The sequence below is a fragment of the Macaca thibetana genome, chromosome 17 (genome assembly GCF_024542745.1).
Source record: "Macaca thibetana thibetana isolate TM-01 chromosome 17, ASM2454274v1, whole genome shotgun sequence".
In the NCBI taxonomy this organism is placed as follows: domain Eukaryota; kingdom Metazoa; phylum Chordata; class Mammalia; order Primates; family Cercopithecidae; genus Macaca; species Macaca thibetana.
This window is the reverse complement of record NC_065594.1, coordinates 33,371,853-33,443,941: the sequence shown is the minus strand read 5'-3', so window position 1 is coordinate 33,443,941 and position 72,089 is coordinate 33,371,853.

The window sequence follows — 72,089 nt, the reverse complement described above, 5'->3', positions numbered from 1 at the left end:
GTGAAAACTAGTTCATCAAAGCAGAACTGATAATGTTTGCTTTTACAAATGTCTTAAATAAAACAAATGTCTTATTTTACACTTCTATAACAAAGACAAGTCCAAAAGTAATATTATAATGTCCTGAAACATTAATTATGACATCTTGTGTATGTTAGCCAATTCATTTTAGTTATAAACTGTTTTCCTGGCCAAATGCTAACTGATAAATTCATTATTTTAAAATGTCAATTTAAAATATCATTTAAATATAATTTTTAAAGTTTTTACTATTAGGAATAGCATTGTTTGGCCAGGTGTGGCAGCTCATGCCTGTAATTCCTGCACTTTGGGAGGCTGAGGCGAGCAGATCATCTGAGGTCAGGAGTTCAAGACTAGCCTGGCCAACATCATGAAAGAAAACCCCTCTCCACTAAAAAAACACAAAAATTAGCCAGCTGTGGTGGTGGGCACCTATAAACCCAGCTACTCGGGAGGCTGAGGCAGGAGAATCACTTGAACCCAGGAGACGGAGGTTGCAGTGAGCCGAGATCCTGCCTCTGCACTCCATCCTGGGCTACAGTGAGACTCCATCTCAGAGAAAAAAAAAAAAAAGAAGCAAGAAAAAGTGTCTTTGTTGTGGTATCTTATTGTTTATAATTTGTTTCCAGTTTTGCAAAGTTGAAAAAAAAAAAACTTGTTGTAATTTACAACTATTTGATTATTAGTGACAGTGAAACCTTTATAGATGTATTGATTACACATCCTGATTTCTTCTTACATTAACTATGTATTGTGTTTTGCCTAAAGCATATATTGAGATGACAGGGCTGATTGTACCAACTTATATCTACACTGAATAATATGTAAATACTAATCTGTTGTCTAACATAGCTATAATACATATTTCTTCATTTTACTGTTTTGATGTTTAAATGTATCATTTTGTTTGTTTTTAAACATAAACATAAATTTGTTGAGAAATTTATTCACTTATACCTGATTCATCTTTGCATCACAATATACAACTTATAGAAAGTAAACGGATATTTCTGTATCAAGCAAAAATTTGTGCATATATGTGTAAATATCTCAGCAAATAATAAAAATAAGTTGTTATACACCAAAACAAACATGTTTGGGTTTACTGTAAACATACCTAATGTCAGACAATAGATAAGAAGAAGAGCCCAATGGTTCAGGATGACAGAGATACTCATAATTTGTCTCTATTTCTCATCTACTACTAACTTGTCTCATTTGTATTTTGGTCTATGTGAAGAACAAGATGTCTGCTGAATGTAAACAGTCTCATCATTCTTTAAAAAATTCACCCTCATTAGAGTGTTGGGTTGACATTTCTTTCAAAAGCCTTTTAAATTATCCTCATTGCATCTTTAGTCATTAAAACCACTTTCACCACAATTGCCACCTAATACTCTTAAATTTGACACTGTTATCTGTGTTAATGAATGTTAATACTTTAGGTGGATAATTTACCTGTGGTTGTTTTCTTCCTGCCAATTCAGCCATGAAGTTTTATAAACAGTTGTAAAATAGTGAGAGAACAAGAGGGCTTCACAACTGCCTTGCGATTCCTAAGAACCCAGTGTAGTGTTTCCCTTTTTACACCTGGTGGCATATTTAATCTCTATGTACAAACACCGGCAAACAAAATAATCTTTTTCCATAAAATTGAAGGAAAGTCTTGTATTCTTGAATAAATTAATGTTGGTCTTAGACCGGCTTCTATTCAATTTAGCTTCATGGCGAGCAGACACTGCAGAATGAACTTTCCTGTCTAGAACTATATATTCTAAGTGTGAAAGAGAAGAGGAGAATGAGTTTGGAAGAATTCCAGTAAGTTTAAAATTTAACTGAATAAGAAAAGAAAGATAAGAAAACTCTATATTGGAGAAAAATAATAATGGTAGGAGAGCACATTCAGATACATAGCTACCCAAGTTTCTCAGGTGAAGCTGTAGACTAAGAGAGTATAGACGGAAATAATTCTGCTGAATAGGTGAGCCCTGGGATGATAAAAGCTAGAGATGAGTAGTCCATCCAAAGTTCAAGGAATCTTCTCAAACATCAGTCATTGCATAACAGCTTATCCCCTGGGCTAAATTGACACATAATCCTTACTGAACATAATATACATGGAAGACACCTATAACTATAATCTTCTATTTGAAAGTGAAAAAGTCCCATTTTTCATAGGTAAACACAAGCTTTGGAGTAATGCCACAGAACAATTTCTGGAGCAGGCTTTGTAGAGCAGCCTTTGAAAATCCATTCAGTAATAACTAATGTCTTTAGAAACCCAAATTTGCATCAAAGGCAACATTTGTTTACTATAAACTCTCCTCATGATACACTCTTAGCTGTCACCATCTTTGCTGTCAAAGAATCTTTGAAGTGCCAATTGTTAGCAGCCAGGAGCTTTCAGGCTTTGGAAATTTCCTACAGTGTTTCTTATCAACTCTGTTCTTTCTAAAAGATCAAACGACCTATTCACATGGAGCACTCGTGTATTGATGATATGTAAACATTTATTTAGCTTGTTACTGGTTTTATTTCACAACTAATATCTAATACCAGGGATGGCTGAAACATTATTTACGTAAACATATTGCATACTTTTTTCAGAGAATGCACATGAAAAACTGGAAGCTATTTTAAGGATAAAAATTTTAAATCTTGACTTTTGGAGAAAAAAACATAAATGGAACTCATAGGCAAAGCAAGGAGAGACAAAGCAGTTGAACTTAACTCTGATTTGGAGTGGCGTTTAAAAATTATAAAAATAGTATTCATTTAAAAAATATAAAATAGAACTTGAAATTACTTTCACTCATTAAAACGCAATCAAGGTTTTGGTGGCTTTTATTTGAATGTCATTCGGGATATGTCACCTCTAAAACGACATAAGATCACTAAATGGGTTTTTGCACAGATTTTAAGTACATGCTCAAGTTCATTTCCAAACACAGATTTTGGCTTCACAATACTGACAGGAAATGTGGCCTTCGTGGTTTCCTGTAGGTTGTTCAAACTATAAACTGTTCCAGGAGTTACCATATGTGTTGGCATCTCTCTCTAATCCAGTTTTGAAGGACAAACTAAATCTAATGTGGAACCTCTGAATACAAGTTTGCAGTGCCTCCGAAAAATAATAAAAACAAATAACTGGGCAGAACTTATTATAGCTTTCGAAGCCAGAGAGATAGAGGAAGAAAAGAGAGAGAAAGAGAGGGGAGAGAGAGAGACAGAAAAAAACATAAAGTGTTAAATTCTTGTTTTCCTGGATTAATAACAATGCAATTGTGAAACTAGAAGAATTTAGAAAAAGTAGCAAGTAACTTAATGCAATAATAGAGCAGCAGCAACCAATATTGACTGCACTTTGCTTTCTTTAATAAATGCTAGATCATATTACCTGGGTATAAAGTGAAACTCACTTGTTTTACATCAATGATCTTATATTCTTATGTGGAAACTAAAGCTGAAGGAATATGAAACATTTTTAATTTTATGCTTTGTCTGTGGAACTTAAAAAGTAATCTTTTTCAAAAGCAGTTTCAAACATTATTCAAGGAATTCCAGAATAATGAAAATTTAGAAGCTGTATTATATATCAACTATAGAACCAGGTTAAATACAGAAAGGTCTAAATATGAATCAGCAAGACATTATTAAGCATTCTAATACGGGAAAGATACTGACCAATAGTATTTAACACCTGCCTCCCTGAAATTTCCCTTAAATAAACAAAGCTACTGTGCTAATAATCTAAGGAGGGCAGATTAAAAGGCAGAGTGAGTCATTAATTAAGCTAAAAGAAATGTAAAACACAAGGGAACCTGTAAGACACTCTAATAGCTAATCAGCTGTTAAATTCCCAATTTCTGTGGGATGAAAAGCACTATGCTTGCCCCTCCTTTTCTCCTTGCTCTACTTCTTTGACTTTGACTCATTGCTCCTCCACCTCCTTGGTCAAAAAAATTAAACAGCAATATTAGAATTTAAACATTGAATCACCATGAAAAAGTTTCCATGAAAATAAACTAGCAAGTATTTTAAAAGCTTAGGAGCCATATAGAACATAGCTTCCAACAGGGCAATGGCAATCCCAGTTTTTGAAAAAGAAAAAAAAAAAATCATTGTCCTTATTTTTATTTAGCTCATTCTTACTTCTTTTTAAGATATCGCAATAAAACAATATAATCAATTAATAATAGTGTGACCAAATGATTAGAAGTTAAGAATATCTTCTTTGACAACCATAAGTCTGCATCTGCATTCAAATCCAGGCCTTTTGAATTTGACAGCTTTACATCTATGGTCATAGCTTTGTTTCCCCCAGAATTAAAAGAGAGTATCACCTACTGTTAGTCCTGAATTAAAGTTTATGTATATAATATATTTAAGTACATTGTATTAGGCTGTATCTTATTTTTGCAAATATTAGTTGCCCCTCCTTAAGGAAGATACCTCCTCTCCCTGATGATACCAGCCTGAAGACATGGATTTGCTTTTGCCTGTAGTAATTGGGTAGAAGTTTCATGTGTAGCACCTGCGGGCGGAAGTTTTGAGATGCATCACGTGGTTTCCACTGTATGCCTTTTCTCTCTTCTACATGATTGATAATACTCTTAACAAACGCAGACCAGAGTGAAGGTGAAGCATAGCAGAGTTATAGCAGCCTTCACTGGACATGTGGCCTGAGCGAGAAATAAACATTTGACTGTGGAAGACCGTGAAATTTTAGGGTTCCAGAAGTTACCATATGTGTTGGCAATGCTCTCTAATCCAGTTGTGAAGGACAAACTGAACCTAACGCGAAGCTTCAATATGATATGATAGGTCTCTTAAAAATAAAATTTAAAAATTAAATAAATCCACAAAGCTTATTGTAGACTCCAAAGCTTCAGAGAGATCGAGGTAGAGACAGACAGAGGGAGAGAAAGAAACAACATAGGATAGACTATCCTGAAAGATAGAAGCACAGTGCTGTTGCACAGTAAGCACAGTAACTATAATGAGTAATAATAAGAAATTTCAATAATCAAAGTATTTTTTCCTCTGATATTTCATCAGAAGAAAATATATTTAACACAAAAAGGTATTATCTAGATGGCAAAAAACTAATAAAACAAACAAAAGTTAATTATATGCTGTATGTTAAATTCAGCACGGATTAATCCTAATACCAGATAGCTAATTTGGTAGCTATTTAGGACTTACCATTTAATTTTAAATACTTCACCTACCTCATTTTAGCAATAGGGAAACTGACACCCAATGAGCAGAGGGATTTTGCTAATATCACCTAGTAGTTAAAAAACAGAGGCCGGGCGCGGTGGCTCAAGCCTGTAATCCCAGCACTTTGGGAGGCCGAGACGGGCGGATCACGAGGTCAGGAGATCGAGACCATCCTGGCTAACATGGTGAAACGCCGTCTCTACTAAAACATACAAAAAACTAGCCGGGCGAGGTGGTGGGCGCCTGTAGTCCCAGCTACGCGGGAGGCTGAGCCAGGAGAATGGCGTGAACCTGGGAGGCGGAGCTTGCAGTGAGCTGAGATCCGGCCACTGCACTCTAGCCTGGGTGACAAAGCAAGACTCCGTCTCAAAAAAAAACAAAAACAAAAACAAAACAAAAAAAAAAAACAGACCTGGCCAGGTACAGTGGTTCACACCTGTAATCCCAGCACTCTGGGAGGCCAAGGTAAGAGGATCACTTGACTTCAGGATTTAAGATCAGCCTGGGCAACATAATGAGACCCTGCCTCTACAAAAAAATGAAAAACTAGCCGGGCATGTTGGTGCATTCCTGTGGTCCCATATACTCGGGAGGTTGAGGCAGTAGGATCACTTGAGCATGGAGGGTCAAGGCCCCAGCGAGTCGAGATCATGCCACTGCACTTCAGCCTGGGCAACAGAGTAAGACCCTGTCTCTAAAACAAATAAACAGACAAACAAACAAAAGCACAGATCTAGAATCCTAGTCAAATTACTTAGTTGCAAACAATTAGCACTAACCTATAATTGAAAAATAGCACTGCCTATATATTCGATAGAGAGAGAAAGGAGAGAGAGGCATTCAATATTACAAATTTATGAACCATTAAAAGAAGGTTAATTTTTAAAAATACTTTCTAAGGAAGGACAGTAGGCAACATTTTAGAATGGCATAGTTTATATATGTATAGTTTATATTTTTTCAATGTGCTTTCATAATGTGACACTACATACAGCCAGATAACCATTTATGTGAGGAAATTAATTGCAAAATAAGTAGATTAGGCATTTTTCTGTGTGGATGAAACCAAAAGCACCTCAATGAAGTCTTTAAGGAACAGCTTGTTTTAGAATTATTATTTCACCAACAATTTTTAGAAACTCAGAAAATGTACATAAATTATCTATTTAATGGCAACAGAAAACTAAAGTATACCAAAGACTAGAAGATTTAAAATTTTATTACAGAAGAGTAATAAAAATGGCAGGGTGATTACAACCAATTCTGTGGGGTGTAGGTATGGATTTTATGCCTGATCAAAAGACTTAGAATTCAGATGGCATGAAAATGGGCAAGTGCAGAGATAAACCGGCAAAGCTGGAGTAACCAAATAGAAATAGAATAACCAAATAGAGTAACGAAATAGAAAACCTGATGAGCCTCAAACTCAGGGCCAACTTTCCCCCACATAGGAGGTTTTTATAGCAGTAAAATTCATAGAAATAGGGAAAACAATAATGGTTGCCAGGGGCTGGAATTGAAGGGTAAATAAGTATAAAATTTAAGTTATGCTAGATGAGTAAATTCTAAAGATCCATCGTACAACATAGTGCCTGTAGTTAACAATACAGTGTTGGGTTGAGGATCAGAAACTGACACCCCAAAAATATGGCACTTTTTGAACTGTTGAACTGAAGAAGCCTCTCAAGGTCTCCTTGACCTTCCCCCTCCCACACACCTTACCCCACCTTCTCTTAACCCTCTATCCCTCCAATGCACGAGATGAAGTTGTTCTCTGAGTTCCCTTATCTGTGCAAAGTCTGGACACACAAAAGAAGAGAATAATCACCTCTGGTTCCTTCCTTGAGCTTTTGATACCTGAGCTCATATTGCATGAAGAAAGACTGAAATCTGTCAACACACCTGGACAGATTATTGTCACAAATCATTGTCTGTTCTGTGGGTCCAACAGACTTAGTTCCAGGCCATCCAACATGCATCCAAGTCCATTGAGTCCCCTAAAAATAATTTACTACTCCCTTGAAATAATTTGCACTTTCCCATCTCTCTTCTTCCTAAAAAGAAGTGGATATAAGCATCTGTACCCTGTTGTAAGGTGAAGTAATTGCTCTGTGATTTTCCCCCATGCACATTAATTAATTTGTATGTCTTTTATTAATCTGTTTTTTTGTGAGTTGATTTTTTCAGGGAACCTAAAGTAGGTGAAGGGGAAGTGTTTCCTTGGCCCCTACGGTTTTGGCACAACCAGCAGCGTACTAAAGACGCTCTGCTTTTCAGGGAGCCACAGTAAAGGGAACCCAAGACCTGACAAGCCAGCAGGTAAGAGATTCTTACCAGCCAGGCTTTCAGCCTCTCTCTCTGTGGAATTCAGTCATGCAGAAGGTAAATCTCACTGTCTCTCTTTGCTAAATTTTGATTAACGGGAGAAGAGAATTTATGTGACTAGTTTTTGGTATAGCAACTCTGATATACTTTTTGATCTGAATAGTCATACTGTTTGATTCCTTTTCTGCCAGAAATGGTATTTTCCCTTGTCTGTGTTTTCTGTCACAAAGAGGGGTACCATTGAGTAGAACAAGGGCCTAAAACTACTACAAACCTGACATTAAAGTTGGTTTTGCAGACCAGTCAGTTTTGAGATTCTGATCAGACAAGTGTCTATAAACTTTACTATGGGTTCCCAAAATATAAACTGGATGAGGTTTCCTTCTGTCTTGTTTCATGTCTTTAAGAGCTTGACTTATGACCAAATTGAAGCACTCTCTCCAGGTCTCTACCATCTGAGGGACATGATTTTCAGATTACTTCTAGTGGCCAGTCTGAAATGACTGGAAACCCCGAGGCACATACAATTTTAAGCAGCATACTGTTTGTTTCAAAGGTGTCAGGCTGTCAGGGAAATTTGTCTTAATGAAAAGTCCCATCCCTATGGGGCTTTCATCATTTCAAACCCCTTGTTGCCTCATTAGTCCTGAGGAGCTCCAATCCCAGGAGAGCCTGTCTGGTGTCATAGATTAACATGTCTGTGACTGGTGACCCTTCACACATTTGTGGGATAACAAAGGTACTGTGTGCTCAAACATTATCCTTAACTGTCTGTGACAACAAGAGTATTTTGCTATCTTAGCCTATTCTTGAGAGTGAGTTTTTTGACTGAGAGGATCACTGGAACTGCCTCTTCTATTCCCTATACGGATAATACCTCTTGCTAAGGTAAAAACTTATTCTAAACATGAAAAGTTACCTCCTGGCTTTCCATGAGGAGGCATATGGAATTGGGTCCCTCCTGGAATAAGTACACCATCGGAAATTATTTGTGTGACTCTTGAACTCCTCGGGTACCCATTAGTTATTGATAATTTTTCTCTTTCACGGCCAGCTTTTGACTTCTTTCATATTTGGGCCATATGGGAATTTGGGGCCTTTGTTTGTAGATGGTAGGCTAAGAAGCTGAGATTCTAGAGACTATGGAAACATTCTTTTCTTTAAGCTGTTTTGGGGTCATTATAAATCTTTCAAGCACTGCTCTGCATCTCTGTGCTTTTGTTTGCTTGTCTGTTGGTTGGTTTTAGAGACAGGTCTCACTCTGTTGCCCAGGCTGAAGTGCAGTGGCACGATCTCGACTCACTGAGGCCTTGACCCTCCATGCTCAAGCGATCCTACTGCCTCCAACCAAGGACATCTCCAAAGTATGTCCTTGGTTAAGTTATAACCTGGGTTAAAGGCTTATTGGTTTTGGTAAGTCACTTAGAAAGGTACCTTTGATTTAAAAGAAAGAAACAGTTTAAAAGGCAGCAATATTGGCTGTTTGTCCTGATTGAAATCTGGTAAGAGATTTGAAAAGATTTTTTTAATAGCTCTATGGCCAGAAGTCAGCTTAACTAAAAGCTGATAATGTCAGTTTATAATCTTTTTTTTTTTGGAAAAAAATGCTTTCTTTATTTTTTTCTCTCTTTTGGATCCTGATTTTGGGAAATTTTTTTTCAGTCAACTGTGACACTTTTATGTGTTTGGTCCCTCTGTTCCTTTTCTTTCTTGTTGGTATAATTTTGCTGAAGAAAAAAATGCAACACTTCCTTGACCCATTTGGAAAACCTATAGTCTTCTGAAAATGGCTCCTCTAAGATTTGTACTCCCATTTACTTCTGCTCCTCCTTCCTCTTTGCCATCTTCAGTATCATGTAAAGACATCCAGAAGAGTCATCTGGAACCACTGAGACCCCTTGAGGAACACAGAAAAAGGCACTGAACACACTATTTTTGGGATATTTTGGATTACTTGTGGAGTCTGAAGAGACATGGGCAGTTTTCTGTCAGTTCTAAAGCTTTGCTCTCTTTCACATTAAACTATGTGATCTCTCTGGCTTTGGAGAGTACCAGAGATTACATAATACTGTGAGAGAACTGGATCTTTGGGTGTGTAATAGCTGGCAAGTCACTAGAGAAGGTTATATAGTTTCTGAGGTGACTGACAGTGGAGTGAATGGTTGTGACTGCAAGGGGCTACTTGTATCTTTGGGCTCGGAGATAAGAAAGGTGTGGCTTAAATATGTGGAGGCTATGGGAACACCTGCTAACAAGTGATAAGACTCCCTTGAGGGAAGGACTGATCACAGAATGGGCTGGTTGGCATTGTATCATCCACCATCCTCAGGAAAATGCCCAGGTGGTTAGGTGCACAGTGGAAGCATTGCATAGCCAGCCCCATGGCATTTACCTCCTTTTGGGCACCTGGGATTCAGTGTAAAAGTTGGAATCAGCTGGATGCGATGGCTCACGCCTGTAATCCCAGCACTTTGGGATGCCGAGGTGGGTAGATGATGAGGTCAGGAGTTCAAAACCAGCCTGGCCAAGATGGTGAAACCTTGTCTCTACTAAAGATACAAAACATTAGCCATGCATGGTGGCGGGTGCCTGTAATCCCAGTTACTCGGGAGACTGAAGCAGGAGAATCTCTTGAACCCAGGAGGCGGAGGTTGCAGTGAGCCAAGATTGCACCACTGCACTCCAGCCTGGGCAACAGAGTGAAACTCTGTCTCAAAAAGAGAAAAAAAAGAAAGTTGGAATCTTGATTTTTGAAAATCTAAATGTTCTGTCTTCCAGCTGTACCTACTTTTTACATATTTAAATGTTAGGCCCTGAAAACTGCAAGTATTTTATTGGTCCTATTTGTTGATGGGTTCATCCTGAACTCAGTGGTCTAATTGGAAAACAGAGCCAAAATGAGAAGCTACCTATCTAAATAAAACTGATCTCCTTATAAAAACCTATGGTGAATTCTTATGATTTTGTATTACCTTGGCAATTATTCTTAGTCTTCCTCTAACAAACCTAAACTCCTTCTTGAAAAAGCTTAAATTTCCCCTTCCCTTTGAGATGTAAATTTGCTACACTATTTTCTCCAACGCTCAGTAAGTGTTTCAGTCATATAGGACAGATAAACTTATTATTTTTATTACAGAGACACAATTTAATACAAATGTCCTTTTAAGCTAGTGAATTTTCCTTATTTTACAGCCAAAATTTTAAAATCAAAGCTATAAGATATTTGTATCTGTCTCTATTATTATGTATGCATGTCTACATATCTGTATTTGTATATTGTCTACATAGTATGAAATTGTCTTACAAATAAATAATCACTCACAAGTAAGTAAGCCTAAATGTTTTTCAAGTTCATGTGAGTTTAGTAATCAATCTTTGGTAAATAAAAAGAGTGTTAAAATTGTTGGTGAAATAAAATAAAAATGTTCTCAGAATTTAAGAAATTCTGCTTGGGTCTACTAGTTAGACAGATTTATACTATCTTTGCTAAATGTTTTAAGGTTATAAAACTTGCTTCTGTGAATTGGTGATACTCGCTTGATTTGTCTATGAGCTTATGTCTCTGGTTTTGAGCCTTCAGATTCTAGTCAAGCGGCCATGGTAAGGCCTGAGGACATACATGTGTCTGCACTGCCTTAGCCCCATCCTCCCTGGCCCAGCTGTGCCTCTTGGCCATGCTGGAATGGGTCAGATTTTCCAGGTATTGCCTTCAAAGCTCTGTCCTTCGTCCTAGGCTATGCATCTAATACATAACACTTAAAATTGCTTCCTTCCTGTGTTTTGCACTGAAAATTAGGGTTACTAAGAGTTAACATTGTAAGTAATACATATAGTTAAAACTTCTAAATATAAGAGAAGCATTTCTGTATTTGAAGTGTGTACAGAAAATATGTTGTGTTTTTGGTACAAAATATTATAAAGAAGGCATAAAATGTGTTTTTTTTGTTAAAGGAAAAGTATTGTTATCTAGTTTAAAGGTTTTAAATTGAAAAAATAAAAAGGGCGGGACAGATAAAACTAGTGAACATAGAAAGTAGGAGAAATAAAGAGTATGGAAAGGTTTATGAAAATTTTACCTTGTGTGGTCAAAGCTGATTGAAATTTGATAGATTTGTTTATAAGTTTTTAATAATAATGCTAGTCATAAAATAGCTGACAAGTGTTCAACCTTTTAGTCATCATGGAAATGCTAATTGAAACAAAATATGGAACTGTAATATAATTCATGAGAAATTTAGACAATGCCAATTTTTTTATTGATAATATGAGGCAATTTTTTTTTTTTTTTTTCAGATACCGGTAGTAGGAGTGTGAACTGGTATAACCAATTTGGAAACTATTGATTATATTTACTGAAGTTAAACATATTCATGCTTTATTATCCAGCACTTCTACCTTTAGTTATATAGCCAACAGTAATAGAGACAGGTACTAGAACATTCTTAATGGCATGATTTGTAATATTATAAAACGGGAAAAACTTAAATGTCCATCAATATTAGAGCAGATAAAAATATCAACACATTTTTATAAAATAGAATATTATTCAGCAATGAGAATGGACCAACATATAATGCCACAAACTGCATGGATGAATCCTACAAACATAATTTTGGGCAAAGAAAACTAGACATAAAAATGTACACAGTGATTAAAAAAAAAACAAGTGCCTGCAAAGCTAGTACAAAAGGTTAGAAATTAGAATAATCATTATCCACAAATGAGGCAGTAGGGGCTGGAGTGTGCATGAGAGGAACTTCTGGGACACAGAAAATGTTCTTTATCTTATTCTGTATGCTGATTAGTTTGGGGTGTACACTTCGTGTTGTATACTTATGACTTCATACACTTGTCTATGTATATAACTGAATGAAGTATCTCCTTAAAGCATTTCAATATAAATTATTTATTTATGTAAGTTAAATTCAATCTTCACTCTTTCTGATGTTTAAAGAGCATTAAAGTATCTTAATCACAAAACCATAGATCCTACGGAATAATTAGAATTTGACATATACTGTTTATGAATCCACAATTAGTATATATTGTTAGCATTATAGTTACTGTAATCAGAAATATTTACCCTCAGAATTGCAATGTATATTGACTAAATTCTGTTTTGCACTAAAATTAACATAAGCGATGACATCTATGACACCACAAATTACTGGTGAAATTAGTGGTGTTCAAGATTCATAGATTCATGTTTGGATAGAAGCACTTTATAGACTTGTACATATAATTGATCTATAAGAATTAAGCAGAAGCAGCCAGTTATCTCTCTCTCTGATGCATTGTTCATTTCTGTGCTGCCCCACCTCACACAGATCTCTACAGATTTAACTAGAGTACTGGCTGATTCGTCAACGAGAAAATTGTTTTGTTGGCCTCTAGTCAAACTTTTATCCAAGGTATTTGTCAAAATACTGAGCAACATGTTATAGGAACAAGTGATATGGTGGCTTCTGTACTACTTTCTTACTAATAAACATTGTACCCTTGGGAGAATTTGGTCTAAAATTGACCTTTATCGTAACATATCATCTGGTAATAAGGTTATGGTTTCAAGGTCATAGAAGGTAATGATAACTGCTATAATAAATAAACCTTCAAATTCCAGTGTGTAAACACAATAGAGCTTTATTTGTAACCAAGGGCAATGGAGTTTCTATCATGAAACCAACATAAAAGAAGAGGAGAGGAGTGACACATTGTGCAGAAGCCTTTCAGCAGCTAGACTTAGAATAGATCAGTTTAGTCTATTTTCTATTAATTAGAGTACAGACATTTGAACCCACATAGAATCAAGAACAGAAAATATCCCATGCTGGACAACACTACATACAATAAAGGCAGGCAAAATCTCTGGTAGAAAGATATATGTCTCGGCTCCAAGATACCCCTCTGACCACCTGTCTTTGTAGTCTCTTCTTCCAATGTCTATTTCCCTTTCTGTTCTCAAGAGCAAACAATTCTGAAATTCCTCTAGTTCTCCTTCCATTTGTGCCAGTACAGGTGGCCAGAATTTCTTTCAAAAATTATTAATCAAATGCTTTTATAATATATATTTTGTAGTATAATTTCTTCAAAAATTTAGTAGGATTTTTATCAATTTTCTTTCTATTAAATTCATGAGCCAGCATAACATAGAAAGTTCTTTCTGAGGTATAATTCTCAAAACCATTCATTCCATTGTTTCTCTACCACAATATCTCAGTTATTGAGATATTACTGGTGGTTATTTTGTGATTCTCTGAAATAATAGGTGGGAAAACCACATTTTAAATTTTTGCCATAAGACTTACTGAACCTTGTAGATCAGACATTTAATACTTATAACTTTCTCTCTCTCTCTCTCTCTCTCTCTCTCTCTGTGTGTGTGTGTGTGTGTGTGTGTGTGAATGCACATGTGTGTTGTAATAGACTTCATTTTTTAGAAAAGTTTCAGATTCACAGTAAAATTGAGAAGTTACAGAGATTTCCCATATACCCGCTGCACCCAAACATACATAGCTTCCTTCATTATCAGTATCCCTAACAGAGTCCCATATTGTCCCAATTGATAGAACCTACATTGCCACATCATTTTTACTCCAAAACAACAGTTTTCATTAGGGTTCACTGCCAGTGTTGTATATATTAAGGGTTTGGACAAATGTATACTGACATTTATTTCTTATTACAGTATTATATAAGAATATGTTTACTGACGTAAAAATCCTCTCTACTCTGCCTATTTTTCCCTCTCCTGACCTGAATTCTGGCAATTACTGATTATTTTCCTATCTAAGAAGTTTTGACTTTTCCAGAATGACATATGTTTGGAATATTACAGTATATAGCCTTTTCGGATTGACTTCTCTCACTGAGTACTAGGCATTTAAGTTTTTTCCATGTCTTCTCAGAAATCCATAGCTCATTTTTTTTTATGGTTGAAAAATATTCGTTCTCTTTATGTGCCATAGTTTATCTATTCACCTAGTAATGGACATCTTGGCTGCTTCCAGGTTTTGACAATTATGAATAAATATGGTATAAACATCTATGTACAGGTTGTTGTGTGAACATAAGTTTTCAACTCCTTTGAGTAAATACTATGGAGTGAAATTGCGGGATCATATGTATGAGCACATCTAGTTTTGTAAGGAGCTTCCATCTTGTCTTTCAGAGAGGCTATACCATTTTTCTTTCTCACCAGCAATGAATAAAAGTTCCTCTTGCTCCACATCCTTACCAGTATTTGGTTTATTACTTACCTGTTGGGGATTAGAATTACTTAATATGGTAATTTCCCATTTTGGAAGACTAAATTTTTCTTTTCTTTTTTTTTTTTTAATTTAGTTTGGCTTGAAAAACCATCTGATCTCTCTCAAGTGAATTCCTTTTTCAAACATTTGAAAAATTGAATTGCTAAATGCTACCAATAACAATCAACAAACATTATTAACTTTCTGTTTTTCAATCTAATCTAATAAATCTATAGACTTAGCTCACATATGGTCTCCTCCTCAAGTTACCTCACTCAGTTTCACAAAATATTTTCCAGTTGACAACATGAGACAGTGTTTGGGAATAGGAATAAAATCTCATTCTGAACTCAAATTTAGAAAGAGATATACTTCTAAGTCATGTGTATGTTTTTATCCTACATTCAGCGTGACTCAGTACTATTTATATTCCTTTTGTTTTTTGACACAGAAAGCATTGAGGCAACAATGCCTTGCCATTTATCAGGCACACAGATAAGACCGCTAAACATTTACTTCAAGCACTTAGCTTACCCTTAATTTCATCTTATTTGGCTAATGAGGATTGTATGCTTATTTAAGATGCAAATTTCAGTTTTAGTTAAGGTACCTGTAACTGATGAAAAAACATATGCCCTAAAACTTCAGCGGTGTATATTTGCTCAAGTAAATTCCAGTTGGTGGCAGTAGGGAGGGTGAAGAGAAATGCTATGCTCAATGCTGTTATTGAAGGGGTCAATATGGTGGAAAACCTGCCATCTTCAATGTGTCACTGTCAAAGTCACCCAGAGTTTCAATATACAATTGGTGCTAAGAAGAAGAAAGAGGGTTGGGGAATTATTCGGGTTTAGGCTTAAAAGTTGCATACTTCAGCTTATAAGTCACTGGCCCAAATGTGCTCACATAGCCCAGCAGATTCAAGAGGACAGGACATATACAGTAACTGCTCTATGGAAAGGGAGCATAAGTCTTTACTCTATAGCTGGATAATTTTTCCTAAGGCCTTACTCACCTCTGACTCCCAGAGGTTATTGATAGTTGCCAAAAATACCTTGATAATGCCTCAGTAGCAAAACAGAATGAATCTAAGGGTAAGCTAAGTGCTAGAAGTGAATGCTGGGTGGTCTTATCTGTGGACCTGACAAATGGCAAGACACGGTTGCCTCAATGTTTCCTATGTCATAAGACAAAAGAAGTATAAAAGCAGTAATGAGTCACACCATATATGAGATAAAAACCTATACACTGATTAGAAGTACATTTCATTCTAAATCTGAGTTCAGAATGAGATTTTATCATAAGACTTTATTAAAAATGTTTCTATAATAAATAGGAACTTCACTGCATTTTTATAGTGTCTCCAGTGTGGGCTTGCTATATAAAAGCATTAATAAAATAAATAGAAATATGCAGTCATAGAAATATGCTGATATTCTGACTTTGTTCACTGAAAAATATTCAACCACAAAAGGTTGGTATATGGACCTTTCAGGAGTCCTCTGTATATTTTATTTATTTTTTGATTGTATGTTACTAGTGGCAGCAAATTTGAGGTGGTCACCCCCAAAAGGAACTGAATTACAAACAGCACATCTATTCTTAAATTCAGATACATGGTTTAAAAGTCAGCTGAGCTGGAGGATTAACATTTTCGTTTGGAGGTCAAGTATTCTAAAGCGACATTATTTAAGTGGAAAATCTTTCCACCTCTTCATAACCTGGGCCAAATAAGAGTTACAGTTTAAATAAATATTTCCCCAAATTTGCTACCATCGTCTGCCCAAAAAAGAATAGAATAAATTAAGGTCCAATAGTCTCTTCCACGGAGCCTGGCTACAAAATCATTAGGTTGAAAAACTATCAAAATAAGAGTTATGAAGGACCCATAGGGCATCATTACTGTTACTGAATTCTCATAGTTTAGCCCTTTGTTCTTTTCCTAAGGCATTAAGTTGTGGAAATTCAAAATATTTGAAAATATTATTGTTTTGAAATATCCATGCATTGTGTGCACAGCTTCCCAGTCCAAATAAAATCCACCTTTTAACATTGATAATCATGTAAAGGAATTGTTTGAAAAACAAAGTCATATATAAGTAAAGGAGCTAATTTTCTCCAAAGCAGTTTTAATTTTGTCAATTAAATGTTAGAGAACACATTTCAAAGTGGTGTCATTGTCTATTAACTCTTTGACTATCCATCATTATAGAGCAGACTAAATTGTCAATGAGTTATTTGTAGATGGAGCCAGAAAAACTATACCATTATTATATAAAAAATGTTTATATGTTTTACCATGTCAAATAAGAAAAGTGAGGCAAACAAACAAAATGAGGACAAGCTACTGAGGTAGGAGAAAAGTATAAAGCCATGGGGAAAAGTGGGAATGGGATCACTGATTTGCATTTTGGGAATTACTACCTGATTCATCTTGAGATTCTCCATCTGTGCTCTGACTATCCTGGAAGATTTTAGGTGCAGTTTTATAAGATTTTCAAGATCTATATTGAGTTCTTAGAATTTAGCCTAGTAATGATTCCTGTACATTGAGTCACAGGGCACGTAAAGGTCATAAAAACTGTCAATGGCTTTATGTTATTTCTAATACATTTCTATACTAGGTGACATTAAGAATAAAAACAGTCAATTGCTGAGCTTTGGCACAATTGTGTAGTCCTCTGTTAGACTGCTGGCCTGATGAGTTCTTGAAAATTATAAAAATAAAAACTAGTCATAGATTTTATGTATATTAATTCATTTTTCTCTAGTATTTATGTATTCAGCAGATACAGAGTTGAATCTTGAGGACATTTATGTATGGTGAGAGATGGGCTGTATTGGTGCAGAAAAAACTCTTACTTAGGCAACTAAAATAGCTTCTGTTTCTACTATTACTCTCCAAATGTTTGTTTTCTGTATAGAAGTTTGAATAATCTTTTTAAAATTATTATTTATTTATTTATTTATTTATTTTTTATTTATTTTTTTTTTTTTGAGACGGAGTCTCGCTCTGTCGCCCAGGCTGGAGTACAGTGGCCGGATCTCAGCTCACTGCAAGCTCCGCCTCCCGGGTTCACGCCATTCTCCTGCCTCAGCCTCCAGAATAGCTGGGACTACAGGCGCCCGCCACCTCGCCCGGCTAGTTTTTTGTATTTTTTAGTAGAGACGGGGTTTCACCGTGTTAGCCAGGATGGTCTCGATCTCCTGACCTCATGATCCGCCCGTCTCAGCCTCCTAAAGTGCTGGGATTACAGGCTTGAGCCACCGCACCCGGCCTAAAATTATTTTTTTAAGACACAGGATCTTGTTCTGTTTCCCAGGTTCAATGAAGTGGTGAGTGATCATTGCTTACTATAGCCTTGGACTCTTGGGCTCAAGCAATCCTCCTGCCTCAGCCTCTGAATAGCTAGAATGACAGGGGTATGCCATACACAGCTAATTTCTCTTTTTATCTTTTGTAGAGCTGGGGTTTTGCTATGCTGTCCAGGCTGGTCTGGAACTCCTGGCCTCAAGCAATCCTCCTGCCTTTACCTTCCAAGTTTCTGGGATTACAGGCATGAATTACCATGCTAGGCTAGAATAATCTTCTAATAAGTAAAATGGAGATTATTTCATTTCCATCTGCAAAATCTTCCAAAGACTTCCCATCACATTCAAACTAAAATCCAAATTCCTAACCATGTCCAACATAAACCTTACATGATCTTGCCTTTTTCTATCTCTCTGACCTCATCTTACATCACCCTTAGTGACTTACTCTGGTCTTGTGACACTGACATGCTTCTAGTTCTTACAGTTTTCCAATTACGTTCTCCCATCAATTGCAAGTGCAGTACCCTCAGCTTGGATCTCTTTTCCTACATATCATTGCATAGCATACTCCATTTCATTCTGATTTTTGCTTTGACCTCATTGGTCTCACTGCAATCTTTCCTCAATCTCTAAAAATAAAACAACCCTGTCTTGCTAATCAGTCTTCATCTCCTTACCCTGCTTCATTTTTCCTTAGGGAACATACTACTAACTACAGTTGTATAAATATATTATTTTATTTTCCATCTTGGCATGTACTCTCCATGAGGTTAGGAACACTATCAGCTTTATGCACTGAAAGGTAGGTTCCTTCAATGCTGCCTAGAACTTAGCAGAAGCTCTTTTTGTTGTTGCTGTTGAAAGATTGAATGAGCTAATAAATTAAAATATAAAATAAAGTGTCTAGTAGTAGCCATATAAAAATAAAATGACTGCATGAATAGACATAATCATTAAACATTATGAATGTTATATGAAATTTAAGGAAACTATAATGCAGGGTTCTGATTTATTTTGAAGATCTATCATAAGTTACGCTGAGGAGCAGATATTTAAATAGTAACCTGAAGAATGAGTGTGAATTATTTTCGAAGAGTGGAAAGAAAAGCAGGAAAGGTAGAAACCTACATAAAATCTCTGAAGCTAGAAAACCTTATTGATGAAAGATCTTCATTAATGTGAGGAAAGCTTAGGTTGTCAACAAAAAAGAAAAACCAAAATTTTAAAATTTCAACACAAATAACAAGCAATAAGGAAAGAAATGAATTAGAAGATTTAAACTAAAATTATATAATGGCTTAATCCTGATGGAGTGTTTGTTTTTTAACTTTTTTGATGGGGTATATTGCCAAATTATATATAAAAATACATATTTACATATAAAAATATTTTTTAATTGTTAAAAGTGTATGCACTATCTATCTATATGTTTCTTTTTTTTCTTTCTTTTTTTTTTTGAGAGAGTCTCACTATGTTGCCTAGGCTGGAGTGTAGTGGCACAATCTCTACTCACTGCAACATCCCCCTCCTGGGTTCAAGCAATTCTCCTGTCTCAGCCTTCCGACTAGCTAGGATTACAGGTGTGCACCACCACGCCCAGCTAATTTTTGTATTTATAGTAGAGACGGGGTTTCAGCAGTTTAGCTAAGCTGGTCTCAAACTCCTGACCTCAGCTGATCCACCCGCCTCGGTGTCCCAAAGTGCTGGGGTTACAGGCGTGAGCCACCACACCTGGCCTCTATCTATATATTTTTAATAGTTAAAATAATATATGTGTAATGTAAAACATTTGAAAAAGTCAGGAAAATATAAGAAAATAATATTTTCCATAATTATTAGTTAATTTAAAATTACTGTTTTCTTGGCATTTTGATATATATTATCTCACGCTTTTTATATATCTGTCTCTAAATATCTTTTGATATAAAAAGCAACAAATATGCAAATAAATTTGTGTTATAAAAGTATATTATCACTGTGCCCGATTTTGGCCAAATGCCTGAGAAGCAATGTGTGAATTATTTCTGTATTTTGAAACAATTTTAATTTTTTAATATGTTGCAAACATTTATTATGTCAAAAATATTCTCATATAAAATGAAATTTATTGACTCTACGGTAGTATATATTATTGCATAACACATAACTTCAACCGGTATCCTCTTAAAGATTTATTTATTTATATTTTCCCCATGTCAACATAAGAAAAATTTGCTCATAAAAATATTTTAAATATACTAATTAAAAACTATAATAAACTTTCTGTGCATATATTTGACTATGTTTTTAAAATAAATACTTAGAAATGAAGCCATTGGATCCAAATATATTAACAACATTAAAAATTTAAAACAGGCTTTCTCTTCTACAACAAATTATCACAATAAAGTGAACATAAAATTGATTAATGTACTATGCATCTTGCACAATTTTTAATGGCACAAATATGGCTTAGATTTAGTAACCATCAGTAACTACTGCCTTTAAAAACTATTGCCTGAACAACAGATATTGTATATTGTAATCATGTGGAATCAAGGCTATTAAAATGTTAAGAATAGATATTACCTGCCCTTCCAATATTAATGCCAGTTGTAATAGGAAAAAACAGATTTGGATAAAAAGCATAATATTATTAAACTCTGGATTTGCTCAGTGATGCTCAGACTTATAGCAATACATGCAAAGTATAAAACTACATTTATTATTGAAATTCATGGAAGAAAAATAACTGAGTTTGCTATATTTTATTATAAAAGTAAAGGTTTTACTTGGGAGAAAATGGTTAGAAACTAAAAAGTCCTAAACTTTCTCATTCATAACCATTTTTACTCATTTGCTCTTTTGCATCAGAGTTTTTTCTAATTTTTTTTTGATACGGAGTCTCACTGTGTTGCCCAGGCTGGAGTGCAGTGGCACGATCTTGGCTGACTGCAACGTCTGCCTCCTGGGTTCAAGCAATTCTCCTGTCTCAGCCTCCCAAGTAGTTGGGACTACAGGTGCCCACCACCATGCCTGGCTAATTTTTGTTTTTAGTACAGATGTGGTTTCACCATATTGGTCAGGCTGGTCTTGAACTCCTGACCTCAGGTGATCTGCCCACCTTGGCCTTCTAAAGTGCTAAGATTACAGGTGTGAGCCACCGTGCCTGGCTATAACTTTTTTAAAAATATGGTTTGTATTATAAAAGAGAATTGTACTTATTCCCAAAGTAATTTTATAAATAACAGAGCAAAATTATACTCTTGTTAGCAATGTTGAGATAATTCATTTATCTGCTTTTCTACTTATTTGAATATCATTTTGTGACTATTAAATGTTGAAAATTTCAATGAGCTGGATTGCATTTCTTTAATTACTAAAGTCTTTTTTTCCATATATATATTAGTCACTGTCATCTGTGCTTTTGTAAAAAAAATTATTCTATTCATAAAATTTATCAATTTTTCTTTTTAGTTGTTGCTATTTTAAATGGATCATTTAATCTGCATCTATTATTTAGGCGGGAGAAAAAATAAGAAAGAGCAGGTAACTAATTATATATTATTAGTAAATATGGAAGCACTTAATGTAAACAGTGTAGACAAAAAAAATTTTACAAGTTATGTTTTTGACTAAGTTATGATTGTTAGATAATAAACATATACCCTCTTGGAAAAAAATGAAGTAACAATAATGTTTTACAGATATTTGTTTTTACCAGATGTTCAGATATGATCGAAAATGTATACTCTAGAAGTGATTTCAGCAAGATGTCAGGCTAGCAAGCGCTGAACTCTTCTTCCCTGACAGACACACTGACTCAGCAGCAGTACATTCATCAGTTATTTTTATGAGAAATTTAGCAACAAGCTTAGAGACTCCTGTACCCTAGGCAAGTGAGAAACCAGCCACTTCACAGCTGGTAGAAGCAGTGGAGATACCTCTTGCCATAATGCCCACACCCAGCACAAAGCCATATGATCAAGATGGAAGCCCTGCTCCCAGCTTCTCCTTGAGAAGCAAAGGAGTTAGAATGCACATTTGGTATCCCAAATTTTCAGCATGTTACCTGAGAGACTGTCTTCAATCTTGCTGGTCTCAGAGAGCTGACAGTATCTGGCATATGGTATCTGCTGATGGCTACGGAGAACAAAATATTGTCTTGAAATAGTGAGTAGGCACTCAGTATAGCTCTACCCCTTGGCTAAACACAGAACTAGCGAGCAAATAACTCCAGTTACCAGTTTCTCTCTGGAGAGGAAAAGAGTCAAACCATACAGTGTTCCAACTTTTCTGGTAGCTCCCTAAGGAATTAACTTCTGCCCCACCTGTCTTGCCATGCTAATAGGCTCTGGCGTAATCTAGATGCTTGAGGGCTGCTAACAATAAAGACAATGGTTCAAACTACCACAAAGATTTGAGTGGTCAGGAAGATTGGTGAAGGTCTTGTCCTATAGTAGGCCAATACAAAAATACTGGGAGAGGTGGCAGTTGTTTGTTGTTGTTGTTGTTGTTGTTGTTGTTTAATGTAGGTACCAACGCAAAGAGGAAAACATGAAGAATGAGGGAAATAAGATCCAAAGGGACAAGAGAAATCTCCAGAAATTGATTCTTATGAAATGGAGGTATATTAATTATCTGACAAATAATTCAAAATAACCACCATAAAAATGCTCAACTAGCTCAGGAAAACAATGCACAAATAAAGTAAGAATTCTTTCAAAGAAATAGAAAATGTAAAAAGAAATTAAGGAAATCTTAGAGCTAAAGAATGCAATACTCAACTAAAAAAATTCAATAGAGGAGTTAACAGCAAACTACAGCACGCAGAAATAAAAGACTAAGTGAACTTAAAGATAGCTCATATGATATTATACAGTCAGAAGAACCAAAACAGAGAAGAATGAAAAAGAATAAAAATAGCTTAAAAGACTTATGGGATACTCTCAAGCAGACCAATATACGCGTATGGAAATACGAGCAGGAGAAGAGAGACAAGCACCAGAAAGCTTACTCAGAGAAATAACAGCAGAAAACTTTGTAAATCTGTGTAGGAGATGGATATTCCGGGGTAAAAATCCTAAAGGATTCCAAGTAAAATAAACCCAAGGAAATTCACACCCTGGATTCATACACCAAGACACATTATAATCAAATTGTCATAAACAAAGAGAGAATTTTTAAAGCAGCAAGAGAGAAGTGACTTGTGATGTATAAGGGAACTTTGTTAATATCATCACAAAATTTTTCTGCAGAAACCTTGCAGTTCAGAAGGGATTCGAATGCTGTAGGGTCAAATTGCTGAAAGAAAAAAAAATTGTCAATAAGGAATTCTATAACTAGTAAAAAATGTCCTTCAAAAATTAAAGAAAACAAAGACTTTTCCAACCCCTATCACCCAAAATTGAGCAAGTTCATCACTACTAGACCTTCATTAAAAGAAATGTTAAAGGGGAATTCTCATCTTGAAAAGATGCTAATCAGCAAAAGAAGAGCATAAAAACATATAAAACTTGTTGGTAAAGGTAAATATGTTGACATACAGAATACTCCATTACTGTCACAATGAAGTATATATTATTTCTTAATTCTACTATAAAAGTTAAAAGGAAAAGTTATTAAAACTAAGTATGAATGAAAATATGTTAACAGATAAGCAATATAAAGAGCTGTAAATTGTCACATGGATAACATAAATTGTGTATCGGGAGGAAGAAGTTAAAGTGTTTAGTGTTTGTATATGATTAAGTTAAGCTATTTCAGTTTAAAATAGCCACATGGTAGCCTCAATGAAAATACCTGTGTAAGTGTTACACAAAAGACAAGGTGAAAGGGATACAAAAATATGTAAACAAAAAGCAATCCCAAGGGAAGACAGCAAGAGAGGACAAGAGGAACAAAAGAATTACGAGACAAACAAAACAAAAAAGCAATAATAAATCCTTCCCCTTAAATAATTACCTTCAACATAGATGAATTAAACTTCTTCAATCAAAAGACATAGAGTAGCTTAATGGAAGGAAAAGAGTAATATCCAACTTTCTCCTCTCTGTAACAGATTTACTTTGGAAATCACACAGGCTGAAAGCAATGAGGTGAGAACAGATAATTCTTGCTAACAGTAACCAAGAGAGAATAGCGGTAGCTATACATATAACAGACAAAATACAGTTTAAATAAAAAAAAAAATTAGGAGACATTATATAATGAAAGGGTCACTCCGTGAGAAAGATATAACAGTTGCAAACATATATGCAACCAGTATCAAAGCACCTAAACATAAAGCAAACAGTGACAGTACTGAAGGGAGGAACTGACAACAATACAATGATACTAAGTGACTTCACTACCCATTTTCAATAAGAATAGAACAACCAGGAAGAAAGTCAACAAAGAAATGCAGCTTTTAACTACACTACAGACCAAATGGACCTAACAGACTTACACAGAACGTTCTACCCAACAACAGCAGAATGCACGTTTCTCTAGTGCAAAAAGAACATTATTCAGGGCTGGGCATGGTGGTTCACACCTGTAATCCCAGCATTTTGGGGGGCCGAGGTCGGAGGATCACTTGAGGTCAGGAGTTGGAGACCAGCCTGGCTAAAATGGCGGAACCCTGTCTCTAAAAAAAATACAAAAATTAGCGGGTTGGTGGCCCGCTCCTTTAATTCCAGCTACTCCGGAGGCTGAGGCACGAGAATCGCTTAACCTGGGAGGTGTAGGCTGCAGTGAGCCGAGATGGTGCCACTGCCCTACAGCTGAAAAAGGAAAGTTCCCTTCTCCCCCTCATAGGAAGTGCGACAGGGGTGTGGCTTGCTCCTTTGGTGGCCCTGCTGCTGAAGGCACTAGGGGGAGCATACAGACCACAGGCACAGAGGCCATAGGGAGCACATTTGGGCTCCGGCCCCAGGGCAGCATCTAGGGGTGAGTGTCTGTGACTCCTGAAGCCCTAGTGGGCGTGTGTTACAATGTGCGCTTTCCGCTTTGCTGTCTGCAAATGGCTTGTGTTAATCAGCTCAATAGACCTTCCGTCTTATCGCAAGGGCTGAGGGCCAGTGTGACACCTTTCTGTATCCCGAGGTCTTGCCCAGGGTGCCAGGAAAATAGGATTACATGTGGGCTTGTAGGGTGGGTGCAAGGCTTTATTGAGTGGTAGAGGTTGCTCTCAGCAAGATGGATGGGGTGCTGGAAGGCAGGGATGGAGCGGAAGTTATCTTCCCCTAGAGTCCGGCTATTCTCAGCTGAGATTCAGAGACCTCTTCTCTCCTTCTCTACCATGCGGCCCTGCTGCTCTCCGCCACTCTCTGCAGCTCTGTTCCTCTGCTCCTCTGGATGTTCAGCCGCTTGTGTCTGTGCCCGCTAAGGTCTCAGGTTTATATGGACACAGAATGGGGGGCGTGGCGGGCCAGAGTGGTCTTGGAAAATGCAACATTTAGGCTTGAAAACATTAGTATATGTTTTTAGCTTAGGTCTGTGGGCAGAAGCCCAGGGTAGAGCCCTTACCAGAGACCCCGCCCTTCTCTACCCAGCACTTCCCTGCCCTGCTCTGGTATTACAGCCATCACACCCTGGCAACAAAGGGAGACTTTGTCTCAAAAAAAAAAAAAAAAAAAAAAAAAAAAAAACCCAAAGGATTATAAATTATGCTGCTATAAAGACACATGCACTCGTATGTTTATTGCAGCACTATTCACAATAGCAAAGACTTGGAATCAACCCAAATGTCCATCAGTGACAGATTGGATTAAGAAAATGTGGCACATATACACCATGGAATACTATGCAGCCATAAAAAAGGATGAGTTTGAGTCCTTTGTAGGGACTTGGATGCAGCTGGAATCCATCATTCTTAGCAAACTATCACAAGACCAGAAAACCAAACACCGCATGTTCTCACTCATAGGTGGGAACTGAACAATGAGATCACTCGGACTCAGGAAGGGGAACATCACACACCGGGGCCTATCATGGGGAGGGGGGAGGGGGGAGGGATTGCATTGGGAGTTATACCTGATGTAAATGACGAGTTGATGGGTGCAGCACAGCAACATGGCACAAGTATACATATGTAACAAACCTGCATGTTATGCACATGTACCCTACAACTTAAAGTATAATAATAATAAATAAATTTAAAAAAAAAAAAAAGAAAGAAAAAAAAAATTCTTGGGATAGATCACATGTTACATTGCAAAACAAGTCCTACCAAACTTAGGGAAATGTAAATCTTAAGAAGTATCTTTTTCTGGTCACAATAAAATGAAACTGGAAATTAATAAAAGAAGGAAACTGAAAAATTTGCAAATATAAAAAGCAACACTTTTGAACAACCGATAGGTCAAAGGAAAAATCTAAAGAGAAATTAGAAAAAAACTTGAAACAAACAAAAATGCAAACACATCATTCTTAACTTATGGGATGCAACAAGAGTATCACTAAGAGGGAAGCTTACAGCAATAAACACCTTCATTAAAAAAGAAGAAAGATCTCAAACAACTTAACTTTATATCTCAAGGAACTAGAAAAGGAAAAATAAATAAACCTCAATTTACCATAAAGAAGAAAATAATAAAGAATAAAGCAGAAATGAATAAATTGGAGAATAAATGGAAATTGGAGAAAGCAATACCAACAAAACAAACAACAAAACTAAGATTTGGTGTTTCAAAAACATAAACAAAATTGGCAAACCTTTAACTAGACTAAAAATAGATGATAAATCTCAAAAAATAAATTCAGAAATTAAAGAGGGGATAATATGACCGTTGTCACAGTAATGCAAAGGATAATAACAAATAGAGATGAATGATTATACTAAAACTCGATAACCTAGAAAAAATGGAAAACTTCCTAGAACATACAACCCACCAAAACTGAGTCATTAAAATACAGAAAATATGAACAAACCAAGTTAAATCAGTAATCAAAAACCTTGTAACAGAGAAAAGTTCAGGACCAGACAGCTTAACTAGCAAATTCTATCAAACATTTAAAGAATAATTAATGCCATTTTTTTCTCAGACTCTTCTGAAATTCGAAGAGGAGAAAACAAAACTAAAACCATTTAATGAGGACAGCATTACACTGATATAAAAGCCAAGCAAAAACACGATAAGAAATCTTTAGGCCAATATCACAGATGAACATAAATCCATATATCCTCATAAAACACCATAAAACACTAGCAAATCAAATTCAGCAGCACATTAAAAGGATTATACACTATGACCACATGGGATTTATCCATAGGATGTAAGGTTGAGTCAACATATGAAAATTAATTAATTTGTTATATCACATTAGCAAAATGAAGACTAAAATCACACAATTACCCGAATAGATCCAGAAAAACCATTCGATAAAATTCAACACCATTTTATGATAACAACTCTCAATAAACTAGTAATAAAAGTAAATTACTGAATATTAGGCCATATATGAAAACCCCAGAGCTAACATCATGTTCAGTGTTAAAAAACTGAACGTGTTTCTACTAAGATCAAGATCAATAAAAGGATGCTCTTGTCATTTAAAAATTATTCCTGTTTGCAGGTTCAATATGCAGAAAATCCTAAAGACTACCAAAAATCCGTTAGAACTAATGAATAATCTTGGTAGGGTTTTAGGATACAAAATCAACATCCCAAAATTAGTAGTGTTTCTATATACAAGTGACTATCTGAAAAGGAAATTAGGAAAATAATCCCTTTACAATAGCATCAAAATAAAAAAATAGAATAAACAAAGAAAGTGAAAGCCTGATACATTTAAAACTATAAAATAGGTGAAAGAAATGAAAGAAGACATTTTAAAAAATGGGAAAGCATTCCATGTTCATGTACTAGGAAATGTGATATTGTGAAAATGTCCATACTACCCAAAGCAATCTACAGATTCAATGCAATCCCTATCAAAATTTCAATGTCATTTTTATGGAAACAGAAAATTCTAAAATTTATATAAAACCACAAAAGATCTCAAATAGCCAAATACTTTTGATAAAGAATAAAGCTGAAGGCATCGCACTTTCTGATGTCAAAATATATTAAAAAGACACAGTAACTAATAGTATGATGCTGGCATACATACATATAGACCAATGAAACAGAACAGAGAGCCCATAAATAAATCCATGCATATACAGTCACTGATCTTTGACAAGGGTGCCAAGAATACACAATGGGAAAAGTATAGTCTGTTATTAAAAATGAAGCTGAGAAAACTGGATATCCACACATATGCAAAAAAAAAAAAAAAAAAAAAAAAAAACGCAATCAGATGTTTACGTTACACAATATACAAAAATCAACCAAAAACAGATTAAAGACTTAAACGTTAGACCTGAAATTGTAAAACTTTTATGAGAAAACATAGAAAATTTTCACTATATTGACCTTTGCAATGATTTCATAAATATGACACCAAAACCACAACCAACAAAAAAAAAATACACAACAAGTGAAACTAAATTAAATTTAAAAGCTTCTGCTCAGCAAAGTAAACCATCACTAGAGTGGAAGGACACCCTACTAAATGGTGGAAAATATTTGCAAGCCATATACCTGATGAGGCGTTGAAGTTCAAAATTATTTAAAGGACTCCTATAACTCAATAGCAAAAGTACTGATAACCTAATTTTATGAATGGGCTAAGTGCTTGAGTAGACATTTCTCCAATAAAAATACAAAAACTCAACAGCTATATAAAAGGATACTCAACAGCAACTGCTTCATGGAAATGCAAATCAAAATTATAATGAGATATCACTACACACCTGTTAGAATGGCTATCATCAAAAATACAAAAATAAGTATTGGCATGCCTGTAGAGAACTTAAAACACTTGTTCATTGTGTTGGGAATGAAAGATGGTGCAGTCACTGTCCGGAGCTGCACGCCCCGGGCATAGCGAATAATAATTGAGGATTAAACGCCTGAGCTATATTCATTTCCACCCCACACCTTCTCCCTATCCTGGCCTTTTTTCCCCTGTACTAATACCTCATTAAAGATGGCGCTCTTCCTGCTTCTTCTTCACTCACTTTTCCCGCGCCCCGGAAAATTGTTACTTAATAGCGCAAGCGCAACATGACGTCCCACCGGAGAAACCGAAACTAACCTGGCCATGCCCTCGGCAATGAGATCATTTCCGCCTTAGCCCAACCCCTTCCCTTCCAAGTGTATATAAGGCAGTGCATTACCCCCATTAAACGAGACTTGATCAGAGCACTGTCTTGTCTCCATTTCTCGTGTCTCTTGTTCCCCAAATTCCCACCCCCTCCTCCAGGGCCTGCTCTGACTATCCCGCGGGCCGGGATAAGTCACTATGGAAAACAATATGAAGGTTCTTCAAAAAACTAAAAATATGACTATCCTATTATCTGGCAAGTACATTTCTGAATGTTTACCTCAAACGATTTGAAATTAGGATCTCGAAGAGATATTAGCACTCGCATGTTTATTGAAGCATTATTTACAATAATCAAGATGAGAAAAAAACCTAAATATCCCCCAAAAGGGAAGTGGATTTTTTAAAATGTGATATATACATACAATGAAACATTATTCAGCCTTAAAAAAATGAAATCCTACAATATGTGACAACATGAATGAAATTTGAGAACATTATGCTGAGTGAAATAAGCTGCATGAAAGAACAAATACAACTATTGCATGATTTTGCTTATATGAGGCCTCTAACATAGTGGGAACTCACAGAAGGAAAAATTAGAATGGCAGTTGTCAGGGACTGAGGGAAAAGAAAATGAGTTGTTGTTCAATGAGTATAAAGTTTAAAGTTCCAGCCATACAAGATAAATAAGTTCTAGAGATCACATGTACAACATAGTGCCTATAGTTATACATGCAGTAATGTGCCCTTAAAAATTTTTTAGGAGAGTAGTTCTCATGTTAAATGGTCTCACAATAATAATAACAACAACAACAACAACATACTCTAACAATTACAATGACATTGAGCAAAAACTTACCTTTTCTATGAGCTTTGTTATTATAGGTTAGTTAAGACTTTTGCCCTTTTTTGCATTTTTGCTTTTTTGAAAGAGAAACAAAAAAACATGTTTTGTTTTCAATAAAGTCACTCCATTCTAATGGTTTTACCATGTCGATGACCACAGCTATTGTTTCTCATTAATTATGTATTCATATTGGTATATAATAACAAAAATATAATTATAAATTAATTCATTGTTAATTAATGTAAAATTTTGCCCATTTTTCAATAGCAAATTTAATTTTCAATTACTAATATTCTCGGGTCTCCACAATATCTTTCCAATGTGTCATAGTTGCTAAATAACTTATTGTAGTAAGTGTAGCATATATATTTATCATTACCTGAAATAACATGTAATTTCTATCAAATGCAATACTGAACCATAGTGTGAAACCTAGTAGTTTTAATGTGTTTAAAAAGACTATATTATCTATATATGCAGTAAAAACAGTAACAAGTTTCAGTGGAACGTTTGCCTAGAATGACAAAAGACAATGGGGATAATTAGTCTTTCACAATAAAATGAAAAACATCCTAAGAAATGCCCATATGTTTTGGAGATTCATAGAGAGACTCATAATTGTGTCCTAGCTGGAAGCATGATCATATTATTCTGGATGATTACTTATGGTCAATCCTTTTCACATTTTATTTGTATTTAGATAACAAAGACTTAAATACTAAAGAAAGATTTAAATAAAAATGAGTTCTAAAAGATTGTGTTAGAAGAAGAAAATCAACCTCCTTCTTCCAGTGTGAGATCTTAAGAAGATCAAGGGCTTATGTTAACATTTATATACCACTTTGGCATAACTATTCTGACTCAGCTCCAACCAGTGTCTCAAAAGAGCCTGATTAAAATGGTAGGTGTGAAACTGTGACTGAATAGCAATGGGACAAGCTGAAGCTAGCCAGGTTCTTTAATTATGGCATATAACTAGTGAAACAAAGAAACAAAACAAAACTCACAAAAATCATATTCTGAAAAACATATATACATATACACACACACACACACACATATACACACACACACAAAACTGATTTCTTAAGGATGTAGTTTGGTTAAAGATCTTCTTTTGAAGTACTGTTCATCTCTAGCTTCATAACTGAGTTCACATAATCTCCATTTCTATTTGCTTAACTCTTCACATTCTTCTGCCTTGAGATAAATCTCTTTTTGATTCTTGTACAATTCTAATTTGACTTGGATTTTTTGGCACTGCCAATGAGACTACTCTGAAAAGAAATTTTATTGAGGTGTAATTCACAAAATTTGTTCTTACCTCCTTTGTAATTCTTTCCCGTTCTCCTTAGAATTCTTCTTAACCCATCTTAAGGAACCTACTTATCTACTTTTTGTCACTATAGATTATTTGGCATTTTGTATAATTTTATAGAAACGGAATAATATATCAAATCTTTTGTTTCTTTAGCTTATTTCCCTCAGCATTATTTATTTAGATTCATCCATATTGTAGCGTGTATGTATATTCTTTTTTATTGCAGAGTAGTATCCCATTGTACAGATGTAACAGTCTGTTCATAAGTGTATCTGTTGGTAGACATTGTATTTATTACCAGTTTGAGGTTTTACAAAGAAAGTTGTCATAAACCTTAATGCACAAATCTTTGTATGGATATGTGGACTATGGAATGATTGGATTTTGGAGTCATTGTTTGTAAACTTTTTAAGCATTTGCCAAACTGCTTTTCAAGTGATTGTGTCATTTTAAATTCCTCTTGGCAGTTTATGAGAGTCCTGAATCCTTCATTTTCCAGCACATTTTGTAGTGTTTTTTGTTTGTTTGTTTGTTTGTTTTTGAGACAAGGTCTCACTCTGTGGCACAGGCTGGAGTGCACCAGCATAATCTTATCTTACTGTAGCCTCAGCCTCCCTGGCACAAGTGATCCTCCCACCTAGGCCTCCCTTCTGAGTAGCTGGGATGACAAGTGAGCACCACACCCATCTAATTTTTATATTTTTTGTAGAGACAGGGTTTCACCATGTTGCAAGGCTGATCTCAAATTCCTGAGCTCAAGCTATTCACCCATAACAGCCTCCCAAAATGCTGGGATTACAGGCTTGCACCACTGTAGTTAGCCTGTGTAGTAATTTTAATTGTAACCATTCTAATAGTTGTGTTGGAATTTTGTTGTAGATTTTTTAGTATACTCATAACCTGTGCTTATTTGGCATCTGTATACAGATGGAACCTAGAATTGTTGAACCTAGAACAATTCAAGGGTTGCAGCACTGAGCCCTCCACAGTCAAAAATCCACTTATTACTTTTGATTGATCACACTTAACTATTAATAGCCTACTGTTGACCAGAAGCCTTACCAATAGCATCAACAGTCAATATACACATGTTTTTATGTTACATGAATATATACTATAAATATACTTATTTTATTATTAATACAATCAAGTAAGATAGAGAAAATAATGTTCTTAAGAAAACCAAAGAAAGATTAAATATATTTGCTATTCAATAAGTGGAAGTGGAGCATGATAAAGGTGTTCATCCTCATTGTCTTCACACTGAGTAGGCAGAGGAGGAGGAAGAGGGGTTGGTCTTGCTATCTCAGGGGTGGCAGAGAAGAAAGAAGTAGAGGAGACAGAAAGGGAAGCAGGAGACACAGGAACACTTAATTTAATTCTTATTGAAAAGAATCCTTGGATAAGTGGTCCCGTGCAGTTCAAACCTGTATTGTTCAAGGATCAACTGTACCATCTTTGGTGAAGAAGTCCATTTTATCACTTCATTTTTTTCAGCATCATCCTTTTGCTGAAGTATCTAAGAAATCTTTGTATATTACGAGTCACAAAGGTTTTTTCCTATATTATAGAAAATTAAATTTTACATTTTACATTTAAGTCTATGATCCATTTTGTGTCAATTTTTATACAGTGTGAAGCATATATTTAAGCTTAATTTTGCATATGCATATCTAGTTGTACCAGAATTGTTTATTGAAAAGTTAGTTGTTTTTATATATGTGGGTCACTTTTGTACTCTTCATTTTATTTTAATTATCTATTCATTTAACACAGATGCCATTTTGTCTTTATTACTCTTATTTTAAAATAATATATAAATTATGTCATTAATTACATAAATGTTTTCTTAAAGTTTTTTTCTTTAATCTATGTTATGACTGTCACATTTTCATTGAGTTTTACAATTAATTTATCAATTTCTACAGAAGAAAAAAGACAGACAAAATGACAAAAAAAAAAAAAAAAAAAAAAAAAAAAAACCAGAAAACCTCCTGAGGGTTTGCTTGGTGTTATCTTTAATGTTTACATCAATTTAGGAAGGCTTAGTATTTTGATAGTAATCAGTTTTCTAATTTATGAATATGGTATAACTCTCCATTATTTAGTTCATTTTAAATTTATCTTAGCAATGTTTCCTGGTTTTGAGTGTAAAGGTCTTGTACATATGTTGTCACTTCCTGTTAAGTGATTTTATATTTTGACACTATTTAGATTGTATTAAAATTTTAATTTCTAATTACTTGTTGCTAGAATATAAGCACGACTTTTTTATGTTGATTTTGGATCTAGTGTTCCTGCTAAACTCACTTACGGTTTCTAGAAATATAAGGGAGCTTCCTTAATCTGATAAAAAGACATTGTGTAAAACTTACCTGTAACCTTATCTTTCCCTCTGAGGATGGGAGGGCACAAAAAAATAAATTATTTTTTTTTACACTATCCGTGAATTATACTGATTACTTTTTCAAATGTCAAATATGGAATAAAGTACACTTGGGAATTTTTTTTTTTTTTTTCCTTTTTGAGACCGAGTCTCACTCTGTTGCTCAGGCTGAAGTACGGTGGCATGATTTTTGCTCACTGCAGCTTCGACCTCTTGGGTTCAGTTGATCCTCTCACCTCAGCCTCCCAAGTAACTGGGACTACAGGCAAACACCACATAATTTTTGTATATTTTGTAGAGATGGGGTCTCACCATATTGTTTAGGCTGTATTTGGACATTTTGTTACTTCTTAAGGCGGCTGTGGATAAATTACCATGAACTGGCTAGCTTAAAAATACAGAAATTTATTCTGTTAAATTTTGAAGTCCAAAGTCCAAATCAGTATAATTCAGCCAAAATCAAGATGTTGATCATAATGTGCTCCCTCTGGAGGCTCTAGGAAGAATCTGTTCCTTGCTTATTCCAGTTTCTGATGAGTGTTGGTATTCCTTGTCTTCTGGCTGCATCACTTCAATTCTGGCCTCTATGGTCCTATTGCCTTTTCTTCTTTCTGTGTCAAATCCTCCTCTACATTTCTCTTTCAAGGATATTTTGTATTTCCTTTAGGGTTCACCTAGATAACATCAAAGGGTCATGCCATCTCAAGATCCTTAAATTAATCACATCTGCAAAGTCTGTTTTACCATATAAATTAACACTTACTAGTTCCAAGAATTAGGGCATGGATATCTTTTGAGAAGCCATTATACACCTACCACAGTCTCCCCTGTGAACTCTCAAAATTTATGTCCATGCTAAATGCCAAATGAATTCACCCCAATCTCAACATTCTCATAAGCTCAAACAACTACAGCATCAACTAAAGTTCAAAATCTTACCTAAATATAATCAATTTTAAACTCCCAAATATTATTATCTAAATTGTCTAAATTATTACAGGCAAGACTCTAAGTAAAATTCACCCTGCACTAAAATTTCTCTCCATTTGTAGATTTGTTAACCTAGAAAACAGTTAGTTGTTTCCAAAATACAATGATGAAGGAAGCATAGGATAACAGTTATGTATGTTCCCATTCCAAAACAGACCATCAAGGAAGAAAGGATCACCAATTCCAACAAATTTTAAATATTCAGTACATTCCATTAGGACTCCAAGTATAGAAATAATCCTCTGTGCCTAATAGCTCTACCCTCTGCACCCATGGTTTCAGCCTCTGTTCTGGCCTCTGAGTCATTCTTCCTTATTCTTAAAAGGTAGCACATGTTTACAGAAGAGTAGGTTTATCAGTCTGTTTTCTCGACAAATTGGGAGTCTGGTAGCCATAGGGGTCAATAAACTTGTTGACTTGGAACTGGATGTGGCTGACAGTGGCTCCTGAGAGCCACTTGGCAAATAGGAATTGAGCAAGCCAATAGTTAAATCATTCGTAGTTTGAAATTGACCATGTCTGCGGTATTTATATCACAAAAATTAGCAAGGAATTTAAATCAAAACTCTTTCCCTCTTTCCATTAGGGCTGATTTACCAATGTACCACTAGATATACTGTGTCTAAGTAATTTTTTCTAATTTTAATCATAGCAAACCTAATTAGATCACATTAGTAAGATTATAAATATATATGAAGTTTCACAAACTGGTGTACAACTTATGTGGCCTTTATATGAAGAACAAGCCATGAAAGAGACAGTGGCCTTTGAAGTCACTTTCTTTGATTAGCAGACCTGGAAATACACAATTGTGTGCTGTTGTTCTGGTAGCAAGTCCAACAGTGTTTATCACATGTCATCTACCAGGTACTTTAATATGTGAAAAACAAAACGTGTTTATTTCTTAGAGTCTTTTAATGTCATAATTTCAGGTGTTTCTTTGGATAACAAAAACACTCTTTTTAAACTCCATTGCTCATATATAAATTTAATTAAAATATATAATGTCGTGTCAGATATGTTCAGTAATTAAATCAATCATTTCTTCAATTACTGACAGAGATTAATAGCATCCTGTCAACAAAAAAGTAAATATTAAGTACAAAATATAAAAACATTCACAAGGAGCAAATATTGCTGATAGGAAAATAATAACTACACATGAAATAATTCAAGAAGAATATGAAACATAATATCCAGAAGTGGACAGAAGAAAACCTGAACCAGCACAGAGGATATTGTGAATTTACACTGATGAGTCCAGCTGGTCATCACTATTGAAGAACAGCACTAAATTACAGTGCTTGTTTTCAACATTCCTAGAAAGGTCCAAAGTAATTGATATTAATCTTTAGGGTGTATGTTATATATTTTTCTATCAGCTGGCATCTCACATAAAGCCTTACTGAGAAGTATTTATCTTTTCCTGTGGAAGAAAATATTCCAGAAGTTCTTTTATCATTAAAAGATTAATTTTCTAATTTTTAAAGTTATTTTTGCATTCTGCTTACTTTTTTTTCTATTAGGTAGCAGTTGTAGGTTTTCTTAGTATACAGCATTTTTGTCCCTCATGTTTTTCCACAGTAAGCAAGAAGTTAAAATGCCAGTTACTTTTCTAAACTTCCATACAATTAGGGATTGCTGTGTGACAAAGTTCTGGCCAATGAGACTCCAAAGGGAGTCCAAGTTGAGGCTTGGGACAATATTTGCTTCCTTTTAAATGGAAGAAGTGCTGATTTTTTTTCCCCTTCCTCCTGCTCCAAAAGTGATGTGGTTCTTGGACCTTTGGAAGTCATATTGTATTAGTCTATTTTCACGTTGCTGATAAAGACATACCTGAGACTGGGAAATTTATAAAGAAAAAGAGGTTTAATGGACTCACAGTTCCATATGGCTGGGGAGGCCTCACAATCATGACAGGAGGCGAAAGACCTTCATGGTGAAACACCACAAGGTGGCAGACAAGAGGGAATAAGAGACAAGCAAAAGGCGTTTCCCCTTATAAAACCTTCAGATCTCATAAGATTTATTCACTACCACGAGAATAGTATGGGGGAAACCGCCCCCATGACTCAATTATCTCCCATCAGGGCCCTCCCCACAACACATGGGAATAATGGGAGCTGTAAGTCAAGATGAGATTTGGGTGGGGACACAGCCAAACCATATCACATATGATGATGAATCACAAAACATTCAAGGGCGAAAGACCAATATACAAAGGGATAGTAGATGAGAAAAATGGAAAGCTTCTTAATGATGACATTCGGCTGCTGAACAAGCCCCTGATTGCCTTCATCAAGAATCCTTCTTAAGAAATTCTATGGTTTAAGGCACTATTATCTGGGTTCCATGTTCTTCCAACTACATCATTTCTAAAAGAACTATAGTTGAATAAACAGGGAAAAGGAGGAAAGACATTTAAAAGAAAATAAGGAAACAAGGAACAAAGGAAGGAAGGTACAAAGAAAATAAGGAAGTAGGGGAAGGAGAAAGGGAGGGAGGAAGAAAGAAAGGGAGAAAGATATTGGCAGTGTTGACAATATTAACTACTGATGGATAATATGGCTACAAGACAGTGAAGAGTCTCCTGCCGCTGCATCACATAAAGTGATTTCATGGCATACTCTAAATTCACTGAACCTGCTACTTCATGTTAACTGACATCTGACCAACTGGAAGTTTCAAAACCCTGGCAGCAAGTTCCAACATCTTCGTATGATTCTGGGGATTTATTATAGTAACTTAATGCTGTGGCTAAATGAATTCTCCATAAATATTCTTTTGACATGGCGATTACCTCCTAATCTCTCACAGAGAAGAGGTCAATGTCAGACAAATCTGAAAGGAAGGATGCTGAGACTTTTCTGTGAGAGAAGCAGGGGTAAGAGGGATCATCATGTCCAGGAGCAAAACCCGCAGGAATGCCTGCAAACCCATGGGCGATAGAGACTGGGTGGACTCCGAAATTGCATGTTTTTGCCAGAAACCCCACAGCCTCCTCCCCACCATGTTATTTCAGCCTAAGTAAAGCAGAAACATCCTTTAATAGAGATTTTTGACCAACTGTGCTTTCCTATTCCCTAACATGCTGGTTACTACTTACTCTCTCATTAAAGTTGTTATCTCATTAAAGACTAGTAATTTGAGAACCAATTTTTATTTTAGGTCACTAACATAACAGTTAGTAATTTGCAAATAGGCAATTTGTTTGCTAATTCTTCTATATACACTTTTTTTCTTGCAATCGGACTACACAAGTTTCATTTTAAATGCTTTGTTATTGAAAAAAATATGTAACTATATTATGGATATTTCACATTGTTTAAATTTGTATAAGGTATTAGATATCAATATCTAAAGATATTACCTACAATTTATTCTAGAACATATTATCTTTTTTAAACATTTCTTTTTAGTGTATATTTACAAGGATACATATTTTTAGTGTATTTGTGCCTACAATGTAATTATTTTATGATATTAGCTAGCATTCATTTGATATTTATGCCAAGCAGTGTTTTAACACAAGTTAGAAGACTCACCTCACTTAATCCTCAAAACAGTCCTATGAGTTTGTTATGATGACTTAAACAATTAAATATGTGAGGAAACTGAGTCAGAGAGATATTGAATAACATTCTCAAATAGTTATATCTAATAAAATCTAAGCCAAGACCAGGATTTGACCCCAATCCGTCTGACTTCAAGTTTAGTCATATAAAATGATCTATAAATGCAGAATAGCACAACATATCATAGGTAAAATTGACTATAGAACTCCCAATAAACACTGACATCATTTGCTTTAAATTGCTCTTCTTTCATCCATTAATCCTCACTTAAACAATCTATTTCTAGGTTTACTAACAAATAGCATATTTGTTGTTTAAATTGGAGTTGACTGGATATAGCTAGGCAGGATCTTTAAATGTCAAATGAGAGTCTATGGAAATAGATTGGGATTCCAATCTCTCTACTAAAGGTCTTCTATGGAGCTGTAAATGAAAAACAGTGTGTGAGAACATTGTTTTAGCACCTGTTTTATTGCCTGCAGTTGATGTAATTAGTGTATTTAAAGACAGCCCTATTGGTTACACCATATGGTTTGCAATCATTAGCGTAATAATAGATGTACCATTTAAGATGAAGTTCAACAACTGAGTGCTATTGTTCCATTATGCTAGCATAATAGGGAGTTTTCAGAGAGTTGACTGAATCCCAGTTTTGAATCTCTGACACACTTAGGTTCCCTAGGAGAAGAAATGTTGGGTGATAAAAAGCAAATTTACTATCGTTATTTGATTTAGATATTAGTAAACATTTCTATGCATTCTTTGGCACACCAGACCCTAAAATAATAATATTTTAAATAAACTATTATTAATAATGATAATAAATCTCATTAACATTTTAAAAAGTAAAGATGTGTTATGTTTTGGTATACTAAAAGTGAGTTTCCATTGTAAAAAATGTGATTAACCTTTCATTCACACTATATTCAGTTGTTATTATAATAAGAAAGATGTAAAATGCATAAGAACATAACACAGGTCCTTATAAACTATAGAAAAAGTGCCTTTAAAACCTTGAAAATATCCTTTGTGTTTACAGTTTGTTCCTCAGTGACAACACTTAGATGTTAATCAGTGATTCTATCTTCTCACTTAGTACAAGCTACAAGAGGTGACAACAAAACAAGAATCCCATTGGAAACAATACTGTAAGAAAAATAAGAAGACACTAATTTCCAGTGCTATTAACCAACCCTTACATGTGCACATACACACTCATTTGCAGACATACGTGTGTGAAGGACTTACATTTGTGACTGTATGTTTATAAATATAAATTTAAATTTGTGTGCATATTTATTATTTATCCATAAAACCAAGATTAATTTCCATGCTGAAAATCTGAGTTTGGAAATGTTAAAATATATATAGACTCTAAAAAGGAGGACTTAATGACCATATTTTTCTCCAACATGTAAAACATGTTTGTGTAAATTATAACTTTTCGATTAAATTCTCCAATGTCATTGCTCTCTGACTCTTTTTTTATGAGGATCTCTTTAAATTAACGAAGACAGCAACAAAACACTTAGTATTCCATTGTCCTGGGGAAGACCTTAGTCTTCCTATACAGGAAGTTAATATCCTTCCACAATAAGACCTTAGTATTGCTATCCTTTGCCTTTCACTCCAAGTCGTGACCTGTTCTGCTTTGCATTGTTTTCATCTATTTTATAGTTGCAGAGGACAATCCTGCCATAATGCATTTGCCAATAAATGTAGCTTGATTTACCACCCATGAGGCAACACTCCTTTGCTCTGACTTGTGATCCCTACTGTAGAGGACTACGTGCTCGCAAACGAGATGTTCCCGATGAGTCCTGCTCTTGCAAACAAAGCAGGACGTTTCTTCTCTGCAAACAGGAAGAACAAAAGAGTCAGCCGCAAACAGCAGACTCTGGAAACTGGTTAATGTTTAAGCATCTTGAGAAATCAGAAAGTTAGGGAAAGGTCAGAAAAACAACTCATGACACAAAAACAACTTGTGTCATAAAAACAACTCATGTCTTGTGACGTAGTAAAATTCCACAAGCGTGTATAAAATAAAGCAGAGCGTGCTGCTCAGGGCGGCCACCATGCTTGTCTTGTCCTGTGTTGTCTTGTGTGTTCATTCCTTTGTTTAGGAAAGACGCGGACCTCAACACCCTACACCTTACACTTGCTATTGTTTTGCTCTTGACTATGCCCTTGTCATTTGTCTTTAGTCAACCCTTCAACCACTATTAGGCCTTCTTTTTGAGTATTTATATTTTTTTCACTTTTCCATTCAAACTACTATGTTACTGGTTTATGTATTTACTATACTATACTTTTACTTATATTTTAAAGTATATTCTTTCCACTTATTTTTTAAGATTTAACTGTAAAACAGCCTCAGGCAGGTCCTTCAGTAGGTATTCCAGAAGAATGCGCTACTATCATAGGATATGACAGCTCTATGCTTGTTATCGCCTCTGAAGGCCCTCCAGTGAGATAAGATGTGGAGGTGGAAGGCAGTGATATCCATCCTGATCCTGTGTAGGCCCAGGCTACGGTATGTGTTTGGATCTTGGTTTTTAACACAAAAAGTTTAAAAAGTTAAAAAAAAAAAAGTTACAAATGAGAAAAATCTTGTAGAAAAAGAATATGAAGAAAATATTTTTGTATAATGGTATAATGTGTTTGTGTTTTAAGCTAAGTATTTTTAGAAGAGTCAAAAAGTTAGAAAGAATTAAGAAGTTTAAAAAGTAAAAATGTAACAGTAAACTAAGGTTAAATTATTATTAAAGAAAAAAAATCTTGTAATACATTTATTGTAGCCTAAGTGTGCAGTGTTTGTAGTGTTTGTAAGGTCTATGTTGGTGTGCGTAGTAACGTCCTAGTCCTTCACAAGCAGTCGCCACTCACTCAGTAACTTACCCAGAGCGACTTCCAGTCCCATAGGCTCCATTAATGGTAAGTACCCTATACAGATGTACCAATTTGTTTATACTGTATTTTTACTGTACCTTTTCTTTATTTAGATATGTTCAGATACACAAATACTTACTGTTGTGTCACAATTACCTAGTGTTCAGTACTGCAACATTGTACAGGTGTGTAGCTTAGAAGCAACAGGTTATACCTTATAGCCTAGGTTTGTAGTAGACGGTCTCATCTAGGTTCATGTAAGTACACTCTATGAATGTTCTCACCATGATGAAATTGCCTAACGATGTATTTCCCAGAAGGCATCTCCATCGTTAAGCAACATATGAGTGTAGAGTGTTTAAAATGTAGTGAAAAATAGGCAATTACAATAGAATATGAAAAGAGTGACATATTATGTTCATTTACAGGTCAGAAAAGTCTTTTTAAAGTAAATAAACTGAAACTGATGTTGAAATATGTGAAGTATGTGTAGAAGTTAAGTTAGCAAAGGAGAGGAAAAGAATGTTAAATATAAGAACAAAGTATTTTGTGCAGTGAATCAATAAAAGTACAGTAGTGTGTTTAGAAATGAAGGCAAGTTTAATCCTGCTAGAATATATCATAGAAAGGAAATAGGATGGAGAAGTGAAGCTATAGAGAAGCCGTAGCCAGCAGCCAGATTAATAAGAAATCCAAACGCCTTAATAAATCTCACTAACAATTTAAAGATTAACCTACATGCAATTGGATAGCAACTGAATGCCATTAAGTAGAATACAGGCAAGATCAGATCCAAATTTTAGAGTATAATTTTGCTTACAATATAGAAAATACACTGGGAACAGAAAAGAAAACTTGTTACTTTATTATTAAAATAATGTACGGCTGGGTGCAGTGGCTCATGCCTATAATCCCAACGCTTTGGGAGGCCAAAGCAGGTGGATCACCTGATGCCAGGAGTTCAAGACCAGCCTGGCCAATATGATGAAATCTCATCTCTCCTAAAAATACAAAAAAAAAAAATTAGCCAGGTGTGGTGGCAGGCTCCTGCAATCCCAGCTACTTGGGATGCTGAGGCAGGAGAATCACTTGAACCCTAGAGGCGGAGGTTGCAGAGAGCTGAGACCATGTCATTGCACTCCAGCCGGGGCAACAAGAAAGAACCTCTGTCTCAAAGAGAGAAAAAAACAAAAAAACAAACAAAAAAAAACTTCTGTCTCAAAAAAATGTGTATGTATATACACACACACACACACACACACGTATGTAACTTGTCCTTCCCAGTAAGCGTCATAAAACAACTTAAAATAAATACAATTTCCCCCTTGTTCCCATTTGCTTGTTCTAAATCAATTTCTTAAGATTAACAAGATGAAACCTCTGTTGAAATAAGTTACATTACTCATGTCTATGGAAAAACTCAGAAGATGTCTTTGGTAAACTAAACTCTGCCTGACACAATTTCCAATTTTTAAAATTCTGTTTACTTTTCCATATTGTTATCACATTGAAGTCCTACCTATTCCATTAGTCCATCTTTTAAGTACTGTCACTCACACGTCCATTAAACACTAACTAGATCCAGATCAAACAATAACATCATGTTCAAGATAGTGTAATTGGAGACACTAATATTTGACATTGTTGAAAATTATCTGTTTAGAGTTGGTTTTATAATAATACATGTTTCTTAAGGCTGGCCACACAGAAGAACTGGAATGACCTCTCAAATCGGTCTCCCTGAAGGATCAGAGGCCAGGGATTTTATGGACAATTTATGGCTAGTCCTCTCTTAGAGCACTAGCAGCAGCGGCCACGTTAACTCTAAAAATGCAGAAAATTAACATTCCGCCAAAAGACCACCATTTACGGTCCTTATAATATACAGGATCTCCTTTCCTCCTGAGCATTAGGCTCCCTTCCTCCTTCCCGAATTCAATTACTGCATGCTCTCTTTATCGGAAATCCCAAATTCAGTCTTTCCAAAGGCGCTTCCCTCAACCCAGCATCCTTACTCCCTGTATCTTCTTCCCCTCCTACTCATTCTTGCGCTGACATCCTAGATCACCTGCAGCCACACTTTCCAAATATTTCCTCCGAGCCTCTTACCAACCCCAATGACCAGTTATTTATAGATGGCTCCTCTTCCGGGCTCACTGGCTCCCTCAGAATTGCTGGGTATATAGTTGTTTCCCTTGACCAAGCAATTAAAGCTAAGCCCCTACTTCCAGGAACCTCCTCTCAAAAGTCAGAAATCATAATTCTCACCAGAACCTTAACCCTTTCCAAAGGCAAACAAGTCAACATTTACACAGACTCCAAATATGTATATCACATTCTTCATTCCCGTGCTGCCATCTGACTTGAGAGGGGATTTCTTACTGCCAAAGGAACCCCCATCACTAACTGTCCCCTTATTTACCAACTCCTTCAGGCTGCACACCTCCCAACTGAAGCGGGAGTTATACACTGTCGGTGACATCAAGTAGGAAGAGACAAAATCTCAAGAGGGAACCGAAAGGTCGATGAGGCAGCAAAAGAAGCCTCTCTTTATTCCCATCCTGCCTCTCTCCTCCTCATTACCCCTGCAATCCAACCTCAACACTCCCCCACTGAAAAGGCCTTATTACTACAACAAGGAGCCTTCCTCCAGGGGGAATAGATAGTTAAGGACCAGAAGCTAGTCCTTCCCCAGGGCCAAACCAACAAAATCCTAACATCTCTCCACCAATCCTTCCATAGTGGTGCACATCCCCTGTGTCTCCTCCGCCGCCCATATTTCTTCTCCCCTCACCTATTCACCTCACTAAAAAACGTAACTTCAAACTTTCATATATGCTCTGTTACCTCCTCTCAAGGAGCCCTTCATTCCCCATCTATTATACTACTTACTCTATTGTTTACAGTGAAATTATACAATGTAACTCCTTCCAATTAGAATATCAGACAAAAAGTCTCCCTCACTTTAGCCTTATGCCTAATCATTATCCTTATAGCAGAAATCACAATCACTAACAAACAAACATTCCCACAGCCCCCCTGGATGCCCTGCTTTAGTCTATCCTGCCACTTCACTCTCTTCCTTCACACCCTCACACAAGATATTTCCTGGTTCCGCCCATGGAACACCACCGTAGAAGACTTTTTCAAGTGGATAACCCACTGTTTCTTCCAAGGCTCTCTCTATGGCTTCGCTCTAGGTAAAACCGAACTATTTACTTTTCTGCTCACTCTCTGCCTTCCTAACCAACCTCATAGTCAACACCCCAACCCTTCTTTCAGCTCAACCAATACCTACAACCCCTGAACCACTATACAAAACACTCAATCTCACACATTCCTTACTAAAAAAACTCCAATTCCTCCCTTGCAAAAGACTGCTAGCTCTGTGTATCCCTCCTCTCCACAATATAACATACAATCCCTGCCTCAGCCTATAACTGGACTTCCATCCAAGTGAACTACCATCCTGAAATCCTCACTAACAGCTCCCTCAAACTTGACGTACAGGCATTAACAGAAATCTTCCTCCCCCCGTTAGGCAGCGAGTTCGGGCCAGCTGTTACAACCTTACATCCCTACTTAGGCAACCTATCCTCCTACCGCAGCCATGATAAACCCACATCAGGAGCCATAACAACCCACACAACCTTATCCTATCCAGCTCCACTGTGCGTCCAATGACATCCACCCTCTGGCACTCCCCTCAGCCACCTAAATCCCAAACTGTGCAACTCTACGTTACAACTCACACCTTCCACCAAACATACTACTCTCAAACCCGCCAACAATAAAAACAGACTTGGCTTCTCTAGCCGCCCCCGCGGCCCTTGACACCTCCCACCTCCTTAGTAAATATTCACAGCACTGCAACAGCTGACACTTTCCCTGTTTATCCCTCTTCCCTTGGCTCCCATCTCCATACATCATCCCTGCTCCCACCACCTACAACTGTCTTCTCATCCCAACATTCAACAGCACTCCCACATAGATCTTAGTGGACACAAAACACTTCCTCTTACACTGGGAAAAAAAGAACCTCAAAGCCTCCCAGCCTAAACCAAACACCCCTTTACAACCACTTACAGCAGCAGCCCTAGCCACGACCCTAAAAGTATAGATGCATGAAAATAACAAAATAGTACTGTGTCCGCAATTGGTTCCTTCCAGTGGGTTCTTGGTCTTGCTGACTTCAATAATGAAGCCACGGACCCTTGCAAAGAGTGTTACAGTTCTTAAAGATGGTGTGTCCGGAGTTTGCTCCTTCAGATGTTCAGATATGTCTGGAGTTTGTTCCTTCCAGTGGGTTCCTGGTCTCACAGACTTCAGGAGTGAAGCCGCAGACCTTCACAATGAGTGTTACAGCTCTTAAAGGTGGCGCACCTGGAGTTGTTTGTTCCTCCCGGTGGTCTCGCTGACTTCAGGAATGAAGCCGCCGACCCTGGTGATGAGTGTTACAGCTCATAAATGTAGTGCAGACCCAAAGAGTCAGCAGCAGCAGCAGCAGCAGCAGCAGCAGCAGCAGCAGCAGCAGCAGCAGCAGCAGCAGCAGCAGCAGCAGCAAGATTTATTGTGAAGAGTGAAAGAACAAAGCTTCCACAACCTCGAAGGGGACCTGAGCCGGTTGCTGCTGCGAGCTGGTGGGGGGGGGGGGCGGGCGGGGGCGGGCGGGGGGGGGCAGCTTTTATTCCCTTATTTGTCCCCAACCATGTCCTGCTGATTGGTACATTTTACAGAGAACTGATTGGTCCGTTTTACAGAGTGCTGATTGATCCATTTTACAGAGTGCTGACTGATGTGTTTACAATCCTTTAGCTAGGAACAGAGCTCTGATTGGTGCATTTTTACAGAATGCTGATTGGTGCATTTACAATCGTTTAGCTAGACACAGAGTGCTGATTGATGCATTTACAATCCTCTAGCTAGACAGAAATGTTCTCCAAGTCCCCACTGGACCCAGGAAGTCCAGCTGACTTCACCTCTCAGTACTTCCTTTTAACATTTACAACCAGTTCTATCTACCAAGTCAAGGCATACTTTTCCTATGCAATACCTCAACCTATATTTGCATCCCCTCTAGCTGCACAGGCACCTGCATCCTGGTTTTCCTCAGTCCAATCCATTACAGCTCTCCAATCACAAATAAATTCTTTAGCAGCGGTAGTTCTTCAAAACCACAGAGGCCTAGACTTACTCACAGCCGAAAAAGGAGGACTCTACTTTTTTGTACGTGAACACTGTTGGTTTTATCTTAATCAACCTGGCTTAGTACAAGATGTTGTGAAAGACTAAAGGACCAAGCACAAAAATTAAGGAAGACGTCTCCAGATGGCCAGGTCCTTTAGTACCTGGTTTCCGTGGCTAATGCCTCTCCTAGGCCCGGCCATAACCATTCTTTTTTTCTAGCACTCGGACCTTGTCTCCCTTGCCTTCTCACCCAGGTTTTACAGGACTGTATCAGAACCTTTACCCACGGGACAATACAAGATATGATGCTGCTCTAGGAATACAAACAGCTCCAAGAGCAGCAGTCCCTACCGTACAGCCTTCCCTTACAACTGTCGCCCCTTCCCAGCAGGAAGCAGCCAGACAACAAGCAGACAATGGCGATCCCCTTCTATTGCCTATTAAAAGGCTGGAATGTTAGGGACAAACTGCCCCCAAAAGCTTATTGGTACTGCAAACAGTCCCCCGAAACCTCTCTGTGCTGCTCACCCTTCCCCCAAAACTTAAAAAATTTCTAAGCCCTTATCTAGGCACCGCAGTGAAACCAGCAAACTTTACCTATCAGGCCTTGCTGCAATAAACAAACCCCAATTACACCTGGACCACACAGGGGAAAGTCGTGCGAAAGGTCAACAAACTTTACCTACACCCTCCTGTAAGTTCCTTCATCTAACTGCTACCATAAACGTCACAAAGTGATATATGGCAAAGTTAACCAACAAATGACCCCAGGGTCTCTCTCCCCCCATAAACCCCTCATTTTGTAAGCTCAGGGCTGCCTCCTCTGTCTGTAATGGAGCAGCTAGCAGGTTAATAAAGGCTTGCCTGAACTTGTGTTTCTCTCTCTCTCTTGTCCTTTCTCTTGACTGAACTTACACTCCTATGGTTTCATCAGCATCATGATTTTGAATTGTAGCACCAGGATTATACAATAACATAATGTCTGCATTTGAGATATTGTGAAATATATATTTGGTTTTCATCAACACTTCTTGGCATACAAGTCTTAAAATTCTTGGAATATATAAATGCTGTCTTTTTGTATGCTAATGTTGACCAAGAGCTTCAGGATGGGTTATCCTGTAGACAAAGGCAAGATTGCAGGGTTGGAATGTTCGGTCCCACCCCCACCTCCAGGAATGGGAGGCAAGCTGATGGTCAAATTGATTACCAATGGCTGATGACTTAATCAATCATGTCTACTAATGAAGCCTCCAAAAAAACCCAAGAGGACAGGGTTTGGACAGCTTTTGGATAGGTGAACACATAGAGTTTCCTGAAAGGTGCTGTACCCAGGGAGGACATGGAAGGTCCACACACCTTCATCCCTACTTTGCCCCATACACCTCTTCATTTGTGTCTTTGCTATATCTTATATAATAAACTAGTAAAAGTAAGTAACTCTTTTCTGGAGTTCTGTGAGCTACTGCAGAGAATTAATTGAACCCAAAGAGGAGGTAGTGGGTGGGAATCTCAATTTGAAACCAATTGGTTAGAAGTTCTGAAGTCCTGGACTCATGACTGGTGTCTAAAGGGAGGGCAGTTTTGAGGACTGAGCCCTCAACCTGTGAGATTTGATGCTATCTCCAGGTATACAGTGTTGGAATTGAATTGGGGGACACCCAGTTGGTGTCTCCTGCAGAATTGATTGCTTGCTTCATGGAGAGAAACCCACTCCCCAACATTTCATTACTGAAGTGTTCTGTGTTGATTTTGTTGTTGTGTTGCTGATGTGAGAACAGAGGAAAAACAGTTTGGGTTTTTGTCCAGACAAAACTCTAACATGAATGCGAAATCAAACGTAGTATTTCTCTCTAAATTTCATCATCCTCATTGATTCCTTTTATTGAAGAAAAATGCAAGTTACAAATATGGATATTACTCTTTATTTTCTCAAATCCTTCAACTAGAACATCAAATTTGTCAACAGATTTTGTTGAGTTTCTCTTTGAAATATCTCATGAATTCAAACTTTTTTTTTTTTTTTTTTGCATTGTCTTACCCTATGGGCTCATTACTTTCTGCCTTAACTGTTCTCCCTGATTTTAAGTCCCCATTTCTTCTTCAAATCATTTCTATTTGTTTTCACATAACCTATCAAGGATCTCACTGCTGACATTTATATTGTCACTGGACTGGACTGATCTTTTAAAAATAGAATTTGATTCATGTTCTTTCTTCTACTATATATTTCTAAGTTGGTGTTTTCTTAATTTAGATCTATAATACACACACACACACACACACACACACACACACACACATATGTATACCTATATATATAGAGAGAGTTTTAGTATGATCTTGCCTCTGGCCGCTTATTTAATCAATCTTACACTGTGTTTCTCCAAACATTGTAGCTAGTTTGAACTAACGAAAGATATTAAAATATATTTTCAAGCCCTTGGTCTTTATCTTCTACAATATCTTCACCCTCAGTATCATTTCTTTATCTCATGTATGAGGAAAGGAGAAAGAAGGGCTTACTCCTTCCTATTAGTCTTCACAGAACTCCACAAAACAATGCTGTTGATATCTTATTGATTAGCATTTAATTACACAGATACACTTTATTTTATACACAGCCTTATCTTTAAAGAAGGCTGGCAAACATAATGCTTTGCTCTGGTCCAAACACAATCAGTTTTCTTTCAATAAAGAGGAAACAATAACATATACAGAAACTAATAATTAACAGTATGTCCATAATTTACTATTCTGACTGCATACCTACTCATAAGTGTGCACTGATTTATATAATAACAAATGATTCTATTCACTGAAAGAAAAAAATTAAACAATTATTGCATCTAGTACAAGTTCTTGAATCTCTGAATGGAGTAAGGATCTATACACCGCGTCTTTGTGCAGCTATTTGTGATACAGCGATCTATAAACTAAATACTAATTCACCTGCACCGCATGCAATAGAGGAGAACAAAAAGAATAACCACAGTAAAAACACCCATGTGGAAACAGAAAATGGAAAGTTCATAAGTCCCTACAAATTCAGTTTGTGGGTTGGAGTACTAAAGATTCCATGAACTAGAAGGAGAAATAAGATAATTTTGGGCCCATTTCACAACCTCTTCCAATCACTGGGAAGGACTTGCTTGTCTTCCATCCTCTGTGCCCATATTTGAGACGGGCATTGGAGAGCACACACTACTTGGGCATGTCAAAGTTTTAGCAGCAAATTTCTTAATTGGAGTGAGGGAGCTCTGGTGCTTTTTTTTTTTTTTTTTTTTTTTTTTTGAGACAGAGTCTCACGCTGTTGCCCAGGCTGGAGTGCAGTGGCGCGATCTCGGCTCACTGCAAGCTCCGCCTCCCGGGTTCCCGCCTTTCTCCTGCCTCAGCCTCCTGAGTAGCTGGGACCACAGGCGCCCGCCACGGCGCCCGGCTAATTTTTTGTATTTTTTTAGTAGAGACGGGGTTTCACTGTGGTCTCGATCTCCTGGCCTTGTGATCCGCCCGCCTCGGCCTCCCAAAGTGCTGGGATTACAGGCTTGAGCCACCGCGCCCGGCCTCTGGTGCTTTTTTAAACATTTAACAATCTTGGTCTGTTTTATGCCAAGTTAGCATTCATTTGGCATTATAATTCCATCAACAATACAAAAGGTTTCTTGTCTGTTTTTCGTAAGTTCCATGGACATATTTAATAGTCAACCCTTTTGTAAGATATTGATTTTTAAGTTTTTAATATCTTAATGTATTGATATCATCCTGAATGTACACATAAGGTTTCTGGACCACAGAAAACTATTATTACTTACTTACTACAAATGATAACTGTGTTGTTTCCAAGTGACTCAATTCTTACACAATGAGGCAATAAAAGACAGCTGTCACACTCCATGTACAGGAGAAAAATTCGGTTGTCCTCACTCCCTGAGTCTCATTGGAAACACTATGGGAAGGATCTTGAGTTGTTACTTTAATCTGTTGATATTTAAATAATTCTCTCCTGAGGGAATATAAGACCAGCGTCTCCAGCTTTGTAACTCTAGTGTCTCATGATCTCAAGTTTGATCCACTCTTGAAATATTCTTCTCAAGAAGTGAATCTCTCTGAAGTTCTCATTATCTTATCTGTCAGAAATTAACATCCAGAGAATCTAGGTCCCAAGTTTCAGCAAAATTTTCTTCAAAAAACCTGACTGTGAAAAAGTATAAAACATATTTTATCTATAGTCCCACCGACTTTGAGCTTGAACACTACCACTTTGTGGTTTTTGTTTGTTTGTTTGTTTGTTTGTTTTGAGACGGAGTCTCGCTCTGTTGCCCAGGCTGGAGTGCAGAGGCATGCTCTCAGCTCACTGCAAGCTCTGCCTCTGGGTTCACGCCATTCTCCTGCCTCAGTCTTCCCAGTAGCTGAGACTACAGGTGCCCACCACCATGCTCAGCTACTTTTTTTGTATTTTCAGTAGAGACGGGGTTTCACCGTGTTAGTCAGGATGGTCTCAATCTCCTGACCTCTTGATCTGCCTGCCTCAGCCTCCCAAAGTGCTGGGATTACAGGCGTGAGCTACCGCGCTCGGCCACATTACCGCGTTTTATTACTTGTCTGTATATTTTACTTATCGATCTACCCCTCAAATTAACTGTAGCTATCTTAAAACCATTTAAAATAATAGATTTGAATGAAGAGGTAACATATCTACTTTCCTTCTCAAAGTGTCACAGGACAGGGGTTCCAATCCAGACCTCAAAAGAGGGTTCTTGGTTCTTGCACAAGAAATAATTCAGGGTAAGTCTGAGTGCAAAGTAAAAGCAAATTTATTAAGAAAGTAAAGTGATGGGCCGGGCGCGGTGGCTCAAGCCTGTAATCCCAGCACTTTGGGAGGCTGAGCTGGGCGGGTCACGAGGTCAGGAGATTGAGATCATCCTGGCTAACACGGTGAAACCCTGTCTCTACTAAAAACACAAAAACAAAATTAGCTGGGCATGGTGGTGGGTGCCTGTAGTCCCAGCTACTCCGGAGGCTGAGGCAGGAGAATGGTGTGAACCTGGGAGGCGGAGCTTGCAGTGAGCTGAGATCCGGCCACTGCACTCCAGCCTGGGCGACAGAGCGAGACTCCGTCTCAAAAAAAAAAAAAAAAAAAAAAAAAAAAAAAAAAGAAAGAAAGAAAGAAAGTAAAGTGATGAAAGCACAGCTTCTCCATATACAGAGTAGGAAGTTCCCGAAGGTAAGAGGAGGTACGTGTACACCCTAGGTACAATACTTGTATATATATAGGATTAAAAAAAAAAAGATCTTGGGGAGATGTGCTCTGCTACAAGGGTTTGTGATAAAAGATTAATTTTCTTAATGACTATATTTTGCAAGAATAGATATTATTATCTTTAAAGCCAAATTAGGAATGCCATGGTTCTCCAAGTATCAGGATATCTGGATGCTCCCAAGTCTGGGTCTCTGTAGTAAACATTTTTAATTTGCTCCCTTAATCATAAACATCTAGAGGCTAGGGATGCCTAACTTTCTGAAAATGCAGCCTAGTAAGTTCCAGGCTCATTTTCCTAACCCTTACTCAAAATGTAGTCTCTCTGGTTCAAACACCTCTGACAAAAGAGCTTATGAGTATTTTACGATTGTTACGCATATTGCCTAAGACTGTAATTTTACCTCCACCCGTTATAAAACTTTTAACTTAAGGAACGGAAGAAAGAGATGACGCCTTCAGAATTCCACATTACAAAATATTCAGTTGACTAAGTTTTTGTTCAATGAGTAGAGGTCTCTTAACTTATCCACCTCTGTTTTAAAATTTTCTGGCTTTAATCTGATCTATCTGTCTCAGGTCTTTACTAATAAAGAACTGCAAATATAGACCAAATTTTTACAATGTATTCAATTTTTTTTTTTTCTTTTTTTTTCTTTGAGACAGAGTTTCGCTCTTTTCACTCAGGGTGGAGTGCAATGGTGAGATCTTGACTCACTGCAACCTCCACCTCCTGGGTTCAAGCAATGATTTTTCTGCCTCAGTCTCCTGAGTAGTTGGGATTACAGGCACGTGCCACCATGCCCAGCTAAGTTTTGTATTTTTAGTAGAGATGGGGTTTTTGCCATTTTGCCCAGGCTGGTCTCGAACTTCTGACCTCAGGTGATCTGCCTGCCTCGGCCTCCCAAAGTCCCAAAGTGCTGAGGTTGCAAGCGTGAGCCACCGTGCCTGGCCTCAATTATCACTCTTACTGATAAGTATGAAGAAAGATTTCTAAAGTATAGTAATCTGTAAAACATATTGCAGATTAGTAAAGTTTCTCAGCCTACAAAATCAGTCATCACTACTTCTAATGCCTCAAATCTTTTATTTAGCCAAATTCAATTTTTATGTTATGTTACCTGATGCACTTTTCCTTTCAGATACAAAGAAAAGTACCAGTTAGGATGAGGTTTGGTTAAAGTAATGGAAGCTTAAAGACAGGAACATGAACATACCAGGCAGGAAAGTATTTCAAAGCTGGTATTTTGGATCCAGGTCACCAGAGACACAATTTCTTTCTCTCTTTTTGGTGAGTCATGGTGACCTCTATCCTCAAGGACACCTCCTGGGCTAAGATAGCTTCTGATGCTAGAGGCATTGTATTCATGTTCAAGACAGCTAAAATGAGGAAGAAGGGAGGAAGCATTTATTATTTACTTTGCAGAAAACAGTTTTGCTGAATGTGATTGGCTGTCTTAGTTACATGCCTTTTCAGAAGATTGGGAAATGTGTTTGTATAATAGTTTGCATTAGAACATTGAAGAACATTAAAGTTTATTCAATAGTAAAGTAGAAAGAAACAAATCCAGCCATCTCTGCCTAATTAAGCAAATTCTGTAATACTTGTGGAATCCCAGAACTATCTTCAATTTCTTTCCTTAATACCAAACCTCATGAATAAGTAAAGGAATTTAAAAACTTATGGCCAGGCTTCTGTTTATGTATCTTATTAGTTAGAAACCCGATTTTTAGTCTCAGTATAATTCTAAGCTTTTAAATGTTATACCCCAAAAACCCATGTTACACACTTTTTCTTTTTTTTTTTTTTTTGAGACAGAGTCTTGCTCTGTCCCTAAGGATGGAGTGCAATGGCATGATCCCAGCTCACTGCAATCTCCACCTCCCAGGTTCAAGTTATTCTCCTGTCTCAGCCTCCTGAGTAGCTGGGATTACAGGTGTGCATGGTAAAATTAACCATGCCTGGTTAATTTTTATATTTTTAAGTAGAGATGAGGTTTCACCATGTTGGCCAGGCTGGTCTCAAACTCCTGACCTCAAGTAATCCACACACCACGGCCTCCCAAAGTGCTGGGATTACAGACATGAGCCACTGCCTGGCCTCTTATTTTGTTACTTATTTATAGTCAGTTCTAGTTTAAGCTTGATATTTAAATTCTAGAGAAATCAGCATATGGGAGATTTAAAGCCTTGAGGCTGAGTGAAATTGCCATGAAAAAGAGGATAGGCAATGAAAAAAAGAGATGTGAGGACTGAGGCTTGAGCACTATACCATTTAAAGTTCCAGGAAAGAGTGTTCAGGACAAGTCAGAAGAAGATACTAAAATGAAAGGAAAATGGAGACATGGTACCTACAAAAAAAAGTAAAGAATGTATTTCAAATGGCGTTTAAAATTTGTTAACAAATGGTGTGGAGAAGACAAAAGATAAAAAGAGTTTACCGGTGAATTTGACAATGTGGTAGTTTTCGTGACAAAAACTTTTTGCGGAATAATGGGAACAATACTTGTCTGGAGTTGTTCAAGAGAGAATGAGACAAAGCTAACTGCAGACCGTGGATACAGAAAAGTTTCGTGTAAAAGAGGAGAGAGAAGAAATGTTAGTTGGAGGATAATATGGAGTCAAGGAGTGGGATTAGGACTTTCTCCTTCTTCCCAGGATATATTAAAGTTAAGATAATTGATCCAGTAGATAAGAAAACTCAATACGAGCAAGAAGACCTAGAACCACATTCCTATGGAGACTGATGCACATTAGGACTAGGTACACAAGTGGAGGAGTGGGTGGAATTGTGTAGTTCATCCATGAAGTATGATTAAGAGTCAGAAACCAGGATGTCAAAACCTATTTGAGGCAAAATATGGCTCAAATTGTGCTACATCGTTGTATTTGTTTCCTAGGGATGTCATAAAAATTACCACAAATTTGGTGGCTTAAAACAACACAGATTTATTGATTTATTCTATTGCACTTCTGGAGGCTAGAAGTCTGAAACAAATGGATTGTCAAGACCATGCGCTCTCAAAAGGTCTAGAGAAGAATCTTTCTTGAAATAGTTCCTTGCCGCTTTCTGTCTTCCAGTGGTCCCTCCCCACCAATCCTCGGCATCTTTTGTTTTACTGCGGCATCACTTTAATCTCTGCCTCCATCTTCACATAGCCTTTTTTGTGTGTCTCAGTTTTATTTTTCTGTTAAAAGAACACTTACATTGTATTTAGGATCCACTCTAATTCAGCATGATTTCATCATGATCCCTACCTTAACTACATTTGCAAAGATCCTATTTCCAAATAAGATTACATTCTAAAGTTTGGGGTAAAGTTACTAAGACCAACTATTATCTCTACTATTTCTTTAATAGAAAGTATTTTTCATATAAATTTCATAAAAAGAATTATCTCCCCATTTGTAGGTACTACTTTCTCATTATACAAATTAGAGTGCCATGCCTTCTGCCAGGACCTTGGTAAGACATTTATAAGGAAATGATATTCATTTCTTGGAACCAATAATTGTCAGTTTTATTAATTATAGCAATTGTGTGAGAAAGGTCACAGAATTTTCCTTAACTGCTGTGAGTTTAGGAGTAAAAAGCAATTTCCAACAATGGAAATGGAGCAATGTTTTCTGAAATAGATCAGTCTGATACAATTAAATAGATCATTTAAACGTTATTTATTTTTTGTTTAAGGTGTAACGAGAAGTTTTCAGTAGTGAAACACATTGAGATATCCCAGATCTTTTAGTTAAGAATGATTTTCTCTTCTTTTATAGAAATTATGTCTCATGGGCTGGGCACCGTGGCTCACAGCACTTTGGGAGGCCAAGCACTTTGGGAGGCCAAGGCGGGCAGATCACGAGGTCAGGGGTTTGAGACCAGCCTGCACAACATACTGAAACCTTGTCTCTTCTAAAAATACAAAAAATTAGCCGGGCACGGTGGCAGGTGCCTGTAATCCTAGTTACTCAGGAGGCTGAGGCAGGAGAATTGCTTGAACCCAGGAGGAAGAGGTTGCAGTGAATCGAGACTGTGCCATTGCACTCCAGCCTGGGCAATAGTGCAAGACTCCATCTCAAAGGAAAGAAAAAAAAAAAAGACAAGAAATTATATCTCATAACATAAATACAGAATATTAAATATACAAATATTTATTTCTTACAAAGTTCTTTGATTTTTTCAGTGTATTATTCTAGACTACTCAACTTTAGTATGTAGTAAGATCTAGAGAATAGTTTCTATATTTTATACATGAATTCCTTTTACCTCCCAAAGCACTACAGAGACATAGTAGGCACCAAGAAAAACAAACCAAAAAACTCCTAAAAGTGTAAGAAAAGAAGTAGATAAATTAACAAATGTATACTCAATACCATATGATGTTCTATATTTCAACTAATCTCAGAAATTTCCTAGCCGTTTCTATAATTTCAAGATAATAATAAATAGAGCTCAGATTGGCATGATATTTACTACTTGTTGAACTAATGTAAATTTGTAAAATTAAAATACCCTTTTAAGCTATTAAAGAATCTGAAATAATTAACTGTGGGAAAAAAACTGTTTAAACATATTAACATATAGGTCTGTTTAGAAACGTTGCAGAACTAAAAATCGAAGGCTCAAATAAGACTATTAGTCAAGATAACCAATATACAGATAATTTCCTGTGAATACTATTTTGAATTAGGGGACATGGATGTATCTACAAGCAGTTCTAAAAATAAATACATATATTGAAAGACTAATAGGAAACATATTGCACTTAGTAAAATCAGGCAACAAGCCTAAAAGAGATAAAATATGCTTTTCCTCCCCATTTGCTTTGCTCTTATTAGATAGTCAATTTAGTCAGAGATACATAGGGTGTTCATTTGCAGCAGTATACTTAGTTCTTTCAGTCAGATAGAATTTCACCCAAAAATACTATAATTGACACTTTGAAGAGACAGAGAGATGTAAATCTTACGGGCCAAAAGACATTTACAAGAACTCAGGGCAACACGACACTTTTTTAAAGGGCAACTTTTCTCCGTTTTCAATATCTATGTCCTATAAGCCAGGCAATCCTCTTTCTACCAGCCAATGAATTATCTTGACCAAGACTACTTCTGGCATTTTCTCAGGTACCTGCAGTGCTCATTCTGGCTGTACTATCTCCCACAGTGTGGGCAGATGGCTGCAAAAAATTGACTAATGCAGCCAGCAGTGGTCTCTTTTGACATGTTGTGAATGGGTGATACTTCAGACCAAAAATAATGTTTTTTTCTTTTTTCTTTTTTCAATCTCAAGTGTGAGGAATTCTTATCAAGTGTTCTTCACAGAGGGTAATATCTCATCCTCAGAAATACTGCTTGTTTTCAGAGTTAATGATGTTATGCTGAGGAAAAAAAAAAAAAAAAACAACTTTTGAGCATTATATCCTCAGGACAAAAAGAGTCTGCAAAGTCAAGGTCTGGGGAGTAATTATGTATTACAAAGATGAATTTGTATTCATGTGGTATTATGGATCAAGGTATGACAACTTTCAGTGTTAAAAAAAAAATAAGCTAGAAAATACATTTCCTTGAAGAAAAATGAGTCTTGACAAACTAAAATGTGCTGTATGATTCTCCACCTTGAGAGTGCCTATCAACAACAATATAATTGACACAAATTAAGTTTGACAGGTAGCTAAAGAAGGCTTAAAAATGCATTCTTCTGCTTTCATAGAGTGTACAAGGGTGTGCATACAATCACACTAGAATAATCTGTAAGCTGCTTTCAATTTATTTCTTTAATCTACAAATTCATTGTGGGACAAAGAGATTAAGGAATGTCACATCTATGCAGACATGGTAGAGGACAAGTAGAGTTGTATATAATAGGTATATTTATGAAAAAGGGGGGAGAAGCAAATGATATTAAGGATTGTATTATTTCAAAGTAACCTCACATAAAAGATTCTTAGCAATTAGACAAAACAAAAATCAAAAATCTGTCTTTCAAAACCTCTTTATTAACACGACTTTAAGGAAGTAATTTATGTATATATATTCTTTGGATAAAATACAGTTTAAATGTAGTTTTTAACTATATTTTTATAGTGCAAAATGATATGGTCACCAAGAGAGTTTATGATTCCTCAGTACTCTATATCATTATCGATATTTAGTGTTGTTGAACTTTTCCCTGTTTTACCAATTAAATAGATAGAAAAATAGGAATTTTAATCAATCATAAAGTGTCTTTTTTACATTTTTCCTAAAAGAGTTCTTAAATATTTTTTAGAACTTGCACATAGATAGACCAAATATATAATAAACTTTTAAAACAGAATGGCAGTTATTTTGTTCTACTATGTATGTGTGCCTACATGTAAAGCATGTATTTACACACACATACACACACACACAGATATATGTATACATTCAAAATTTTATATCTGCACTTGGAAAGAACAACATTTTGTGTTTTTTATAGCCCCCATGATGTCCAGTCCTTGCATATTCTCTAAAGCAGAATCTCAAGAAATATCTATTAATCAAGATATCAACTTTAAAAAGCCTGATTCAAATATTATTATACTTTCAATGTCATGAAAAACCCAAAGGAAATATATTTATATTTTTCTAAGATAAATAAATGATACATGAATATAACTCATCCCAGAAGGAGTTTAAGCAACCAAATGAGAACATGACAGTATTTATTTGATAAGTTGGTCAATAATAATAATAGTTTAATTTTTTTGAAGGTATCACAGTTTGCAAGGCATATTTGCACAGGTTTTTAACTATCATGATACTTAAATTTCTGAGTTAACAGAAGGCATTAATGTTGTTTCTTTCTAGCTAAAAAATTAAATTTCAGACAGGTCAAGTTTCAGCATTACATAGTTCATAAATGTTAGTTTATATTTATTTCTCTATCAACAGTGCTATTAAAATATAATTTACAGATGATAAAATTAACCCTTTTAATTTGTACAATTCCATGGTTTTAATAACATTCACAGAGCTGTGCAATCATCACCTCTATCTAATTTTACAATAGTTTGTTATCATTCAAAAAAGAAATCTCATACATATTAGTTGTCACTCCCTATTCCCACCACCACTAGTCCCTGGAAACCACTAGTCTGCTTTCTATCTTTACGGACTGGCCTACTTGAGTCATTTCACATGAATGAAACTGTACTACATATTGTCTTTTGTGACTGGATTTATTCACTTAGCATGTTTCCGTGATTTATCCATGATATAATGCATATTAGTACTTAATTTTCTTTTTACTGATGAATCATATTTCACTGTAAAGATATAGTTTATTTATTTATTCATTGTTGGGTGAACATTTGGGTGCTTTCTACTTATTTACTACTATGAATAAAGCTGCTATAAATAGTTGTGGTGTAGATGTATGGTTTCATTTCTCTTGAATATACACCTAGGAGTAGATTCCTGGATTACGTAATGTTTTATATTCTTTTTTGAGGTGGTCAGTCAGGAGTGGCCACAATAAGGGACAGAGAAGAGGCTCAGGGAAAACAAGGTTCACTATACTCACAGATCCTAGAAACAGGAGAAACAGCACACCACATGTATTAGTCCCTTCTCACATTGCTATAAAGAACTACCTGAGACTGGATAATTTATAACGAGAAGAAGTTTAATTGGTTCACAGTGCAGGAAGCATGGCTGGGGAGGCCTCAGAAATCTTACCGTCTTGGTAGGAGGTGAAGGGTGGGCAAGCACTACTTCACATGGCCAGTAGGAAAGAGGGCAAGTGGGGAAGTGCTACACACTTTTAAATAACAAGATTTCATGATAAATGAAATCTCACTATCACGAGAACAGCAAGGGGGAAATCTGCCCCTATGATCCAATCACCTCCCACCAGGTCCCTCTCCCAAATTCAGCATGAGATTTGGGTGGGGACACAGAGCCAAACCATATCACCACACATGACTACCTGGGAAAAAGAAGTGTGGTTGGGAGACAGAAGACAGGAATAAGGGGAAAGCATTAGGCAATGACCTTTATTGGGGTTTCCATGGAAAAAGCAAGACAGGGCAAGGTGAACAGTGTAGGATTGGCAAGGCTGAATAACTTGACAAAATATGGAATAGTTTTATACTTCCTAGTTGCTTGGCACCTGGCCCCGGGATGATTAAGGCAGACGATTATTGCCTCTTGGGGTTTACTGGCCAGGTAGTGGAGGTATGGTTCTGGACTGGTTAGTTTGCACATAAAAGACATGCTTTTGGCTAGGTTTTATAACTTCTCAGTAAATTGTTCTGGAAAAACTGGATATTGCATAGGCAGAAGAATGAGACTAGACTCCAATCCCTCACCATATACAAAAATAAAATCAAAATGGATTAAAGATTTAAACACGTGAGCTGTAACCATACAACTACTAGAAAAAAAGCATAAAGAAAACACTTTAGGACACTGGTATAGACAAAGTCTTTTTTTGGTAAGACCTCAAAAGCACTGGCACAAATCCAAAAACAGACAAACAGGATTATGTTAAACTAAGAAAGCTTCTGCACAGCAGAGGAAACCATCCACAGAGTGAGAAGGCAACCTGTAAAATGGGAGAAAATAATTGTTAAGTTTTATGTCTCACAAGGGTCTAATATTTAGAATACACAAAGAACTCAAAAGCAAAAAAAGAAAATCAAATAATCCCATTAAAAAGTGGAAAAAATGTCTGAATAGATAGTTCTCACAAAAAGACTTAAAATTGGCCAACAGGTGCATAAGTAAATGCTCAACGTCACGAATCATCAGGGAAACACAAATAAAAACCACAATATCAGCTCACTCTAGTTGGAATAGTTATCTTCAAATAGTTAAAAAATAACAAATGCTGTTGAGGATGTGGAGAAAACAGAACACATATAGACACCATTGGTGGCAATGTAAATTAGTATAGCCATTATGGAAAACCCTAAGGAGGTTTCTCAAAAAACCAATCATAGAACTACCATATGATCCGGCATTCTCACTATTGAGTATTCACACAAAGGATAGGAAATCAGTATATCAAAGGGATACTTTTACTCTCATGTTTATTGCAACACTATTCACAATAGCCAAGATACGGAATTAACCTGTCTCCATCAACAGGTGAGTGGATACAGAAAATGTGTTGTGTCTACATGATGAAGTACTATTTTGCCATGAAAAACAATGAAGTCTTATCATTTGCAGCAACATGGATAGCAATGGAGGTCATTATGAAATAAGCCAGGCACAGAAAGGCCAATATTGTATGTTCTCACTCACATGTGGGAGCTAAAAATGTTGATCTCACGAATGTAGAGAGTAGAATGATGGTTATCAAAGGCTGGAAAAGGTAGAGGGGATTAATGGAGGTTTGTATCATGGGTACAAACACACAGTAAGGTAGAAGGAATAACTTCTAGGGTTCAATAGCACACTAGAAACACATTTTGCTAGTTTTCTGCACAACAGGGTAACTAGTTAATAATAATTTATTATTATTATTATTTTTATTATTATTATTATACTTTAAGTGCTATGGTACATGTGCACAATACACATTTTTGTTACATAGGTATACGTGTGCCATGTTAGTTTGCTGCACCCATTAACTCCTCATTTACATTAGGTATTTCTCCTAATGCTATCCCTCCCCCAGTCCCCCAACCCCTGTGTCCAAGTGTTCTCATTGTCCAATTCCCACCTATGAGTGTCCAAGTGTTCCCTGCCCTGTGTCCAAGTGTTCTCATTGTTCAATTCCCACCTATGAGTGAGAACATGCAGTGTTTGGTTTTCTGTCATTGTGATAGTTTACCAAGTATGATGGTTTCCAACTTTATCCATGTCTCTGCAAAGGACATGAACTCATCCTTTTTTATGGCGGCATAGTATTCCATGGTGTATATGTGCCACATTTTCTGATATCCGAGTCTATCATTGATGGACATTTGGGCTAGTTCTAAGTCTTTGCTATTGTGAATAGTGCCACAATAAACATATGTGTGCATGTTTCTTTATAGTACAATGATTTATAATACTTTGGGTATATACCCAGTAATGGGCTTGTTGGGTCAAATGGTATTTCTAGTTCTAGATCCTTCAGAAATCGCCACACTGTCTTCCACAATGGTTGAACTAATTTACACTCCCACCAGCAGTGTGGAAGTGTTCCTATTTCTCCACATCCTCTCCAGCATCTGTTGTTTCCTGACTTTTTAATGATCACCATTCTAACTGGTGTGAGATGGTATCTTATTGTGGTTTTGATTTGCATTTCTCTGATGGCAAGTGATGATGAGCATTTTTTCATGTGTCTGTTGGCTGCATAAATGTTTTCTTTTGAGAAGTGTCTGTTCATATCGTTTGCCCACTTTTCGATGGGGTTGTTTATTTCTTGTAAATTTGTTTAAGTTCTTGGTAGATTCTGGATATTAGCCCTTTGTCAGATGGATAAATTATAAAATTTTTCTCCCATTCTGTAGGTTGCCTGTTCACTCTGATGGTAGTTTCTTTTAAAGCTGTGCAGAAGCTCATTAGTTTAATTAGATCCCATTTGTCTATTTTGGCATTTGTTGCCATCGCTTTTGGTGTTTTAGTCATGAAGTCTTTTCCCATTCCTATGTCCTGAATGGTATTGTCTAGGTTTTCTTATAGGGTTTTTATGGTTTTCGGTCTTACATGTAAGTCTTTAATCCTTCTTGAATTAATTTTTGTATAAGGTGTAAGGAAGGGATCCAGTTTCAGCTTTCTACATATGACTAGCCAGTTTTCCCAGCAGCATTTATTAAATAGGGAATTCTTTCCCCATTTCTTGTTTTTGTCAGGTTTGTCAAAGATCAGATAGTTGTAGATGTGTGGTGTTATTTCTGAGGCCTCTGTTCTGTTCTATTGGTCTATATATCTGTTTTGGTACCAGTACCACGCTCTTTTGGTTGCTGTAGCCTTGTAGCGTGGTTTGAAGTCAGGTAGCATGATGCCTTCAGCTTTGTTCTTTTCACTTAGGATTGTCTTGGCTATGCAGGCTCTTTTTTCATTCCATGTGAACTTTAAAGTAGTTTTCTCCAGTTCTGTGAAGAAACTCATTGGCAGCTTGATGGGGATGGAATTGAATCTATAAATTACCTTGGGCAGTACAACAATTTTCACTATATTGATTCTTCATATCCATGAGCATGGAATATTCTTCCATTTGTTTGTGTCCTCTCTTATTTCTTTGAGCAGTGGTTTGTAGTTCTCCTTGAAGAAGTCCTTCACGTCCCTTGTAAATTGGATTCCTAGGTGTTTTATTCCCTTTGTAGTAATTGTGAATGTGTGTTCACTCATGATTTGGCTCAGTTTATCTGTTACTGGTGTATAGGAATACTTGTAATTTTTGCACATTGATCTTGTATCCTGAGATTTTGCTGAAGTTGCTTATCAGCTTAAGGAGATTTTGGCCTGAGACGATGGGGTTTTCTAAATGTACAATCATGTCATCTGCAAACAGGGACAATTTGACTTCCTCTTTTCCTAATTGAATACCCTTTATTTCTTTCTGTTGCCTGATTGCCGTGGCCAGAACTTGCAACACTATGTTGAATAGGAGTGGTGAGAGAGGGCATCCTTGTCTTGTGCCCTTGGTTTTCAAAGTAAATGCTTCCAGTTTTTGTCCATTCAGTATGATATTGGCTGTGGGTTTGTCATAAACAGCTCTTATTATTTTGAGATATGTTCCATCAATACCTAGTTTACTGAGAGTTTTTAGCATGAAGCACTGTTGAATTTTGTTGAAGATCTTTTCTGCATCTATTGAGATAATCATGTGGTTTTTGTTGTTGTTTCTGTTTATATGCTGGATTATGTTTATGGATTTGCATATATTGAACCAGTCTTGCATCCCAGGTATGAAGCCAACTTGATCATGGTGGGTAAACTTTTTGATGTACTGCTGGATTTGGTTTGCCAGTATTTTATTGAGGATTTTTCACATCAATGTTCATCAGGGATATTGGCCTAAAATGCTCCTTTTTTGTTGTGTCTCTGCCAGTTATCAGGATGATCCTGGACTCATAAAATGAGTTAAGGAGCATTCTATTTTTCCCATTGATTTTTCTTTTCTTTTCTTTTTCTTTCTTTCTTTCTTTTTTTTTTTTTTTTTTGATTGGAATAGTTTCAGAAGGAATAGTATCAACTCCTCTTTGTTCCTCTGGTAGAATTTGGCTGTGAATCCATCTGGTCCTGGACTTTTTTTGGTTTCTAGGCTGTTAATTATTGCCTCAATTTCAGAGCCTGTTGTCTATTCAGAGATTCAACTTCTTCCTGGTTTAGTCTTGGGAGGGTGTAGGTGTCCAGGAATTTTTCCATTTTTTCTAGATATTCTGGTTTATTGGCATAGAGATGTTTATATTATTCTCTGATGGTAGTTTGTATTTCTGTGGGATTGATGGTGATATCCCCTTTATCTTTTTTTATTGCATCTATTTGATTCTTCTTTCCTTTCTTCTTTATTAGTCTTGCTAGAGGTCTCTCAATTTTGTTGATCTTTTCAAAAAAACAGCTCCTGGATTCATTGATTTTTTTGAAGGGTTTTTTTTTTGTGTCTCTGTCTCCTTCAGTTCTGCTCTGATCTTAGTTATTTCTTGCCTTCTGCTAGCTTTTGAATGATTATCTCAATAGATGCAGAAAAGGCCTTCAACAAAATTCAACAATGCTTCATGCTAGAATCTCTCAATAAAATAGGTATTGATGGAACATATCTCAAAATAATCAGAGCTGTTTATGACAAACCCACAGCCAATATCATACTGAATGGACAGAAACTGGAAGCATTCCCTTTGAAAAGCATTCCCTTTTGAATGTGTTTGCTCTTGCTTCTCTAGTTCTTTTAATTGTGATGTTAGGGAGTTGATTTTAGATGTTTTCTGCTTTATCTTTTGGGCATTTACTGCTATGAATTTCCCTCTACACACTGCTTCAAATGTGTCTCAGAGATTCGGTAGGTGTGTCTTTGTTCTCATTGGTTTCCAAGAACATCTTTTTTTCTGCCTTCATTTTATTATTTACCCAATTGTCATTCAGGAGCAGATTGCTTGATTTCCATGTTGTTGTGTAGTTTTGAGTGAGTTTCTTAATCCTGAGTTCTAATTTGATTGCACTGTGGTCTGAGAGACAGTTTTTTGTGATTTCTGTTCTTTTGCATTTGCTGAGGAGTGTTTTACTATCAATTATGTAGTCAATTTTAGAATAAGTGTGACGTGGTGCTAAGAAAAATGGATATTCTGTTGACTTGGGGTGTAGAGTTCTGTAGACATCTATTAGGTCTGTTTGGTTCAGAACTGAGTTCAAGTCCTGGATATCTTTCTTAACCTTCTGTCTCATCGATCTGTCTAATATTGACAGTGAGGTGTTAAAGTCTCCCAGTATTATCCTGTGGGAGACCAGGTCTCTTTGTAGGTCTCTAAGGACTTCCTTTATGAATCTGGGTGCCCCTGTATTGGGTGCATATATATTTAGGATTGTTGGGAACAGGCCCCAAAATCGGGCCATAAACAGGCCCCAAAACTGGCGATAAACAAAATCTCTGCAGCACTGTGACATGCTCGTGATGACTATGATGCCCAAGCTGAAGGTTATTGGTTTACCAGAATGGCGGCAAGGAACACCTGGCCCATCCAGGACGGAAAGTCACTTAAGGCATTTCTGAACCACAAACAATAGCATGAGTGATCTGTGCCCTGAAGACATGTTCCTGCTGCAGATAACTAGCCAAAGTCCATCCCTTTGTTTCCCATCTTAGTTAATCTGTAATCTATAGAAACAAGGCTTATCACCGACTTGCTGTCAATAAATTTGTAGGTAAAACTCTGTCCATGGCTCTCAGCTCTGAAGGCTGTCAGTACCCTGATTCTCACTTGGCACTCTAAATTTCTGTGTGCATGTTTTTAATTCCTCTAGTACCACTGGGTTAGGGTCTCCACAACCGAGCTGGTCTCGGCAAGTGACGCCCATATGTGGGGCTCAAACCCGTGTTGAAGGTTTGCCGGAGCGAAGGTTGGAGAACGTGGAACTAAGCTGGAGGACACCCGAGTACTCTTAAGCAATCCCCGTGGTGAGTAAGAAGGGAAGCTTGGAAGCATCAGGGCAGTAATGGGACAAGTGTGGGCTCTGGTTCATTCCACCTTGGAACCTTTCACACTGATGAGGAGGAGAAAGGAGAGTATAACGAAGTAACAGAAGAGGTGACAAAGCAGGTTTGTTTGCCAGCTAAATGTAAAGTGGCAGAGGAGGGAGAGGTTTGTCCCTATCCTTCTGCACCCCCTCATTATTTTGAAGAAAAAGAGCGTCCTGACCCTCCAGATCTTTCTTTTCCTGAGGACACTGGGCGAAAAGTAGTTGCCCCAGTGACTGTTTGAGCAGCACCTTGAGTGACCACTCTCAGTTCTATTCAGGCAGGAGTTCACCAAGCTAGACAAAAGGGTGATATAGAGGCTTGGCAGTTCCCTGTTAGGTTACACCCCCCATATCAACAGGGAAATATTATAGCTACATTTGAGCCCTTTCCTTTCAAATTACTCAAAGAATTTAAACAAGCTATTAATCAATATGGACCAGGTTCTCCTTTTGTAATGGGGCTGTTAAAGAATGTTACTGTTTCCAGTCAGATGTTGCCAGCAGGGACTGTAGGATTACTTCTAGGTAGATCTAGTTTAAATTCAAAAGGAGCGCAAGTACATACAGGAGTCATTGATTCAGATTACAATGTGGAAATTCAAATTGTTATATCTACTTCTGTTCCCTGGAAAGCTGAGCCGGGAATGCATATAGCACAGGTCCTGATTGTGCCATATGTGGAAATGGGAAAAAGTGAAACTACACGAACAGGAGGATTTTGAAACACAAAGAAACAAGGCAAAGCAGCTTATTAGGTGAATCAAATTACTGATAAATGTCCTACCTGTGAAATAACTAATTCAGGAAAAGAAATTTAAAGGTTTGGTAGATATAGGAGTGGACATTTCAATCATATCTCTACAGCACTGGCCATCAACATGGCCAATTCAACCCGCTCAATTTAACATAGCTGGAGTTGGTAAAGCCCCTGAGGTATATCAAAGTAGTTATATTTTGCATTGTGAAGGGCCAATGCACAACCTTTGACTATTCAACCAATTATAACTTCTGTATCTATAAATTTATGGGGAAGGGACTTATTACAACAATGGGGAGCACAAGTTCTAATTCCAGAGCAATTATATAGCCTTCAAAGTCAACATATGATGCATGAAATGGGGTATGTTCCTGGTATGGGACTAGGAAAAAAATTACAAGGTTTGAAGGAATGGCTTCAAGTGGAAAGAAAAAGTTCTCACCAAGGTTTAGGATATCATTTTTGATGGCAGCCATTGTTAAGCCTCCAGAACCTATACCTTTAAAAAGGTTAACAGATAAGCCAATTTGGATAGAGCAATGGCCACTAAGTAAAGAGAAACTGGAGGCTCTAGAGGACTTACAATTAGAAAAGGGACACATAGCTCCAACATTTTCCTATTGGAATTATCCAGTTTTTGTAATCAAGAAAAAATCAGGTAAATGGAGAATGTTAACTGACTTAAAGGACATTAATTCAGTTATACAACCTATGGGGGCATTACAGCCAGGATTGTGTTCTCCTTCTATGATTCCAAAAAATTGGCCTTTAATAGTCATAGATTTAAAAGACTCTTTCTTTACTATCCTCTTAGCTGAGCAAGGTTGTCAATGGTTTGCTTTGACAATTCCTGCAATAGTTGATGCTATTCCTGTTTGTTAGTTTTTCTTCTAACAGCAATGTCCCTCAGCTGCAGGTCTGTTGGAGTTTGCTGGAGGTCCATTCCAGACCCTGTTTGCCTGGGTATCACCAACAGAGGCTGCAGAACAGCAAATATTGCAGAACAGCAAATATTGCTGCCTGATCTTTCCTCTGGAACCTTCGTCTCAGAGGGGCACCCGCCCATGTAAAGTGTCTCCCAGTTAGGCTACATGGGGGTCAGGGACCCACTTGAGGAGGCAGTCTGTTCATTCTCAGAGCTCAAATGCCATGCTGGGAGAACCACTGCTCTCTTCAGAGCTATCAGACAGGGACATTTAAGCCTGCAGAAGTTGTCTGCTGCCTTTTGTTCAGCTATGCCTTGCCCACAGAAGTGGAGTTTATAGAGGGCGTAGGCCTTGCTGAATTGCAGTGGGCTCCGCCCAGTTTGAATTTCCAGGACACTTTGTTTACCTGCTCAAGACTCAGCAATGGTGGACGCCCCTTCCCCTCCTAGGCTGCAGCCTTGAAGATGGTTCTCAGACTGCTGTGCTAGTAGTGAGCAAGGCTCTATGGGCGTGGGACCTGCCGAGCCAGGCACAGGAGAGAATCTTCTAGTCTGCCGGTTGCTAAGACTGTGGGAAAAGCACAGTATTTGGATTGAAGCATACCAACTTTCCAGGTACAGCCTGTCACGGCTTTCTTTGACTAGGAAAGAGAAATTCCCTGACCCCTTGCACTTCCCAGGTGAGGTGACACCCCACTGTGCTTCGGCACACCCTCTGTGTGCAGAAATCACCCGTCTTCTGCATCGATCATGCTGGGAGCTGCAGACTGGAGCAGTTCCTCTTTGGCCATCTTGGAAAGGACCCTTAAAAATAATGTATTATATATTTCAAAATAATTAGAAGAATGGATTTAAAATGTTTCCAACACAACATTGGTATCAAACAATTGATAAATGTTTGGAATCATGGCTATGCCACATACTATAATTTGATCATTATACATTGTATGCATGTTTCAAAATATTACATATACTCCATAAATATGTACAATTATTATGCATCAAGAAAAAAACCAGAGTTGCCCACTTCTGGAAGGAATAGTCTCTATCCAGCCAGAAAGATTTTTTTTTCTTTTACCTTTAAGATATCAAAACATCATAATATTTGAAAAATATGAAGTATGTACATATATACAATAAATATGGTAACTCTGTTTTTAACATTTAGAGATTTGCCAAACAGTTTTCCAAAGTGGCTACAACATTTATAATTACAATCTCATAAGTAAGGAATAAATGTTATAATTTCGGTCTGTTTTTCTTATCTTACCTAACCTAATGGGTGTGAGTCATATCTTTGTATGGTTTTGATTTGCATTTCTCTGCTGATTAGTGATAATGAGCATTTTGTCATATGTTTGTTGGCTGCTTCTATGTCTTCTTTTGAGAAGTGTCTGTTCATGTCTTTTGCTCATTTTCTAATGGGTTTTATGGTTTTAGTTTGTTCAATTGTTTAATTTCCTCATAAATACTGAATATTTGATCTTTCTTGTATACATGGTTTGTGAATATTTTCTCCCATTTTGTAGGTGTCTGTTAACTCTGTTGCTAGCTTCTTTTGCTGTGCAGAAACTCTTTAGTTTAATTAGGTTGAACTTGTTAGTTTTTGTTTTTGTTGCAATTACTTTTGAAGACTTAGTGATATTTTTTTCCCCCAAAGTCCATGTCCAGAATGGTGTTTGTTGAGTTTTCTTCTAGTATTCTCATAGTTTAAGGTTTTATATTTCAACTTTTAATCCATCTTGAGTTAATTTTTGTATACGGTGAAACGTAAGGGTTCCAGTTAATTCTTTTGTATATGGCTAGTCAGCAATCCAAGCATTATTTATTGAATAGGAAGTCCTTTCCCATTGCTTATTTTTGTTGATTTTGTGGAAGGTTAGATGGCTATATGTGTAGCTTTATTTCTGGGGTCTCTATTCTTCTCCATTGGTCTACGTGTCTGTTTTTGTATGAGTGCCATGCTATTTTGACTACTGCAGTATAGCATAGTTTTCAAACTATAGTATAGTTTGAAGTTGGCTAGTGTGATGCCTCCAGCTTTTTTCTTTTCACTTAAGATTGCTTTGTCTACTGGGGCTCTTTTTGCTTGCGTATGCATTTTAGAATAGTGTTTTTCCAATTTTGTGAAAAATGACAGTAGCTTGATGGAAAAGCATTTATTCTGTAGATTTCTTTGGGAATAATGGCCATTTTAATGATATTGATTCTTCTAACTGATTCTTCTAACATTTTCTGGCCATGGAATGTTTTTTCCAGTTGTTTGTGTCATATATTATTTTTTTTTAAGCAGTGTTTTACAGGTTTTTTTTTTTCAGAGATCTTTCACTTTCTTGGTTAGATGTATTCCTGGGGTGTTTCAATTTTGGTGGCTATTTTAAATGGGATTGAATTTATGATTTAGCTCTCAGCTTGAATGTTATTGGTGTATATAAATATGATCAATTTTTATGTGTTGATTTTGTATCTTGAAACATTGCTGAAGTCTCTTATCAGTTCCAGGAGCCTTTTGATGGAGTTCTTAAGGTATTCAAGGTATGAAATCATGCAGTCTGTGAAGAGAGATAGTTTGAATTATTATTTTCCTATCTGGATGTCTTTTTTTTCTTTCTGTTGCTTGATTGTTCTGGTTAGGACTTCCAGGACTATGTTGAATAGGAGTGGTAAGATGTGCGCCCTTGTCTTGTTCCAGTTCTCAAGGGGAATGATCCAGTTTTTGCCAATGCAGTATAATGTTGACTGTGGGTTTCTCATCAATGGCTCTTACAATTTTCAAGTATATTCTTTTGATGCTTATTTAATGAGTTGTTTGTATCATGAAGGGATGTAGGATTTTATCAGAAGTTTTCTCTGTATATATTGAGATGATCATATTTGTTTCTAATTTTGTTTATCTGAGGAATCACATTATTGATTTGCACATGTTAGCCAACCTTGCATTCCAGGAATGAGGCATACTTAATCATGGTGAATTAACTTTTTAATGTGCTGTTGGATTTGGTTTGCTAGTGCTTTGTTGAAGATTTTTGCATCTATGCTCCTCAGGAACATTGACCTCTAGTTTCCTTTTTATCACTGTGTCTTTGCCATGTTTTGATATAAGGGTGATATCAGCTTCATAGACTGAGTTAGAGTCCTTTCACTTCAATTTTTGAAATAGTTTCAGTAGAACTGCAACAGCTGTTTTTTGTACATCTTGTAGAACTCAGCTGTGAATCTATCTGTTCTGGGCCTTTTTTGTTTGGTAGGTGTTTTATTATTATTATTGATTCAATTTCAGAACTCCACATTGGTCTGTTCAGTGTTTCATTTTCTTCCTGATTGAACCTTGACAGATCGTGTGTGTTTCTAGGAATTTATTCATTTTCTCCAGATTTTGTAGATTTTGTGCGTAGAGGTGTTCATAATAGTCTCTGAGGATCTTTTTGTTGTTGTTGTTATTTTGATTTTTAAGATGGAGTCTCGCCCTGTCACCCAGGCTGGCATGCCATGGCACAGTGTCAGCTCACTGCAACCTCCTCCTCCCAGGTTCAAGCAATTCTCCTGTCTCAGTATCCTCAGTAGCTGGGATTACAGGCATGCACCACCAAGCCTGACTAATTTTTTTGTACTTTCAGTAGAGACAGGGTTTCACCATATTGGCCAGGCTGGTCTCAAACTCCTGACCTCGAGTGATCTGTCCATCTCAGCCTCCCATGATGCTGGAATTACAGGCAAGAACCACCATGCCAGGCAGTCTCTGAGGATCTTTTGTGTTCCTGTGGGGTGAGTTGTGAGGTCATCTTTGTCATTTCTGATTGGGCTTATTTAGAGCTTATCTCTTTTTGTATTTAATAATCCAGCAAGTAGTCTGTTAATATTGTTTATTTATCAAAGAACCAACGTTTGGTTTAATTGATTCTTTGCGTGGATTTTCTGTGTCTCAATTTCATTCAGTTCCACTCCAATTTTAGTTATTTTTTTCTTCTGCTCGCTTTGTGGTTAGTTTATTCTTGTTTTCTAGTTCCTCCAGGTGTGATGTTAGTTTTTTTGTTTGTTTGTTTTTGAGACAGGGTCTTGCTTTGTCACTGAGGCTGGCGTGTAGTGGCATGATTGTGGCTCATTTCAGCCTCAACCTCATGAGTGCAAATGATTCTCCTGCCTCAGCTCCCCAAATAGTTGGGACTCCAAGTTCACACCACCACACCTGGCTAACTTTTTAAATTTTTGTTGAGATAGGATTTCACCATGTTGCTCAGGCTGGTCTCAGACTCCTGAACTCAAACCATCTGCCCACCTTGGCCTCCCAAATTGCTGAAATTATAGGCATGAGTCACCATGCCCAGCCAGATTGTTAATTTGAGATATTTCTAAATTTTGGGGGTAGGCATTTGGGGCTATAAACCTTCCTCTTAACATTGCTTTTGCTACATCCAAGGAATTTTGGTATGCTGTGTCTCTGTTTACATTTATTTCACATAATTTTTTGATTTCAGTCTTGATTTTGCTTACCCCAAAATCTTAAAGCAAGTCGTTGCATTTGCATGTAATTGTGTCCTTGAGAAATATCCTTGGCATTGAATTCTATTTTTAT